Below are 72,089 nucleotides of genomic sequence, written 5' to 3'. Positions count from 1 at the left end.
ATAATGTGTGTATAGTGTGTGTGTAGTGTATATAGTGTATATAGTGTGTGTATAGTGTGTGTGTAGTGTATATAGAGTATAATGTGTGTATAGTGTGTGTGTAGTGTATATAGTGTATATAGTGTGTGTATAGTGTGTGTGTAGTGTATATAGAGTATAATGTGTGTATAGTGTGCGTGTAGTGTATATAGTGTGTGTATAGTGTGTGTGTAGTGTATATAGAGTATAATGTGTGCATAGTGTGTGTGTAGTGTATATAGAGTATAACGTGTGTATAGTGTGTGTGTAGTGTATATAGAGTATATAGTGTGTGTATAGTGTGCGTGTAGTGTATATAGAGTATAATGTGTGTATAGTGTGTGTGTAGTGTATATAGTGTATATAGTGTGTGTATAGTGTGTGTGTAGTGTATATAGAGTATAATGTGTGTATAGTGTGTGTGTAGTGTATATAGAGTATAATGTGTGTATAGTGTGTGTGTAGTGTATATAGTGTGTATATAGTGTGTGTGTAGTGTATATAGAGTATAATGTGTGTATAGTGTATATAGTGTGTGTATAGTGTGTGTATAGTGTATATAGAGTATAATGTGTGTATAGTGTGTGTGTAGTGTATATAGTGTATATAGTGTGTGTATAGTGTGTGTGTAGTGTATATAGTGTATATAGTGTGTGTATAGTGTGTGTGTAGTGTATATAGAGTATAATGTGTGTATAGTGTGTGTGTAGTGTATATAGAGTATAATGTGTGTATAGTGTGTGTGTAGTGTATATAGAGTATAATGTGTGTATAGTGTGTGTGTAGTGTATATAGAGTATAATGTGTGTATAGTGTGTGTGTAGTGTATATAGAGTATAATGTGTGTATAGTGTGTGTGTAGTGTATATAGAGTATAATGTGTGTATAGTGTGTGTGTAGTGTATATAGAGTATAATGTGTGTATAGTGTGTGTGTAGTGTATATAGAGTATAATGTGTGTATAGTGTGTGTGTGGTGTATATAGAGTATAATGTGTGTATAGTGTGTGTGTGGTGTATATAGAGTATAATGTGTGTATAGTGTGTGTGTAGTGTATATAGAGTATAATGTGTGTATAGTGTGTGTGTAGTGTATATAGAGTATAATGTGTGTATAGTGTGTGTGTAGTGTATATAGAGTATAATGTGTGTATAGTGTGTGTGTAGTGTATATAGAGTATAATGTGTGTATAGTGTGTGTGTAGTGTATATAGAGTATAATGTGTGTATAGTGTATATAGTGTGTGTATAGTGTGCGTGTAGTGTATATAGTGTGTGTATAGTGTGTGTGTAGTGTATATAGAGTATAATGTGTGTATAGTGTATATAGTGTGTGTATAGTGTGTGTGTAGTGTATATAGAGTATAATGTGTGTATAGTGTATATAGTGTGTGTATAGTGTGTGTAGTGTATATAGTGTATATAGTGTGTGTATAGTGTGTGTGTAGTGTATATAGTGTATATAGTGTGTGTATAGTGTGTGTATAGTGTATATAGTGTGTGTATAGTGTGTACATTGTGTAGTGGGTGTTTATTGTGTGTATAGTGTTTGTGTAGGTTATATAGAGTATAATGTGTGTATAGTGTGTGTATAGTGTGTGTATAATGTGTGTATAGTGTGTGTATTGTGTAGCTGTTGATTGACAGTGTTAGCAGACGCGTGGCTCTCTGCAGGAACAGAAAATGAATAAAACACTACAGAAGAAGAGCAGGATAAAATCCCAGAGACACAGACAGGTCAGAGCACGAAACAGCTAATAACACAGAGCTCTGTCTACTGTCTCGTTTTTAGTCCCAGTTTGGGTTATTTTGTAAGCTGCTGTTTTATTTGTGTGCGTGTGTGTGTGTGTTTTGGTTTTTTGAGGTTTATTGCGTTTTGTTGAAAGAGGTTTTAGAGAAGTGCTGCACAACTTTAACGCAACTTTATCAGGTTCTCTGAGCTAATCGCTCCAACAGTGTGATCAGATCAGACACTGAGAAACTATCTTCGCGGTAAAGGGTGTGTGAGTGTGAGGAAGGTAGTTAGAGTATACAGAGTGTGTGTGTATGTGTGGGTGTGTGTGTCTCTCTCTCTCTCACTCTCTCTCTCTCTCTCTCTCTCTCTCCGTATACGAGTCATCTGAGGTGAAGAGGAACGATATACACTCGCCTGGAGCTGGAGCCAAGGCCTGACGCACGCTCTGAAATTCACACACACGAGCAGCAGGGCCATGCGAGGGTCAAACGTGTACGCGTGCGCGCACGCAAATGTCTGCCGCGATGGGCTTTTCCGCGGAGTGTTTCCCCTGCTTAATAGTCTCAGCTGTTGCTCGACGGGAGACGAGTGTGTGCCGCGGAGCGGAGTGTGTGTAAGCCGTGTAGCTTTATCGAGGAGCCAGACGGCGTGTTATAGTCAGTGCCTATATTAAGAGCTCTCGTTTAAAGCCGCTGCCATATCACATATGCGTGCGCGCACACACACACACGCACGCACACATACACACACACGAGAAGCACTCCCAATGAGACCCCCAACCACAGCCATGATGGAAAAACACTGTGCTGCCCAATTCAGAGGAACACGGTGAATCGCGTGTGTAAGAACAATGCCACAGTGTGTACAGAGAATTCCTCTGCAAATGCAAAACTCTCGAGAGGACCTACAATGCCAAAACTCCACGCACTCGCACACTCGGCCCTTAGAGGAGATTCGCACAAACCCATTTGGGAAATTGTCTTTTTTTTCTCCCCCTTAAACCATCCTGAAAATGAGGAAACAGCTCAGCGCGACACGGAGCAGATCTCCAGGTTTTATGAATCAGTTACAGCAGGACTTTTAGGAACGGATCTGGAGCTCAGCTACGATAAATACCAGGACCGTTCGCAAATTAGCATAAATCTGCAACAGCTGTACGGCTGACAAACACGCTCTTCTACAGAGAAGAAAAAGGACTCATTGTGTTTCTCCAGGTTACGCAACAACAGGTAACTTACACCTGAGCACAAAGTGGGCCTTCTGGACTGATCCGGGATCGGATCTCGCAGCCTTTCACGCAGATTTGGGACGGAATTCTTTCAGACTCATGTGGCTTTTAGAAAGCTGGCAGATAAAAGTGCTCTGTCTTTGATCTGGCTTCGGTTCATGAAGCTTTTCGGACCGATCCGGGATTGGATCTCGTTGATTTTTTGATATATCTTTGATCAGATAACTACGCTTCTTGAACTCTTACACTGGATCGCGGAGCCTTACGGACCGGTCCGTGATCGGACCGCTGAGTGTTCTGGAGCTGATCTGGGATCGTTTTTTTTCCTGATCCTTTTTTTCTGTGTTTTTGGAGCTGATCCGGGATCGGACCCCCCGTGGTTCAGCCCGGTCAGGGTTCGGCTTGCTTTAGCTCAGTGTCTGATCCCAGACTGAAACGCTCCATCTGATCTGGGATCAGAGTGTGTAAGAGCATTCTGGGTAGGATTTTTCAGTGTTGCATCAGATGAACCACATGCTGTGTCTAAAACTGCTCTCCTCACGCACTCGTTCACTACATAGGGGGCAGCAGAGAGGGAGGAAGCAGGCTCTGTGACTAAAACATAAACAATTCAAATTATAAATCACCTGCTGACCTGAAAACCGCAAACGCCGGACAGAGCAGAGGTCATTTGCATGAAACGCACCATTAGCAGCGAGCGCTCACGCCGTGTCAACGTTTATACAGGAGGTTGAAACAGTTCCATCACTGACACCACAAGACAGCGTAGGGATCAGGTCTGTAGTGTGCACTTATAGTGCCCCACAAGGACTAATAAAGTGCACTAACCCTGAGAGTGGACTGAGACGCAGCTCCAGTGACATGACTGATAATTATAAAGTCTCACTGTAATAATAATAATAATAATAATAATAATAATAATAATAATAAGCAGAATGAAGAAGCAGAACGCTAGAGCAGGAGAGAGGTGGTGGAGTAAAAGATCAGCAGAAGCTCACCTCTCACTCTCGGGTGGAGAACACACTTCCTCTCCAGCGTCCCTCGGCTGCGAAGATCACATCTGATGCTCCTCTGAGTGCGTTCTCATCAGCCGATCCAGATCTGTCACTGAGAACATCACACACTGTTAATCTCCACATACGGGACGTGGTTCAGCACACACACACTGCTCACACACACACACACACACACACCCATATTCCTCACACTCGCACGCACACACACACACTCCTCACACACACGCATACTCCTCACACACTCCTCACACACACACACACACTTTCCTCACACACACATTCCTCACACTCGCACACACACTCCTCACACACACACACACACACACACACACTCTCCTCACACACACATTCCTCACACTCGCACACACACTCCTCACACACACGTGTGCACGCACTCACACACACGTGCACACACACACACACACACACACTCCTTACACACACATGTGCACACATACACACTCCTCACACACACACACACACAAGCACACGCACACTCCTCACACACACATGCACGCACACACACACGCACACTCCTCACACACACATACACACACACACGCACACTCCTAACACACACACATGCACACCCCCCTCCTCTCACATACACACACACACACCTCACACATACACACACACACCCGCACGCACACATGCACACAAACTCCTCACTCACACACACTCACACACACACACACACTAAGTTTAAATTGAGATGGCCATCATTTAAGTTTGCTTCACTTCAGAACACTTCAATGTGTGTGTGTGTGTGTGTGTGTGTGTGTGTGTGATGGCCTTCCTTTTGAGATGTTGTCCTTAACTGAACACACAATCGTTTCTCTGTGGGTTGAAATCGTTTCATTGCAACACAATGCGGAAAAAAAAGTGTCCAAGCCTGAACACGACTTCAGTCTCGCCACACATGGTGTGTGTGTGTGTTGCATTATAAAGTAAGATCTGGTGAATAAACACACACCACACACTCAGCCATGTGCCACGCTTACGTTTTGGCCCTCGAGAACCTTCCATGTGATCGGACTGTTTACCATCATAGCAGAAAACGGTTAAACGGCTTGGCACTGTGGCTCCGCCCACCAATCCAGGAACAAATGCCGCACTTTTGGCAAACAAAGAACAAAAAAAAGCGTTGATAGTTTTGCACATGGCATCACCACACACTAAGCCAAACCAAATGATGTTATAAAAACGTCGAGGCACACGACGTTACCCAAACCGCCGGATTATCCTGGCCTTAACTCCACACTCAGAGCTCAGGTACTGTTAAAAAAGGGAAATTAAATAAAATATTAATAACAGCTTATACGGAGTTATCAGTCCACATTCCACAGGCACGCCGGGAATCTGGAGCTCGCTGAAGAGAACATACCAGCACAATGGAAAAATACATAACACAAACAAAACACACATTCATTTAAGTAACGCCGCGGATCCAGGTTTCCATCCGCTGATTGAGCCTCGAGCTTAACTTCAAAACAGAATCAGTATCGAGTGTGTGTGCTTCATTCCAGCAAGCAGGTTCACTGGGTTCACTCCACACACGTTCTCGCTTCTACGCACCTCTGTGTGCCTCATTCACCAGGTTCTATCAGAGCGGCGTGCTGGAACTCCGGGCCCGTCACGTGTAGACACGTTCACCAGAACCGGCCCCTCCAGTGCTCTACAGATCCACCGCCAGAGCTCCTCCTCCTCTGTGTACACAACCTACTTAAAATAAACCACGACTCCCGCTAACTAGATCTTCCTCAGATCGTGTCAGGTCATCCGAACTCGCTACCAGACTGCATGACTTCTGTCACACTTTCCTATTCACCCGAGAGGAATTTGTATATGTTAATATTCTGACTGTGGAAAAACTCGTTTATTATATAACTTCGATCACGAGGATGAGGCGATGTAATAACAAGTGAGTTTGCAAAATCTGCCTGAAGGTTTCACTTTAAACAGTCAACATCATTCTGTGTAAAATAACCTCTGTAACGTTGTTCTGTCCAAAAAAAAAACCTTCACGAGGCTCCGCCTCTTACATAAGAATACATATGAATATACAAATTAACTGGTCATTTCAAAAACTAGCCAGGACACTAGCTGGTGTTCCTCGGATGTCGACGAGAGAGTTTCACGTTTTAGATTTTGTTCCTCGCTATGACTGGATAAGCAAAACGTCATGACCTCATCCGTAGCCCCGCCCCTAAATCAGTTTTCTACAGACGTACCAAATCCACATCATCCAAGTGGAACTGGAACATTTCTATCATTTACACATTTAACTTTTTACCAGTTTAACTCATCCAGATGTGCGTGTTTATGTTTCATGTAACTCAGAAACAAAAACACGCCCTAATCTCGCTAAAAGGGGCGGAGCAAAGCCCCTGCGATGGCTCTGTGTAACCCCTCTCCAAGGGATTTAAGCGCAGGATGAAATGAATATTCGGTGGTTAGTGAAGTTAGGTGAAAGTAGATGAGTGTTTCTGAGCTCGGGGGAAAAGGGCCGCTGGTTTCATCAGCGTGACACACACACACACACACACACACACACACTGCAAATTTGGCCTTGACTTTCAATTAGAGCGATGAAGGTCATTTCTGTAACGAGCTTTAGAGTATCCTCACACACACACACACACACACACACATCTGTCTAATGTCTATAAGACTGGACTGGCCAATATTATTTAATTTTATGATAAAGTTAATTTCCATTATTAATGTAAGGTGAATATTAGAGTTTTTTTTATTAAAGACTTTAACATTGGTTTCTGAGAAACTAACCCTGATTCTGAGATCTTCATCTGAGGACTAAGATCATCCTCACTGAACTAGATACACTTCAGTTCAAATCTTTCACAGAGAAATCACTTACGCTGTAAATATAAAAACTATAATATAATAACTATAATATAATAACTGTAATATAATAACTGTAACATGAAGTATAAAGTGATACGGCCACATCGATTTCATCATAAATCGCCCCTCACACTTTTCTGATGTCTTGAAAATGACAAACTGCATTTATTTTCTAAATCTTATATTTGTTTTTTGGTTTTATTTTATAAATCAGGTGTATTTTAAAGGCGGTGTGTTAGCGACCTCATGGACAGATCAGTATGTAGATATTGTGTATAGATATTTCTGGTTATTAAAGTGATTATAAACACATTCGTGTCTTTAGAAGTAAACTCCTAAACCTGTTAGGACTCCATATCAGATGTTTATCACGGATCTCCTCCTCCATTTTATCTCCTCCTCCATTCTCATTCATTAATCAGTGTTTCCTCAGTATTTGTTTTTCATCAGTATCTGTTCAGTATTGGTTTCTTCAGTAATTGTTCAATATTTCTTCAGTGCTTCTTCAGTTTTTGATCAGTATTTATTTAGTATTTTTTTCTTCAGTATTTATTTAGTGTCTCTTCAGTATCTGATCAGTATTTCTTTCTTCAGTATTGGTTCAGTGTTGGGTTCTTCAGTATTTGTTCAGTATTTGTTTCTTCAGTGTTTGTTCAGTATTGGTTTCTTCAGTATTTGTTCAGTATTTGTTCAGTATTGGTTTCTTCAGTGTTTGTTCAGTATTTGTTTATTCAGTGTTTGTTCAGTATTTGTTTCTTCAGTGTTTGTTCATTATTGGTTTCTTTAGTATTTGTTTCTTCAGTGTTTGTTCAGTATTTGTTCAGTATTGGTTTCTTTAGTATTTGTTTCTTCAGTGTTTGTTCAGTATTGGTTTCTTTAGTATTTGTTTCTTCAGTGTTTGTTCAGTATTTGTTCAGTATTGGTTTCTTTAGTATTTGTTTCTTCAGTGTTTGTTCAGTATTTGTTCAGTATTTGTTCAGTATTTGTTTCTTCAGTGTTTGTTCAGTATTGGTTTCTTCAGTATTTGTTCAGTGTTTGTTCAGTATTGGTTTCTTCAGTATTTGTTCAGTATTTGTTCAGTATTGGTTTCTTCAGTGTTTGTTCAGTATTTGTTCAGTATTGGTTTCTTTAGTATTTGTTTCTTCAGTGTTTGTTCAGTATTTGTTTATTCAGTGTTTGTTCAGTATTTGTTTCTTCAGTGTTTGTTCAGTATTTGTTCAGTATTGGTTTCTTTAGTATTTGTTTCTTCAGTGTTTGTTCAGTATTTGTTCAGTATTGGTTTCTTTAGTATTTGTTTCTTCAGTGTTTGTTCAGTATTTGTTCAGTATTGGTTTCTTTAGTATTTGTTTCTTCAGTGTTTGTTCAGTATTTGTTTATTCAGTGTTTGTTCAGTATTTGTTTCTTCAGTGTTTGTTCATTATTGGTTTCTTTAGTATTTGTTTCTTCAGTGTTTGTTCAGTATTTGTTCAGTATTGGTTTCTTTAGTATTTGTTTCTTCAGTGTTTGTTCAGTATTGGTTTCTTTAGTATTTGTTTCTTCAGTGTTTGTTCAGTATTTGTTCAGTATTGGTTTCTTTAGTATTTGTTTCTTCAGTGTTTGTTCAGTATTTGTTTATTCAGTGTTTGTTCAGTATTTGTTTCTTCAGTGTTTGTTCATTATTGGTTTCTTTAGTATTTGTTTCTTCAGTGTTTGTTCAGTATTGGTTTCTTTAGTATTTGTTTCTTCAGTGTTTGTTCAGTATTTGTTTCTTCAGTGTTTGTTCAGTATTGGTTTCTTTAGTATTTGTTTCTTCAGTGTTTGTTCAGTGTTTGTTCAGTATTTGTTCAGTATTGGTTCAGTGTTGGTTTCTTCAGTGTTTGTTCAGTATTTGTTTCTTCAGTATTTGTTCAGTATTGGTTTCTTTAGTATTTGTTTCTTCGGTGTTTGTTCAGTATTTGTTCAGTATTCGTTCAGTGTTGGTTTCTTCAGTGTTTGTTCAGGACAGATTCTCCTCACTTGGACCTGAACACTTTTTCCTGGGATGAAACGGAGCATATCTTTATTACACAATAACGCTAGATCACTCCAGATCACAGATCTTCATATTCATCATATTTGCTATTTGAGTGTCTTTTTTTCTCTCTAAACAGTACACCTGACTGTTGGTTCTGGTTCTGAGTCCGAACATCTCCTTCACGTGGCCATATGTAGCAGAGCTGTGTGTGTGTGTGTGTGTGTGTGTGTGTGTGGTCATGGCAGGGCTTTCTGGTCCATTTCAGGCTGGAGCACTTACACCATTTCTCAATACTTTACTGTTCAGTGTTTGGTTCACAATGACAGCAGCTGCTAACGTGATCACGGCGAGAAACATCAAGGCTACACTCGTGGAGGTGAGTCTGAATGTGTACAAGGTTACACTCAGAACTGCATGAAATAAACACCATTTCCATACAGGTTACAGCCACGGGGTTTCACACCTCTCGCATTATTCTCACTCAATTGCTCCTTTTTCTGTTCTTTTGACGTTAATTTAAAATCTCTTCCATCGTCCAGCGCTTCGCAAAAACTCACATCTCAGAAAAAAGTCAGAAAAGAACTGAAAATATAGAAGAAGGTGAAATTTATTCTAGAACGATCTGAAACCTGACTGGAACACGCTGGAGTAAAATATTACACTTAAAGAAATCTGTGTTTCAGGGAACTCTATAGTGTGTGTGTGTGTGTCTCTGTGTGTAGAGTACTCTATACAGTTCATGTGTGTAGTAATGCATGCACTTTGTGTGTATGTGTGTGTAGTACAGTACGTCTGTGTGTGTAGTACTCTATATAGTATGTGTGTGTGTGTGTGTAGTACAGTATGTGTGTGTGTGTAGTACATTACGTGTGTGTGTGTAGTACATTACATGTGTGTGTATAGTACATTACGTGTGTGTGTGTGTACTGTAGTACATTACATGTGTGTGTGTGTGTGTTCGTGTGTGTGTACTGTAGTACATTACGTGTGTGTGTGTTCGTGTGTGTGTGTGTAGTACATTACGTGTGTGTGTGTGTTTGTGTGTGTGTGTGGTACATTACGTGTGTGTGTGTGTGTTCGTGTGTGTGTGTGTGTGTAGTACATTACGTGTGTGTGTGTGTTTGTGTGTGTGTGTAGTACATTACGTGTGTGTGTGTAGTACATTACATGTGTGTGTATAGTACATTACGTGTGTGTGTGTGTGGTACATTACGTGTGTGTGTGTTTGTGTGTGTGTACTGTAGTACATTACTTGTGTGTGTGTGTTCGTGTGTGTGTGTGTGTGTAGTACATTACGTGTGTGTGTGTGTTCGTGTGTGTGTGTGTGTAGTACATTATGTGTGTGTGTAGTACGTTACGTGTGTGTGTATAGTACATTACGTGTGTGTAGTACATTACGTGTGTGTGTGTTCGTGTGTGTGTGTGTGTAGTACATTACGTGTGTGTGTGTTCGTGTGTGTGTGTAGTACATTACGTGTGTGTGTGTGTGTAGTACATTACGTGTGTGTGTGTTCGTGTGTGTGTGTGTGTGTAGTACATTACGTGTGTGTGTGTGTTCGTGTGTGTGTGTGTAGTACATTATGTGTGTGTGTGTAGTACGTTACGTGTGTGTAGTACATTACGTGTGTGTGTGTTCGTGTGTGTGTGTGTGTGTGTGTGTAGTACATTACGTGTGTGTGTGTTCGTGTGTGTGTGTGTGTAGTACATTACGTGTGTGTGTGTGTTCGTGTGTGTGTGTAGTACATTACGTGTGTGTGTGTAGTACATTACGTGTGTGTGTGTGGTACATTACGTGTGTGTGTGTAGTACATTACGTGTGTGTGTGTAGTACATTACGTGTGTGTGTGTAGTACATTACGTGTGTGTGTGTGTGTGTAGTACATTATGTGTGTGTGTGTGTGTGTAGTACATTACGTGTGTGTGTAGTACATTACGTGTGTGTGTGTGGTACATTACGTGTGTGTGTGTAGTACATTACGTGTGTGTGTGTAGTACATTACGTGTGTGTGTGTGTGTGTAGTACATTATGTGTGTGTGTGTGTGTAGTACATTACGTGTGTGTGTAGTACATTACGTCTGTGTGTGTGGTACATTACGTGTGTGTGTAGTACATTACGTGTGTGTGTGTGTGTAGTACATTACGTGTGTGTGTAGTACATTACGTGTGTGTGTAGTACATTACGTGTGTGTGTGTGTGTAGTACATTACGTGTGTGTGTAGTACATTACGTGTGTGTGTAGTACATTACGTGTGTGTGTAGTACATTACGTGTGTGTGTAGTACATTACGTGTGTGTGTGTAGTACATTACGTGTGTGTGTGTTCGTGTGTGTGTGTGTAGTACATTACGTGTGTGTGTGTGTTCGTGTGTGTGTGTAGTACATTACGTGTGTGTGTAGTACATTACGTGTGTGTGTGTAGTACATTACGTGTGTGTGTGTTCGTGTGTGTGTGTGTGTGTAGTACATTACGTGTGTGTGTGTGTTCGTGTGTGTGTGTAGTACATTACGTGTGTGTGTGTAGTACATTACGTGTGTGTGTGTGGTACATTACGTGTGTGTGTAGTACATTACGTGTGTGTGTGTGTGTGTGTGTAGTACATTACGTGTGTGTGTGTAGTACATTACGTGTGTGTGTGTTCGTGTGTGTGTGTAGTACATTACGTGTGTGTGTGTAGTACATTACGTGTGTGTGTGTAGTACATTACGTGTGTGTGTGTGTGTGTAGTACATTACGTGTGTGTGTGTAGTACATTACGTGTGTGTGTGTGTGTAGTACATTACGTGTGTGTGTGTAGTACATTACGTGTGTGTGTGTTCGTGTGTGTGTGTGTGTGTAGTACATTACGTGTGTGTGTGTGTTCGTGTGTGTGTGTAGTACATTACGTGTGTGTGTGTAGTACATTACATGTGTGTGTGTTCGTGTGTGTGTGTGTAGTACATTACATGTGTGTGTGTTTGTGGTACATTACGTGTGTGTGTGTGTGTTCGTGTGTGTGTACTGTAGTACATTACGTGTGTGTGTGTCCGTGTGTGTGTGTAGTACATTACGTGTGTGTGTGTAGTACATTACGTGTGTGTGTGTGTGTAGTACATTACGTGTGTGTGTGTAGTACATTACGTGTGTGTGTGTAGTACATTACGTGTGTGTGTGTGTTCGTGTGTGTGTGTAGTACATTACGTGTGTGTGTGTGTGTGTTGTACATTACGTGTGTGTGTGTAGTACATTACGTGTGTGTGTGTGTTCGTGTGTGTGTGTGTGTGTAGTACATTACGTGTGTGTGTGTAGTACATTACGTGTGTGTGTGTAGTACATTACGTGTGTGTGTGTGTTCGTGTGTGTGTGTGTGTGTAGTACATTACGTGTGTGTGTGTGTGTGTAGTACATTACGTGTGTGTGTGTAGTACATTACGTGTGTGTGTGTAGTACATTACGTGTGTGTGTGTGTGTAGTACATTACGTGTGTGTGTGTAGTACATTACGTGTGTGTGTGTAGTACATTACGTGTGTGTGTGTAGTACATTACGTGTGTGTGTGTAGTACATTACGTGTGTGTGTGTTCGTGTGTGTGTGTGTAGTACATTACATGTGTGTGTGTGTTTGTGTGTGTGTGTGGTACATTACGTGTGTGTGTGTGTGTTCGTGTGTGTGTACTGTAGTACATTACGTGTGTGTGTGTCCGTGTGTGTGTGTAGTACATTACGTGTGTGTGTGTAGTACATTACGTGTGTGTGTGTGTGTAGTACATTACGTGTGTGTGTGTAGTACATTACGTGTGTGTGTGTAGTACATTACGTGTGTGTGTGTGTTCGTGTGTGTGTGTAGTACATTACGTGTGTGTGTGTGTGTGTTGTACATTACGTGTGTGTGTGTAGTACATTACGTGTGTGTGTGTAGTACATTACGTGTGTGTGTGTAGTACATTACGTGTGTGTGTGTGTTCGTGTGTGTGTGTGTGTGTAGTACATTACGTGTGTGTGTGTGTGTGTAGTACATTACGTGTGTGTGTGTAGTACATTACGTGTGTGTGTGTAGTACATTACGTGTGTGTGTGTGTGTAGTACATTACGTGTGTGTGTGTAGTACATTACGTGTGTGTGTGTAGTACATTACGTGTGTGTGTGTAGTACATTACGTGTGTGTGTGTTCGTGTGTGTGTGTAGTACATTACGTGTGTGTGTGTGTGTGTTGTACATTACGTGTGTGTGTGTAGTACATTACGTGTGTGTGTGTAGTACATTACGTGTGTGTGTGTAGTACATTACGTGTGTGTGTGTGTTCGTGTGTGTGTGTGTGTGTAGTACATTACGTGTGTGTGTGTGTGTGTTGTACATTACGTGTGTGTGTGTAGTACATTACGTGTGTGTGTGTAGTACATTACGTGTGTGTGTGTGTGTAGTACATTACGTGTGTGTGTGTGTGTAGTACATTACGTGTGTGTGTGTAGTACATTACGTGTGTGTGTGTGTGTGTAGTACATTACGTGTGTGTGTGTGTGTAGTACATTACGTGTGTGTGTGTAGTACATTACGTGTGTGTGTGTGTGTGTAGTACATTACGTGTGTGTGTGTAGTACATTACGTGTGTGTGTGTGTGTAGTACATTACGTGTGTGTGTGTAGTACATTACGTGTGTGTGTGTAGTACATTACGTGTGTGTGTTTGTGTAGTACATTACGTGTGTGTGTGTAGTACATTACGTGTGTGTGTGTGTGTGTAGTACATTACGTGTGTGTGTGTAGTACATTACGTGTGTGTGTGTAGTACATTACGTGTGTGTGTGTGTGTAGTACATTACGTGTGTGTGTGTAGTACATTACGTGTGTGTGTGTAGTACATTACGTGTGTGTGTGTGTAGTACATTACGTGTGTGTGTGTAGTACATTACGTGTGTGTGTAGTACATTACGTGTGTGTGTGTGTGTAGTACATTACGTGTGTGTGTGTAGTACATTATGTGTGTGTGTGTGTGTAGTACATTACGTGTGTGTGTGTAGTACATTACGTGTGTGTGTGTAGTACATTACGTGTGTGTGTGTAGTACATTATGTGTGTGTGTGTGTAGTACATTACGTGTGTGTGTGTAGTACATTACGTGTGTGTGTGTAGTACATTACGTGTGTGTGTGTAGTACATTACGTGTGTGTGTGTGTGTAGTACATTACGTGTGTGTGTGTAGTACATTACGTGTGTGTGTGTGTGTAGTACATTACGTGTGTGTGTGTAGTACATTACGTGTGTGTGTGTAGTACATTACGTGTGTGTGTGTGTAGTACATTACGTGTGTGTGTGTGTTCGTGTGTGTGTGTAGTACATTACGTGTGTGTGTAGTACATTACGTGTGTGTGTGTGTGTAGTACATTACGTGTGTGTGTGTGTGTGTTCGTGTGTGTGTGTAGTACATTACGTGTGTGTGTGTAGTACATTACGTGTGTGTGTGTAGTACATTACGTGTGTGTGTGTAGTACATTACGTGTGTGTGTGTGTGTAGTACATTACGTGTGTGTGTGTGTGTGTTCGTGTGTGTGTGTTGTACATTACGTGTGTGTGTGTAGTACATTACGTGTGTGTGTGTAGTACATTACGTGTGTGTGTGTGTAGTACATTACGTGTGTGTGTGTAGTACATTACGTGTGTGTGTGTAGTACATTACGTGTGTGTGTGTGTGTTCGTGTGTGTGTTGTACATTACGTGTGTGTGTGTAGTACATTACGTGTGTGTGTGTAGTACATTACGTGTGTGTGTGTGTAGTACATTACGTGTGTGTGTGTAGTACATTACGTGTGTGTGTGTAGTACATTACGTGTGTGTGTGTGTGTGTAGTACATTACGTGTGTGTGTGTAGTACATTACGTGTGTGTGTGTGTGTTCGTGTGTGTGTGTTGTACATTACGTGTGTGTGTGTAGTACATTACGTGTGTGTGTGTAGTACATTACGTGTGTGTAGTACATTACGTGTGTGTGTGTGTGTGTGTGTAGTACATTACGTGTGTGTGTGTAGTACATTACGTGTGTGTGTGTGTGTAGTACATTACGTGTGTGTGTGTAGTACATTACGTGTGTGTGTGTAGTACATTACGTGTGTGTGTGTGTGTAGTACATTACGTGTGTGTGTGTAGTACATTACGTGTGTGTGTGTGTGTGTGTAGTACATTACGTGTGTGTGTGTAGTACATTACGTGTGTGTGTGTGTGTAGTACATTACGTGTGTGTGTGTAGTACATTACGTGTGTGTGTGTGTGTAGTACATTACGTGTGTGTGTGTAGTACATTACGTGTGTGTGTGTAGTACATTACGTGTGTGTGTGTGTGTAGTACATTACGTGTGTGTGTGTAGTACATTACGTGTGTGTGTGTAGTACATTACGTGTGTGTGTGTGTGTAGTACATTACGTGTGTGTGTGTAGTACATTACGTGTGTGTGTGTAGTACATTACGTGTGTGTGTGTGTGTGTAGTACATTACGTGTGTGTGTGTAGTACATTACGTGTGTGTGTGTGTGTAGTACATTACGTGTGTGTGTGTAGTACATTACGTGTGTGTGTGTAGTACATTACGTGTGTGTGTGTAGTACATTACGTGTGTGTGTGTAGTACATTACGTGTGTGTGTGTGTGTAGTACATTACGTGTGTGTGTGTAGTACATTACGTGTGTGTGTGTAGTACATTACGTGTGTGTGTGTGTGTAGTACATTACGTGTGTGTGTGTAGTACATTACGTGTGTGTGTGTAGTACATTACGTGTGTGTGTGTGTGTGTAGTACATTACGTGTGTGTGTGTAGTACATTACGTGTGTGTGTGTGTAGTACTTGATGATGTAGATAACTTTAGAGAGGATTTTCTGCATCAGAGTGATGGAAAATTAGCTTTCATTAATCACACGGTGACACGATACACACTTAAACCAAACGGCTGAAATATTCTGAAAAATGAATCTTTAGGGTTTCAATTTATCAAAAGAGAGACTAAACAAACCGCAACACGCGGCTTCGTTACGGCGCTCGTTTGCATAATGCAACACTTCTGCAATCTGGGCTTGGTGAAATCATTAAGCAGCTTTATGGTGCTGTGTGGTGTTTAAGAGTGTTCAGCGGCCTACAGACCCGGAGTGAAGTCCAGCGGAGGGCAGGAGACCATCTTAAACACAGGAAACACTTACACACACACACACAGGAATTCTATTCTCACATCTTACCACATGATCAATCCACTTTAGAGTCCACTCTGAGAGACTGATGTAGTAGAGGCCCAGATGTAGTGCACTACTGATACTTGGAGGTTGTGCTAGAGCCTCTGACACATGGAGAGAGAGAGAGAGAGAGAGAGAGAGAGGAACTATTTCGGAAGAGGCGGAGCCCTGAGTAATGTTTGTAGGATGGCTGAAATGGCCAGTGTGAGCTCTTCATCTTCAATATAGAGCCTGATGATGATGATGATGATGATAACTCTGAATGAAGCTCCAGACATCAGTGGCAGAGAGTCCAATAAAGCAAAAACATATCTCTTTACGTGGGCGGGGCATCGCTCTCTCTCCCCATCAATCACTAGGCACTAGCGGCTATCAGCTGGTGTATGTTGAAGAGGGTAGTCTGCACTGTCCACTGAGAGTCTGACACTGAAAAGTGTCCTGAGTGTTAGCCTTCTCTCCTCAGGAGTGTTGAGGGTTGGGCAAAACAACAAACTGGGACTGAATTTCTCCCAATCTGGGAACAAATAACGTTCAGGTACTATCATATGAGATTACAGAAAATATTGTAAGGTACTATCAAATGAGATTGATGCGGATGTGGTAGCTTAGTGGACTACTGATCAAAAGGTTGTGGGTTTGAATCCCAAAGCCACCAAGCTGCCACTGCTGGGCCTCTGAGCAAGGCCTTTAACCCTCAACCGCTCAGTTGTATAAAAATGAGATAAGTGTGTCCGCTAAACGACAGAAATGTACATGAAGTGAGATGTTCCAGCATGATACAGTAGAAGGAGAATAAATAATAATAAACTGTTAAAGTTAATAAACTGTAGATGTGTTTAAATAACTAAAGCAGAAACATTCCATTTTCTACATTTGTTAGCATGATGAAGCAGAACCGCGCAGCTTAAACCCGCCGTCTTTAACTCATTAAAAATCTTAAAATTTCAGGAATTTTTAAAATAATTTTCATTCGGAACTCTTATTAAATAATTCACTGTTAGATCCATTCAGGTTAGTCTTCTTCATTTGGAGCTCTCTCGTCTTTTTATTAGGGTTTTCTCCAGCGCATGCACACGTCCAGCTTTACTTCACATCGTCTCTTTCGGAATGTTCCACTAATGTCATGATTAAAACGTCGTTAAAAATCTAACACAACCCTGAGAAACGTCTCTCACGCAGAAAACACAAAAAAACGACAATAAAATCAAACTCACAAAAGAGACAAGGGTTAGGGTTTTTTTTGTTTTTCTTCAGGTGTGTGTTAGATGCATCGTTTCTCTGTCTCCAGGAACCAATATCTCAGGATGATAAAAAAAATGTGTCTTTTTATTTCGGATGAACTCGACTTCCAGGAAGTGGTCACACCTGGTCGGCTTCGTCACGTGACAGGAAGTGAAACAATTAGAAACTTTTTTTTGTAATATTGTGGAGTTTCACCCGCTGTGTAAACTCCACACAAATTCTTCTACCATGTATGAGATGCATCACACACACTCACACACACACACACACACACGGTGGAATGCTTGATAGCCAGACACCCTTCAGAATGAAAGCTGATATTCTTACATTCTGTTTTCTTACATTTCCTTTTAAATGGGTTTATTTATCAGAAAAATGTAAGGCTTTTATTAACGTGTTTAATATCCTGCTTTAAAGGAAATGATATTTTCTTAATATGTCAGCTTTTGAGAAGTAATCTTCATCTGCTTTTATCCAATAAACATCTTAAAGTCCCCTAAGTGCCACTCCATTCCTGACTCACAATCCTACTCGAGCTGTTTCTGACTGACAGCGGCTACAGTTACCTGTACGCAAATCCCACCGTTAGCTAAAGAGAGCAAATATTTAGCTGAGAATATTTACAAATAAACAAACAAACAAACAAACCTGTTTTATGGGTCAATGCATGTAGCTGGACGTGCATGATGATGTTTTTGGGATTAAAATTAAAAAAAAAACCTGGGCGTGAATGGGTTAAAAGTTCTCCTCTGCCATTTCTGGAAATATTTATTTATTTATTTATTTATTTATTTCTGTGTTGTTCAGTCAGTGAGACAGGAACTTCATGGTAGCGGTGAATGTAATCCTCTCCTTTCAGCCGCCCGGTCTAACACACCGACTGTGACGTGGTTACACACGCTTGTAAATAAACAGCAGGTCCTGAGAGTCATGGATGCCGCAGGTGTTACGGTCACTGTTCCTGGTTTCCGTATACAGCCCAACAAAGTCTGACCAAAAAAAAAAAAACCTCTGTTATAACGGTTAATTTATAAATGCAGCAGAAAGGAATAAAATAAAGAGTACTGAGATCCGGTGTGTGTAGCGTGAGAGCACAGAGCAGTCGCTGCTTTAATAAGAAATTTATATAAAAAGATTCTTTCTTTTAAAAAAGGTGTTTTATCCGACCGAGTGAGAGAGAGAGAGAGAGAGAGAGAGAGAGAGAGAGAGAGAGAGAGAGAGGGAGAGAGAGAGAGGGTATGTAAATGTATGAGAATATTCCCTTCATCTGTCTGGACAGTGTAGTAATGATTAATAAATATATCAGTGTATGTTTATAAATAGCTGATCTTAATGCTCGTATCAGACTCTGACCTCGGCTCAGGTGTACAGAAAAGTTTAGGATCCACTGAGACATGTCCCCAAGTGTGTACTGTAGGTTTATACACACATACACACACACACACACACTGTACTGAGTACTACACACACAAACTGTATAGCGTACTGCATACACACACACACGCACACACGTACTGTATGAAGTTCTACACACACACACACACACACACACACACACACACACTGTACTGAGTACTACACACACAAACTGTATAGTGTACTGCATACACACACACACGCGCGCACACACGTACTGTATGAAGTTCTACACACACACACACACACACACACACACACTGTACTGAGTACTACACACACAAACTGTATAGCGTACTGCACACACACACACACGTGCGCGCGCGCACACGTACTGTATGAAGTTCTACACACACACACACACACACACTGTACTGAGTACTACACACACAAACTGTATAGCGTACTGCATACACACACACGCGCGCACACACGTACTGTATGAAGTTCTACACACACACACACACACACACACTGTACTGAGTACTACACACACAAACTGTATAGCGTACTGCACACACACACACGTGCGCGCGCGCACACGTACTGTATGAAGTTCTACACACACACATGCACATACTATACAGAGTACTACAAACACACATGTACTGTATAGCGTACTACACACACACATGCGCACACACACATACTGTATGAAGTTCTACACACACGCACACACAGAGTACACACACACAAACACCCACACACACACATATCCTGTACAGAGTACTACTACACACACACCATAGTGTGTTACGCACACACACATACACACACATGTACTAGAGTTCTACACACATGTATGATATATAAAAATCCACACACACACGTTATTACACACATGTACTCTATAGATTCCTCCACACACATGTTCTTCCCCCTGGGTGTGATACAGCTCACATGTGTGTTATTACATACAAGCACTGTATATCTGTACTATATAGATCACATGTCTGCGTTATTAACTGTGTATTAAAGACATATTTATTACACGTTATTACCTGTGTATTAAAGAGTTATTAATTACATATGTTATTACCTGTGTGTATAATGATTCTAGCTATATATTTATTCAGACGAGCTGCATGCATTATTACCGTATACATGACGATACACACGTCTCATTACCTCTGCTTTATATTTATTATTATATCTACCTTTATTGTACACCTACATAGGTATATGATTATATTACGTTCGTGTTATAAACCCGTATTACTGTCGCTGTAGAGACGTGAGTGCTTAGTAAGATCTGTTTGTAGAAATCCTGGTCTTGCCTAAACAGATTCCCAAACAGGCTGGAGTGGAAAAACACAATATCAATATCTCTATCAGGCCGTGACCTCGCCAACACCGACACGTTAACGTGGTGAGGAGGCTGCGAAAGAGTTTTGAAGGGGACATGTGAACACCGCCGGAGTGACTTTTACTATAACTTCAGAAGGAGACGCAGAGAGAGATATTCCTATAGATACAGATATAGATAATCATACATATATTCATACAGACATTCGTACAGATATTCGTACAGACATACGTACAGACATACGTACAGATATCCGTACAGATATCCGTACAGATATCCGTACAGACATTCATACAGATATTCATACAGATATCCGTACATATATTCGTACAGATATCCGTACAGACATTCATACAGATATTCATACAGATATTCATACAGATATCCGTACATATATTCGTACAGATATCCGTACAGATACTTGTACCAATTTCCCTACAGATATCCATACAGATATTCGTACAGATATGCGTACAGATAATTGTACAGACATTCATACAGATATTCGTACAGATATTCGTACGGATAATCGTACAAATATTTGTACAGAAATTCGTACAGATAATCATACAAATATTTGTACAGATAATCGTACAGACATTCGTACAGATAATCATACAGATAATCGTACAGATATTCATACAAATTTCCATACAGAATATTCATACAGATATTTATACAAATATTCGTACTGATATTCATACACATTTTCGTCTAATCTCAGCGTAGACATTTTGCTTGTTTTCCAAATCACAGGATTCGCTCTTGTTTAAACTCCTCCAGAGTATTTTTTTTTATTTTTAAATGTTTATTTAAAAATTGTCACAGAATGATTTAGTTGTTTATTGATTTTACTCGATATATTTATTCGCTCTGACACATCCGTCTGACGTTTTAACCCCAAACAGGAGCCTGGATAAATCTGTATAAATCTGATCTAGTCCTCGGCCTGTTATATTTCATTCACGATGTGATACGCGTTTGCCGCTAATGAGGTTAGACATTTTCAGTGGAAAATATTTGAAAAGACCTTAGTGAAAGCTTGGCAGTTATAAATCCGAATTTCATGAATCACCTGGCTCATGAATTAAAGGAATTTACTGTAAAAAAAAAAATTAAATAAAATAAAAGAGCTGAAATAAAGCTAATCAGAAAGTAAATAGAGTCGTTTGTAAATCTATCTTATAAATGTCTAGAATTGAATCAGAATGTACCGCTGTGAAATATACCGCAGAAATATTTTGTACAACGTCACATCGACGTGGCCACACACACACACACACAAACACACACACACACACACAGAGCGTTACAAGAACCTGGCATGCATGAGAAGCTACAAGTCTGAAATCTAACGAGTCTGTAAAGTCGTTCCGAAATAGTCTCATTTTCCAAAAAAATATAGAGAACAAAATCATAATTTAACACAAACTAATAATAATAATAATAATAATAATAATAATCTCCAACACAAGCTTTTCTACAATTTCCATGAAATACTTTTGTATTTTGTGTGCATGAGTAATATTTATAGTTTAGGGTGTAGAAAAATGTACAGAAAAAAACAGCTAATAATGCAAGGCTTATTTATTTCCTGTCTTCCGGTCGACTCCGTTAAATATTAATTCATAATTCCGTGTCAGGCAGCGGACGGCTGCGTGGCCCGTGTCGGCTCGGAGACGCGAGAAACTGCAGGAGAATTATCATCTGGATAAAACGGGAATTTTGAGGATACAAGATTTGTAATACTGCCAAGAAAAGATCGCTTTGGGGATGTTCATCTTGATATATTTTTTATTTTAAGTCAGAGCGGGTGTGACCTTTGACCCTTACAAGAATCTCACACACACACACACACACACACACACACGCGCGCACACACACACACAACACACACATACACCCACGTCTTCATACACTTGTAAAAATTAAAATAAAAAATAAATAAAATACAAGTGAATAAACTTTTTCCAAACCTATTTCGAGGGCTTTAGGCTTTTTCAGGACACTCGACTCGATATGAAGTGCAGATGGTCAGACTCTTCCAGCCGTTATAACCTCTGACCCGGAGGTCGAAACGTGGCCTGCTCAGGAATAAGCGTGCGCCCGTGTTGAGTTTTAATATCGCAGTGCTTCTCTGACTTTCTCCACATCGCAATATTCACAATATTTAAATATCGCAGGCGATCTTGCTGCTCTGCTTGGTGTGTGAGGAACGCGAACGCTGCAACAAACCCTCGAAATAAATAAACTAATCGAACCGTATGAAATAAACACAAGCCTAGTGACACTTGTCTTCTCCTGAAAACGGCTGTTAAATGTTTCCTGGTGGAATCAAACTCGTATAAAAAAAACCGGCAAGGCACAATAACATCGACGAGCAAAAGAAAAGAAATGCATTCAAATATAAATATAAATCTACAAGCGGGATCTGAATGAACCGCTTCAGCGTCTACCCGGGACTCTCTCTCTCTCTCTTTCCGGACAGAACTCTTTCACTCTTTCACTACGGGAACGCTCAGAGTTGGAGATAAAGATAAAGAACATGTGCTCGGGGGAAAAACGGGCCTGTATTTTATTAAACTAACACACACTCTGCAAGGGCCTAACACTTCCTTCTGTGGAGTTATGAGTGCTGTTAAAATGCATTAATGTGATCGGATACATGTGTCTGAGACGCAATGTGTGTGTGTGTGTGTGTGTGTGTGTGTGTGTACTGTGTGTGATCTGTGTTTGAGTCCAGAGTTAGATCAGTGCAGAAGAGCAGAAATGTCCAAAAGTACCGAGGTCGAAGTCTTCAGAATCTGAGGTGGACTGAGGAAAAGTTACGGACAAACAACAAAAAACAAAAGTAGAAACCTAACCCAGTGCTGGAGTTGAGTGTGTGTTAGTGAGCCCTGAGGAAATACTCATTTTTTAAGTGTTTTTGATCAATCAGTGAATCCTGATGATAATAACAATGATTAATAACAACGCTATTACTGCTTCTATTACTACAGCTAGAGTTAATAACAATTACAGAACTATTAGCTGAGTGATTATAAGCTCTTTATACCTGTGTAGAAATGCTGAAACGGTTAAAGTGTGTACAAGAGTTAAAGCTAAAGCAACAACCGGAGCCGAGAAGTCAGACCGGAGAGCACGGGCTTCACGCGCACTGATTTACCGGCACCTGTTATCTCACTTTATTTTCCAAAAAAAAAAAATCTATGTCCTCTGAGACGTTTATCAACCTAAATCCCAAATCTGCTCAGACACCAGATCTCAAATTTCAAACGTATTCATTGCTTTGTGTCGTTAATAAATCCGTTTTAAGCCATCTGACCCACTTTCTGTCCTCTCTTTAAGCCGAGCCTCCACACACACACACACACACACACACACACACACACAGAGCTCGATTTTTTTTTTTTTTACTTTTCCCGCATCCACACGCTTTCATTTCCTCGCTTCGTCTTCAGAAAGATGGGCTACGTGTTGGATAAATCAGTTTAAATCTGCCGAAATGTTGTTAGCTATGTGCTAATTTCATTCCTCAGGCTGAAATATCCTGACCAAAAGAGAGAGAGAGAGAGAGAGAGAGAGAGAGAGAGAGAGTCTGATGATCCTGGGGCACTTTTTTTGGACTCTTCAGCTCGATTAGGTTTTGGTGTGTGTTTTATTTCCGTCACAAATCCCTGTTTTTTACATTGCTTTTTTGTTGTACGGTAAAGGGGTGTAGAGCGCGAGACAGGAGCTAAACTAGAAGAAACACAAATCTATATTGTGTATGTATGCTGTGGCTATAAATATGAAGGAGGAGAAGTTAGCTTGGATGAAGAAGGAGAAGGAGAAGAAGGAGGAGGAGGAGGAGGAGAAGCCGCTAGCTTCTAGCTGCCTTCTGTAATATTAGCTTTAATATTAGCGTTTAGATTGATTCGATTTAGCGACTGTCTCGTGAGCTTATCTAATTCGCATTTTTTTTTATTTAGGAGGAATTGCAATAGCAGACACCTTTAATACAACACACACACGCGCGCGCGCGCGCGCGAGACAGAGGGAGATACAACAGCTGCATACTTTCATATTAAATTCACAGAAAGAACAATACAAAACCTGAGCTAACATCCATCTCTGCTCTGATATCACCTTCATCCTGTCTCATCTTATTCCACTGAGCATAAATCCAGCCCGGATCCCTCTGTACCCCAGAAATTAAGAAAAAAGGTGATTATTTTAAAGCCCACCAAAAAAAATTAACCTAGATATTTATAGTCTGTGACCTAACCCAGGAGTATGATGTGTGCATTATTATTATTATTATTATTATTATTATTATTATTATTATTCAATATGAATTCTTCTTCGTGAGAATTCTTCTTCATGCATGGATATCCCCGGGTCTGTCTGAACGCATTCCAGCTATTAAAAAGTGAATATTAAACCAAGCTAAAATAATAGTAAGAATAATTATTATAAATAATAATAATAATAATAATAATAATAATAATGCACTCGAGCACAGAGAGAGAGACGCACGCGCGCGCCCGCGTTTAAAGCTAAATATAAACAAAACTAACCCGATTTCCTTGCGTTCAAACCCATTCACTCTCACCTCATTTATTTATTTATTTATTTATGGATCTGATTTGAAGCTGTGATGATTATGTTTTTTTTTTGGGGGGGGGTGTTTTTCTTTTTTGCTAGCGTGTAAAAAAAAAGTAAACAAACTACTACGAGCGCAGAATTTTTTAAAAGTTCCTACAAATGTGAAATCTCTTCAGTGCGCTCCAAAAAAATCCGACTTCTATAAAAGGACAGGAACCATTTTCTTTACAAAAAAAAAAGAATAAAAAGAAAAAGAAAAGAAAGAAAGAAAGAAAGCAACGCGCTATGAAGTTGAAGTTTGCCCTTATCTACCCCCAACATGAGCATATACGAGCGTATACGTGTGTGTGAGTGTGTGTGTGTGTGGGAGTGTGTGTGTGTGTGTGCATGCCATTTTTTAGAAACAGATAATATTTAACACCCTCCCTCTATCTCTCTCTCACACTCTCTCTCTCTCTCTCGTTTCTTACCTTTTCTTTTTCTCCACCAGCGACAGTGCTTCACAGCTTTCTCCGGTCTTTCTTCTCTTCCTTATCCGGACAAGGTTGGAGTTTTCTTCCTTTTTTTAAAAAAAAATTTAGTATTTTCCCTTACTTTGTTTCATGTCTCACTTCCATCTTCTTTCATCTCATCAATAAACACACGCTGCAGCCTACCTTCGGAGAGGAGGAGGAGAGAGAGGGAGAGAGAGAGAGAGGGAGAGAGAGAGGGGAGACCTCGGCCACTTTCAGCGCTGCCCTCCCATTATTCCTCCGCCATTGGTCGGAGACGCGATTAGGACACGCCCACTTCCAACTGCGATTGGGACACAGCCGCGGCGGGGTTATGCTAGGCTAACGCCGTGTGCTACAAGCTAGGCTCCGACTCGAACCACTTTACCCCAGTCACAGACTTAAGCACGCCCTCCTATTTTATTTTATTTATTTATTTATTTATTTATTTTGGAGGAGTGTCTCCACCGTGTCTCTGAAAACGAAACCTCCTTATAACGTTTGGTTTATTTTATTTATTTATTTATTTATTTATTTGTCCTGTCTTCACCTCAGGTCAGAAAGGATGTCACGTCACGTCGTTATTATTTTTTTTATTTACTATTTATTTATTTTAGATATATTTACACATCTTTGTGGGCACGTGGCCAGCTTTATGAAAGTGCTACGCTTTTAACAAGACACCTGTTATCACATTTATAAATAATAATATTAATAATATACGAATGGAACTCAATGGAGTCCCTCTGTCCCGTGGTTGATGTAAAAGGGGCAACGGTCACTCATCTGACACACACACACACACACACACACACACACGCGCGCGCGCGTCATCAACCGTTACTTTAGATTGGGCGCGTGCAGCGTCATTTAAAATCGGCCGCGCGCTCCGCACTATCGCATTGGGTTACACCGCTGCCTGTCAAAAAACAACAACCGTTTTTTTTAACAACCAACAAACTAGGCTGTCCCCTTTAAACAGTGCCTCCACTACTTTCTACGCATTTCTATTTTCTCATTTATTTATTTAATTTTTTTCTCCTCTTCTTCCCTCCCCCCTCGACGTCCCCAGCTGACCTCGAGGCGACGTAAGGAGAACGCTCGCGCGCTCGTCGACCAATCGGAGCGCGAGGACGCGCGCGGAACTTTGTTTTTCGTTCTCCAATGGATTTACAGCGTCGTAATGACGGACACCGAATTAATGCAATAGTGCTGCCCCGATCTACCCCCCTACACACACACACACACAACCCCCGTTACCCCCACCCTCTCTTGTCTAGACAGTGACAGGTGTGTGTGTGTGTGTGTGTGTATATGTTGAAGTCTCTAGTCTAGACCAGGAATAATTACTCTTTCACACTGTTTTTTGAAATCGCATAAGTTACATTTCACAAACGCATACATATGCAAATGTTTGGAATCATTTCGCACAACCTACAACAAGGAAACGTCTTCTGGCGATTAGCCATTAAACACACACACACACACACACACACAGGCACCATTTCGCGACACGTTATTACAGGTGACACACTAATGAATCATTAATCTAAAAAAATAAAATAAAATACACCCCGAACAAAAGGTGTTTTTTTTCACCGTGACCTTCCGGTTTAGAAATAAATTTTAAAAAAGGGAGATGCGGTCACGTGCAACGTTTGGCTATTGTTTTCACGCCACCATGATTGTTTTAATAACCTTCTACTTAGTACGGAAGTGTCGCCGCTACACACACACACACACACACACACGTACATACATACAGTTTCTGGCCGGTTGTCATGGCAACAGCGATTCTCGTCGTAGCCCCTGAAACGTTTAGCTAGCTAGCTAACGCTAACTAACTACCACAGGTAGGGTGAGATATATATATATATATATGTGTATATATATACATATATATATTAAAAATAAAAATCCTACTTAGTATGTTAAGTATACGATTTGGAACGTAACCTATATATATTTCCTTGAATCTGCGCTCCCTCTGCCGGATTAAACCGTGAATAACAGCGGGTTTTTATTTACTTATTTATTTATTTTCCTTCTCTCTCTCCCCGCCTCGGGTTCACAGAGGGACACGAGCACCGTCTGCCCTACATAACACGCGCGCGCCGTGATGTCATCTGAGGACGACGGTGTAACCTAGAAACGGCGAGTTTCTCCGCCTCGCGCCGCCTCTGTAATCTAATCACTGTGGTTTATAAAGCACTTTTTACTTCACAAAAAAGTGTGTAAAAATACGCGATTAACTAACAACTTTAAATTAATCCGATCACAACAAAGTCGAGTTTATTTACACCTAACATTACAAGGCCAAAAGTTTGTGTCTTCATTCAGCCACGAGAGCATAAGTGAGATGTTTGAGGAGCATTAGTGAGATCAGACTCTGATGTTGGGACGTTGACGAGACTCCAGGTCCAGTTCGTCCTGAAGGTGGTCAGTGGGGTTGAGTCAGTGGAGTCAGTGGGGTCAGGGCTCTGTGCAGGACACTCCGGATCTTCCACTTTCCCCAACCTTGCACCTCCACACCAGGTATTCCTGGAGCTGATCTGTGTGTGTGTGTGTGTCATGCTGGAACAGGGTTTGGGAATCTCTTCGTTCTTGTCGTTCCAGTGAAGTGAAAGTGTAACACTACACACACACACACACACACACACAGAAGAGGTGTACAACTGTGGTGTACTTCTGAGGTTGTGGTAAAAGTTCATGGAAGAAGATCATATGGAAGTGATGATCAGTGTTCTAGTGTATTAATATTTAACACTGAATTGCACACACACACACACACACACACACAGAGAAATGCACTATAGTATAGCATAAATTGGGCAAATTACAGATTATATGTACAATATATTATTTATGCAAATTAATATATATATATATAAAACACACACACATTTCTTAGACTTTTAGAACCCAGATCTTGTTGTTTTAGAAATTAATTAATTAATTAGTTAATTAAATAATAATAATAATAATTATTATTATTATTATTATAATTATTATTATTATTATCCCTCATCATTGCTATGGATATAGTTAAATTATTACCTTTTTAATATATTTTTTTAAATATTAATGATTCAATATTAGGCAAGTTAGGTGAAACATATGCACCGTTTTATTTTTTATTTTTTATTATGTGTTCATTCCAAACCTTTATTAAAATATAAACATGATGAGACTTCATTGATATGATATGATATGATATGATATGATATATTAGATTAGATTAGATTATTTATTAGAGTATTGCGCGATTAGAAGTGATAAAGGCGTTAAATCCGGGAATTTTATTTATTTCCTCAAGCTCGTGACTGGAGATTTGAAACAGTTGACCGTTAAACATGTTGCACGTGTTAGCACGCGAGTGCGCGATTTGAAATTTAAAAAGAAAAAGAAAAAGAAAACGACCGGTATCTTATTACAGTAATGACATCATCCAAGTCTCTCGTGCGCGGTTGCCAGGGGTTACAGCCTGACATTTCAGTCGCTATAAACAAACCTGCAGGAAGCCAAACTGTGAAGAACACCGTGTTTCTGTGGGTTTTATTTCATTTAGGAATCAACTCCGTGCTTTAAAGCGATTATAATTCATCTAAAAGGGTAACCTGCTTCATTACTAACCCTGAACCGATGAGAGAGTGACACAATACACGAGTTTGGTTTAAATTAGCTAGCAAGCTTTGAGTGTTCAGGGGAAAAGTTCTCAGCTTCACGCTCGCAAGGCCGTGTCTTTAAAGCACTTTTTTAAAATCCATCTTTTCCTCTTCACAGTCATATTAATCATGGCGGATTCGGATTTAGGTAGAGCAGAAAAAGCAGACAGATCTGCAGACCCTTACGAGAGAACGGTGACGTATCTGGAGAGCCATAACATCCTGCAGATATTCCAGGTAAGAAGATGACCATCATCATCATCATCGAAGGTTTAATCCTGGCTACAAAACAAAACCGGTGACATACACACTAGAACGTTCCATACGACGGGCCTGTTTCGCTCTAGATTAGCAAAGTACTAGCATTGGACATGTTTCTGGCTGTGCGCTTCCTGCATCCTGTTCCCTCATTAGAATAAATGGTTAGAGTTTATTCATGTGGAAGAGGGTGGAGTTGGTCTAGTGTGTACCTAATGGACACTGTTTGAGGCTATTTAGTGTCAGAATGTGACCACAGACTGATCATGAGTGTTTGAACATCACGGCTTCTCCATCACGAAGAGTCTCCCACTGATGACACTGTGGGCCTCCAACGCTGGACACATGCAATAACTCCAAAAACACAGTCGCTTCGTCCAGGACAGTACTTCTCAAGGTGGAGTCTAAGAGCCTCCTGGGATCTATGACAAATGTAAATAATGTTCATGAAATAATTAGGTACTTAGAGGGTAAATTTGTGAAATGATTGTTTTTTCATTTATTGTGGTCTATATTATTGTATTCAGCTAGTTCACTAAGTTACTGTTGAGTGTGTTTAAACTGGGCATGTCCGTGACATATCTGTGACGTATATGTGAGGTATCTGTGACATATATGTGAGGTATCTGTGACGTATATGTGACGTATATGTGAGGTATCTGTGACGTATATGTGAGGTATATGTGACGTATATGTGAGGTATATGTGACGTATATGTGAGGTATATGTGACGTATATGTGAGGTATATGTGACGTATATGTGAGGTATCTGTGACGTATATGTGAGGTATATGTGAGGTATCTGTGACGTATATGTGAGGTATATGTGACGTATATGTGACGTATATGTGAGGTATCTGTGACGTATATGTGAGGTATATGTGACGTATATGTGAGGTATATGTGACGTATATGTGAGGTATATGTGACGTATATGTGAGGTATCTGTGACGTATATGTGAGGTATATGTGACGTATATGTGAGGTATCTGTGACGTATATGTGACGTATATGTGAGGTATCTGTGAGGTATATGTGACGTATATGTGACGTATATGTGAGGTATATGTGACGTATATGTGAGGTATCTGTGAGGTATATGTGAGGTATCTGTGAGGTATATGTGAGGTATCTGTGACATATCTGTGAGGTATATGTGAGGTATCTGTGACATATCTGTGAGGTATCTGTGACATCTGTGAGGTATATGTGAGGTATCTGTGAGGTATATGTGAGGTATATGTGACGTATATGTGAGGTATATGTGACGTATATGTGAGGTATCTGTGACGTATATGTGAGGTATCTGTGACGTATATGTGAGGTATATGTGACGTATATGTGAGGTATCTGTGAGGTATATGTGAGGTATATGTGACGTATATGTGAGGTATATGTGACGTATATGTGAGGTATCTGTGACGTATATGTGAGGTATCTGTGACGTATATGTGAGGTATATGTGACGTATATGTGACGTATATGTGAGGTATCTGTGACATATATGTGAGGTATCTGTGACGTATATGTGAGGTATCTGTGAGGTATATGTGAGGTATCTGTGACATATCTGTGAGGTATATGTGAGGTATCTGTGACATATCTGTGAGGTATATGTGACGTATATGTGAGGTATCTGTGACATATCTGTGAGGTATATGTGAGGTATCTGTGACATATCTGTGAGGTATATGTGACGTATATGTGAGGTATCTGTGACATATGTGAGGTATCTGTGAGGTATATGTGAGGTATCTGTGACATATCTGTGAGGTATATGTGAGGTATCTGTGACATATGTGAGGTATCTGGGAGGTATCTGTGACGTATATGTGAGGTATCTGGGAGGTATATGTGACATATGTGAGGTATCTGTGACATATCTGTGAGGTATATGTGAAGTATCTGTGACATATATGTGAGGTATATGTGACATATATGTGAGGTATCTGTGACGTATATGTGATGTATCTGTGAGGTATATGTGACATATATGTGAGGTATCTGTGACGTATATGTGATGTATCTGTGAGGTATATGTGAGGTATCTGTGACATATATGTGAGGTATCTGTGACGTATATGTGATGTATCTGTGAGGTATATGTGAGGTATATGTGACATATATGTGAGGTATCTGTGACATCTGTGAGGTATATGTGAGGTATATGTGACGTATATGTGAGGTATCTGTGACATATGTGAGGTATCTGTGACATCTGTGAGGTATATGTGACATATGTGAGGTATCTGTGACATATGTGAGGTATCTGTGAGGTATATGTGAGGTATATGTGACGTATATGTGAGGTATATGTGACGTATATGTGAGGTATCTGTGACGTATATGTGAGGTATATGTGACGTATATGTGAGGTATATGTGACGTATATGTGAGGTATCTGTGACGTATATGTGAGGTATCTGTGACGTATATGTGAGGTATATGTGACGTATATGTGAGGTATATGTGACGTATATGTGAGGTATATGTGACATATATGTAAGGTATCTGTGACATATATGTGAGGTATCTGTGAGGTATATGTGAGGTATCTGTGACATATCTGTGAGGTATCTGTGACATATCTGTGAGGTATATGTGAGGTATCTGTGACATATCTGTGAGGTATATGTGACGTATATGTGAGGTATCTGTGAGGTATATGTGAGGTATCTGTGACATATCTGTGAGGTATATGTGAGGTATCTGTGACATATAGGTGAGGTATCTGGGAGGTATCTGTGACGTATATGTGAGGTATCTGGGAGGTATATGTGACATGTGAGGTATCTGTGACATATCTGTGAGGTATATGTGAAGTATCTGTGACATATATGTGAGGTATCTGTGACGTATATGTGAGGTATCTGTGACGTATATGTGATGTATCTGTGAGGTATATGTGAGGTATATGTGACATATATGTGAGGTATCTGTGACGTATATGTGATGTATCTGTGAGGTATATGTGAGGTATATGTGACATATATGTGAGGTATCTGTGACGTATATGTGATGTATCTGTGAGGTATATGTGAGGTATCTGTGACATATGTGAGGTATCTGGGAGGTATCTGTGACGTATATGTGAGGTATCTGGGAGGTATATGTGACATATGTGAGGTATCTGTGAGGTATATGTGAAGTATCTGTGACATATATGTGAGGTATCTGTGACGTATATGTGATGTATCTGTGAGGTATATGTGAGGTATATGTGACATATATGTGAGGTATCTGTGTTATCTGTCGTGGTACTCAGTCCAGCACGCTGACTTAATGTTTGAAAGGGAACACACTGAATCAGATCACAATTCTCACGTCATTTCAGGACGGCTTTATCTGTGGTTTCGATTAGAAGGTAAAATTAAAATTGGAATTTTGTGGGATTTCAGCAAAACGTTTTAAGAAACAATCGTAAAAAATAAAAAAAATTAGCAGCACGCAAGACAGCCTAGCCACATCACAGCCAGAAATCATCATCCAGATCATAAGCAGGTCTGCAGTGTGCCGAGCGAGCCCGGGTTATTACTCATCTCATTTTCTCTTTTTCTCTTTTTTTTCCCCTTCTCTTATCAGGAAATCACAGAGAGCCTGGTTTATGACAGACCTGATGACCCCCTGCGGTTTATGTTAGAGCAGGTACACATGGATGTGTTATGAGTTTTCCAGGCAGCTCAGCTATTTGTACATCAAAAAAGAATTTGCAGTGATGGATGCCCACCAGCCCAGTGATTTAGCCCATAATTTACTTCTTAATTGCTCAAAAAACGCAGCATTATTAGCCAAAACATCCACAACGCAACCCCAGGCCAACACTTCCTGTTTAGCCTGATCAGCTCTGTTTCATCAGAAGCCGAATTCTGCCTGAAGGTGGAGGTGGATCTTCAGGAAGACAGTTAGTGATTAATAGCACAAACTTTTGAGAAATAGTCCTGCAAAAATGTTCAGACATGTTCTGCTGTTTGCTTTGTTCATTTTGCACCAGAGATTTCATGCAGATCTGTGTATCTAACAAAATACTGGATATGTGTCTCACCTACAATATCCAAAAACATCCTCCTCAGATCATCACATTCCTCCATCAAGTGACATCATCAGGCGTTGTTACTCAAGGTGTGAGTGACACCAAGGCGCTGTATAGACCTGGGTCACATGGCATTATTAAAGACATCCTCATCACAATACACAAAGACTTTTACAGCAAGATATCAAAGATATCATGGACATCCTGCTGCTGCGTTGCGGTCAGTGACCACGCCTCTGCATCGTAAAAATGCGGAGATTTATCCAGTGCATGTGGGCTTCATCAATTTTTTCCCAGGTTTCCTCTCTCCTCCCAAGCAGCTGTGTGTGTGTGTGTGTGTGTGTCCTGTGATAGACTTGTGTATTCCCACCTCACACTAGGAATGATCTCGGGATAGACCCCGGATACTGTGCCATCCTGACCGGGACAAAGACGTTACAGAAGATTAGCGAATGATGGAGGAAATATAAATAACGCCGCAAACCTTCAGCTATACTGCTGACATGGGCTGATGTTTATAGATGACAGAAATTCCCACTGTGTCCTAAACCGCATCAGCACATCTGGAGAACTGGATGTGGTTTTGAAGCGGATATGAACACCAGAGGTGCCAGCTGTGGCATTTTAAGATTTTTTGGCCTGTTGCTATGGCGATACCGGAGACACCTAAAAACTATGACTCTCTGCTTTCTCGGATAAATCAGCAGACAGATAAAGGAAGAGAGATAAATCTTGTATTGATTCTGCGAAGGGGAAAGAAGGTGCGGCGTACACACTCTTGATTTTGCTTTTCTTTCTGTGAAGTTTGGTGTGTCGATGCACAAGCTTCATTTTATGAGCCAGTAGAAAACAGGAAGACGGGACTCTAGGGTTTCGTGCCAAACATTTTTTATTTTTTTTTTTTTGGAATAATCCTACTAGGATTGTCTTATTATGAACTCTGTAAATTAATTCCTGTTATTTGTTAGCTACATTCATCTCCCAGCTCCAGTACAAAATAATAAAAAACACCCGGACGCCCTGGGCAAGGTCACATTTGTGCACAGGATAAAATTTCAGACCGTCTCGACTGTCCGACTTCACTCATAGTCTGTTAAAAATATCACTCTAAACCCGATTATACTTATTTAACACTTTTTAATTAAAGCAATAATAATACCTCCATGCATGTTTTTATCCTCGTTAATGTGAGACTGGATTTATTTACACACTTCTGTGTATTTATTTACTTTGTGTTTAGGTGCAGAAGAAGATCCAGGCGCGAGAGTCGAGTGAAGCTGCGAAAGCTGAATCGTTTCCTCACTAACGGCTCTGTGCAGCGTACAATGAAGAGTACGGTAGCCACATATTTGCACACTGGCATTATTTTTCCTCCGATGCAGTCATGATCACAGCTGCTATTGTAGAAAAATAAATGATTTATTTCATATATGTTTTGCTTTGACAATCCTGTTTGGTTTCTTTTATGAGATGTTATTTGTCTTCGCATATCTAAGTGACCAGTTCCAACAGACGCACACGCAGCATCATTTCAAGAGCAGGAGAAACTTCCTGAGAGCTGAATCTTTTAGAAAAGCACATAGTTTTCTGCTTAATAAGAGCCGGATCGGGTAAATTGCTCAAGTCCTTCAGGTGATGAGGAAAAATCGATGAAAGTAGATTTGTACTAAGAAATTGGCTTTAGGTTTGCAACGAAAAACAAACACTGGCTCACACACGGTATTCAGATTTGCATGAGGGTATTTTGGCTGTAGGAGTAAAGGAAGTCTTTGTTTGTAGTAGGTTTACCTTTCAGTGTATCGCTCTGTTCATCATCCTGCGCTTTGAAGCTGCATCTGCTGTTTCAGCTGCGCCACATAAAGCCCTGTTAAGTACATCCTTTCTCTGTGATTTAAGGGGAGCCAGAAGCGCGGGGCTGAAAAACAAGAGACGTCTCTCCGTCCTGGTGGATTAAGTACCGACGAGAATTGGATTTCGGTGTGTAAGGTTAGAACAGAACCTGTTTTTTTCTTTTCTTTTCTTTCTTTCTTTTTTTTTCCACGCAGAATAAGTGACAGCATGCTGTAACTCAGAAACATCATGAATCTTAATAAAGCCTGAGAGTCATCGCTCATCAATCAGGTTACAGGAACTTTACAACATTCTTATCACATCTTATACGTCATGGATGAACCGAATCCTGCATTCTAAAAATCCATTATAAAAATTTCCATTGATTTGTATTGAATCGCTGTCCACACTTAAAGTCTGTCACAGCAATATTTTACTGATGAAATAACAAAGACACGATACTTTTATCCATTTGTAGGTAAATGTAATGTGCTGAAACACACGTGAGTTCCTGTTCTCATTCATCAGCTTAAAAACAGTCGCTCCGTCACCAGCCTCTCTCTTATTCGGGCAAAAATCCCGTCAAGTTCATCACGTTACAGAGGTAAACTCCTCTGTCCTGCAGAAGTCAGAAAACATCACGTTACAGCTCGCTGACACTGGAGACTCCTTCTGTAAACATCACACAAACCTTTCCTTTACAGAAACCTCACCGGATCACAGAGCTTTTCAATCTGTTTCCGTGTAGAGTCCGAGGTACGAGTCCCTGCCAATGAGCTGTTACTATAGAAACGATGGTTTTGTGGCTGTCCCGATCGATTCAGCAATGTCGTGGGAGTTATTTAATGCGAACAATATTGTTATAATTAAAAAAAAAGCCCTTTCCTGCAGTTCCAGTCTGTCCATTGTTTCCCATAGCAACAGTTATTTTCTAAAGTTGATCGTTTTGGACGGATCTTCAAGACTTCAATCCCATAATGAAGGACAGAACTGCTACTTTAACCTCTCTCTCACAACAGGACACACAAACACAAAGTAAATATATTATACAATAGAGTAATGATATCATAGAGCAGGACTTTCAATCTGTTTATCTGCATTTTTAAACTATAACGTCATTTTTTACACTGTTAAAGATGGACGTCCGCTAGGACACTTCATCACGCAGCTGCTCTGTTAAACTGCACTACTTACAAATCTCCATCATGGAACACAGGCACACTTCAGACAGTAAATATTAAGTGTGTTTATTGTGTTGTTTACAGTGGATACATATAATTAAGCCGGTTTAAACGTTAAAAAAATACATTACATAGTTAGTGTTCTTTGGTTACAGTTATCGACAAAATATCTCTTCATCTTCATACAGGAACATATAGAATGTACATTTGTGCTTCACGTCTTTCTCGGAAACATCCTCAGACTGGATTTCTAAAAACACGCCCTCGTCCACTTACGGCACACGAGAGCAGGTTTCTCGACTCCTTGCCAGTTTTGTTCGTCTCTCAAATGCTAAACATTTGTGTCCATAACGTAGCTTTTGTATTTTTGCCACTAAAGTTGAACGAGAGACCGATCTTCATCAGCCATTCGAACACCACCTGCTCCCGGCACCCGTGATATTTCAGAGCCGGAGCACTGCTCCGTGTTTAGATCATGACTCCGCTGGATCGCAGCATGAAGCAGATGAGAGCGTGTTTAAATCAGTCTCAGAACGTTCACATGCCTCAGCTTTCCTTCATTCTGTTTCCCTCAAACTAAACATCTACTTCCAGAAACTGACCGGCTTAATTCAACACAAGCCTTATCCCAGCACTGATCATCTCAAAACTCTCATGAGACACAAATTACATAAATAAATACACACTTGATGAATTTCCAGGCATTTCTTCTTCTTTTTTTTGTACAATCAATAACATTTTTCTTATAGATATTTAGATTTAAATGATAAAAACACTTCCTGTCCCAATGTTCTATTATATCACATAATATATGGTAAAAATAAGCACACGCGGTATTGTCGGCGTGGGAACTTCAGCCAGCGCTCCGACTCCTGTGCTCCGTTGTGGAAGGAGGTGATTAATGTAGACAGCATTTTTTGGGCAGCATTTGCATTTTATGGTTTTTTTTTTGTCATGGACTTTTAAAAATCTGCATTAAAATGGTGCAGCCAAGGTTCTTTTCTGGTTACATAACCTCTATGAAAAGGCATTTATCACACATTGTGAATATTTAATACGGGCATTCAACATTTAAAAGCTGTCCTTGACGGTGTCATGATGACGAGGCTTTTGTGCCAGTTAAAGTGAGACTGTAAAGATCAAATATTCCAAGATGAAAATGCTAGACGAAGTAGCGAACAGTAAACAAAAGTAAAATAGAAAAATAATCATCGTGTATCAAGACTTCAGGGTTGTATGAAAATCTGTGCATTGACACCTTCGATATTAATTGCACCATTGTTATAACACTGAATATCTGATGTATTGCCACGTCCCATGTTTACTACACGGCAAGTAATAGAAAGGAAAAATAATAATAAATCTCAGCTTGTAAAAATGGCTTCTTCTTTTTCTCCCTGGTTTTCTCTCTTAAAACACAGACATGACAACACTATAAGCAGGATTGTTTTTTTTCCCCGTTCATTCCATTTAATTTCAGTTATCGGTTATCCAATCGGATTTCGGCTCCCATCCCATAATCCCTGAAACGGGTATGAAAGGAAGAATTAAATACGCATAGATATCGCAGGATTTAACACTATTTAGAAATCTGACCCAAACAATAAAAATCCTCTGAATTACTCGCTCACGTCCGTTAAAACACTTCGCCGTAATTCAGTGGGACTTTGTCTTCACCTTCTTCTTTCGAGAAATGTACAGCAGTTAGCACTAAAGAAACCTTTAATGCTACTTCACTAAAAAAAATAATAATAATGCTTTTCATTTATTTTCAAGGGCTCCTTGATGTGATAAAGTTCCTTAGCAGCAGCGTTTTACAACGTCAAGAACAACAAAAAATCCTTCATTTATCGCTTGTAGAATTAAATGGAACCTGTTAGAACGTTTGGTCAGCAAGAAGAAGGAGAATACGGTGCAAGAAATAAACAGGAACTTATTACATTCAGCAACTGTTCTCTAGCTATGACGTGAACATTCACGAGTCTAACAGACGGCTCACTCGATCTGCCGACTGCTCCTGTTGTCAAAAATCATAGACCTCCTCTGGGGCTGGTAAAAACAGCTTGTAGAGGTTTCTAATCTCTGTCCACTCTTAGGCAAAGTCATCTTGTTTCGCAGGGTGACCCCATCAGGGGTTTTAAGACTCTCTGTGAGCTCCTTAGTGAGGACCTCAAGAGGAGATGTTTCAGCAGGACTCTTGATTGGCGACAGGACAAGCTTTCCGTCATCCCCCGTAGGATGATAGTCCATGATAGGAAAGGGAGGACTGAAGAGAATCAGGCTCTGAGGCCTTGGACGATTCCGGAAGGAGGACCGTTGAAGTAAAGTAGATCTTTCTGGTCTGGGACAGTCCATAAAGGAGTCCCCATTGGCAGAGCGCTTCCTCCTCAGTACTGGAAACTCAGGGGCAGGCGCCGTCTTGTACGTCTCTGACGTTTTTTCCACCGACGCCTGTCTTTGGATCCTTGTGACTGGTTTGCAGTTTTCCCTTTCCTCTTTGGAATCTTTTACCACCAGGAGAGGAGGTAAAGAATCTGCTTTCTCTACTTTCATCTTCTCAGGTCCACTTTCCCTTTTGTCTGGCTCGTGGCTGCCCTTCTCTGGATGGACCGGATGTGGTATGTGGCTATACTGGACTTTTGGAGGTATAACAGGCACGGCTTTGGCCTGACACGTTTTGATCATGAACGCGGTGCGCACCGAAGACACGCTAACCGGAGCAGAGTTGCGTCGCATGGGTGCTTGACGGTCCCTTAGGAACATCTCCAGTTCCACAGACAACCCATCTAGCTTTGTTCCAGAAGGAGTTATTGCCCCCCTCTGGTAAGAGAAATGATCTGCAAGATCAAGGTTCTGCTGATTTGAGATGTCTCTGATGCACCGGTTTCCCAAATCCAGGTTAAGTGAGTAGGGTCTTTGTTTTGGAGCAATGTTTTCCTCGTTCCTCTCTGCGATGCAGGGCTCGTGAGATACCTGACGGTGAAATCTTTGGGAAAAGACAGAAGTCTTTGGTTTTGGAGCACCACTGTTTCTCTTTGTGATTCTGGTGGTCTCCTCTTGGTGGACGGTAGTTTTGGCTTGTGCAGGCTGTGGAAGGTCCTGTTTCATCTCCACTTTCTCTCCAGGCTCTTCAGAGTTACCAACGTGTAAGAGCTCAGTTATATTTTCACAACCCGATTCATCTGCCTTTTTGACTTTGGAAGTGAGATCGAGACCAGGTTCATTGATTATGGCTGGATTTTCTAGTACTTTCCCTGAAGGAGGTTGTTCATCTACAATCTTCTTGTCTTTTTGCAAGTGATTGATGTTCAGCTCAGTAGATGTTTTGATTTCAGCTCCTGAGGCTGGTGCTGGTGTTTTAAACAGAGGAAAAAGATCTTCCAGTTTTGTTGAGTGGAGCGGGCTTGTGACCCACTGTTTGGTAGTGCTCAAGTCTTCCCAGGGCTCCACTTGATCCAATCCTGCCAAATGGCTCCCCCAAATATCATCATCGTCTTGTCCCGGAAGTTCTATAGTGAGGCGTCTTTCATCCAAGCATTTCGAAAGCCTTTCAATGTTACCTTTCACTCTGCTTGTTAAATTAATGGTTATACTGTTAGTTTTCTTCACGTCATTTTTATTGTATTCATAGATGTGTGGTACGTCTACATTCTTTTTAGGAATTACAACACATGGTTTGTTATCAGGACTAGAACCATAAGCAATCACATCATTGCTTTCCTTGGCTGAAGGATCTTCAGGTGAAGAAACTGAAGGCCAGGGATCAGCATCTTGGAGAATATCTGTCTCCTTCAACTGAAGGAAGGGTAAGTGCTGCAGCTTGTTTGCCATAATGTCCAGTGACTGAAACGAATCCAAGCTCTTGTGATCCTTTTTGTCAGAGGCTAGATAATTCCAGTCGGCGTCACGTTCGGAAGACGTTTCCGGAGAAAGCCTTGACGTCGTGTTAAAAAGGGTAGCACCTGAATGGTCCGACGTGAGACCTTTTATGGCGTCTTTGAAGTGCTCCTTCGAAGACACAGGGTGAGTAGGTAAACTGCTTCTTCTTTTAGCTTGAGCAGTAAGATTCAGAGCACCATCGTGTCCAGCGATTTTACTCATAGAGCCGCTGGTTTTCAGCTGGTCTTTCGAAAAGCTTGTTTCCGACTCGGTGATCCTGAGCTCATGATCAGACCACAGCTCTGGATTGATGGACTCTTCGTCCTGAACGAGACAATAAAAGTGGCGTGATTAAACTATTTAGGATTTAGATATTAATCTAGATTTTTGTCCATAATTCATTCATTAATTGTTTCAGATAATACAGTTGATTAATCATTAATCAATTAAACATTAATACAGTAGTTCAGGGATGGATTACTGACCATGACTACTAGGGCACCTGGACTAGAGAGAATCAGAAATGATCCTAATCCTAATGAAGTGAATTAAAAACGGGGAAACTGAAGTTCCAGGCGTATGAGCAGTCAGATTAAAAATGAACTGTGGAATAAAATGTGCAGTTGGTAAACGAAGAATTATCATGTGGTCTCTGCTGGCCATCTCGTTAAAAAGAGCTGGATTTGGTGGATGAGTCTGCGTGGTGAAAAGTAAAAAAGAAAGGCTGATAAAGGATGTGTGATGTAGTAATTTGCATGTGTTGGGTTGCAGAATGGAGAGGAGAGCTCGGTTAAGGTTCCTGCCCACGGGTCCAGGATTTGCTAATCCCTTCCTGATATTATGTTTTGTTATGATAATGAATATAATAAAATGGCGAGAATCACAGAAAAATCTAATGAAAGTAGACAGCGACTGTAAAACTGTTCTATTCTTATATTATAAAGGATATAATGTGTAACATGGAAATACTGGGAAATTGTCCAATAAACTGACCAGTGTTCATTTCACCCTGACTCAAGCCAGGCAAATTAGAACCAAAAGACTTGTAGATTCCTGAATAGAAATGATGATATTATCAGTCTCACCAGTTGGTCCAGTTTTTTTGGCTCAGCGAGCTGCGTTGATGAGGCGTCCAGTTCTTTCCCAGAGGATTGAGGCATTTCTTTGTGGTTTTCTGTTGCTTTAGCCTGAGATGGCATTAAGTTCTCTGACATTTCTACACAAGGCTTTACCTCCGTATCACTGCCTGAAAGAGTGAACAGGGAAGAAGATCTTCATTAGAAAGAGATTTACATTCTTTCCAGGTCATAATGATTTGCTCTTACTGGGACACTAAAGGATTTTTTTTGCCATTAATGCCTTCCAACAAATGTTTTATTAACATTTAAAAGCTTCTCGTTACGTTGAATACATTATCTGTAAATCGAGGATTATTTGAGACACATTCATGTGCACATTTGCATGCACAGACACACACACACACAATCTTATCTTACTCTGTGCTGCTGTTTCGGAGGGGACCACCCCGGTGCTCCTCTCATTCATTTGACTCTCCTCTGTGGGGACGGAGCTGCTGTTGCTATAGATACCGTATCCGCCGCTGTTGCCGAGCGGGTTCTCTCTGCCCCCAAATAGTCTCTCCCTGTCTCGGAAATCAAAGCTCCCACTGTTGCTGGGGTGTGGCTCTCTAAAGCTAGCACTTCCCAAGCTTCCCATACTGCGCTCCCGTTCCTTCCCTGCCACCCTGCAGGGGGTGCTGTTGGAACTGATGACTGCCGACACGCGCAACGGCACAGACACCGCGAATGGCTCCGAGATGTTCAGCGCTTTACGTTGATGCCTCGGCGACGACTCCAAGGGGAACAAGCTGCCCGGAAAAGACGGCCTCGACGAACCATTGTGTGAGGGACCGGAATACAACATCCGGCGGTTTTTCGGGGACGTGGGCCGACACGTGGTCAACTCGTCCCCTTTGAACACCTTCAGCTGCTCAGGAAGAGTGCGCTGTAACGGAGACGAAGTGGAGGACGAAGAAGATGGAGGAGATGACGATGAGGTGTTCTGGGTCCCTCTGACTGTTTGGACACTGGGACTGTTCCCGGTTTCACCGCCGGCTTTCCGCAATTCAAATTCCCAGTCAGGATCCTGTTCGTTAGGATCGTAGTTGATATCCGAACCTAGGGTTCTGGATTTCACCGCAGGAGCGAAGAACCCATTTTTCCCTCTTGCTGACACGGCTCTCTCTTCATCTGAGTGGGATTAGAATATCTGAGTTAACGCTTTGCAATTGAATGTCAGATATCATACAGAATTATGGATTTTAATTGATTTTTTTTTTTTTTACACTAAATAAATGGGATGAGTGACGAGTGTCCAGATTAGACTTATGGCCAGAAATCTATATCATTAAAGATGGCATTGTTTCAATTCAGAATACTACAAAATAGTGATTAGCGCTCAAACGTGATGTGTGTAAATTAGGATTTTCACAGGACACCTGATGCTCCGGTGATTGTTTCTGTACCACTTCACACATACAAACGCTAACTGTACACTCTGCACTTAACGCTTTTTCTCCCCACTTATACAGAATCCAGTATTTAAACATATACACGATGGAGCGTGTGGATTAATCGGTGCTCATGGTGTTGTGTTGTAGCTCCACCTGTTGGCAGAGAGCAGAGGGAGTCCATGCTCTTGGACGGTCGTATCCCGGTCTTTTCTGTAGAAGGAAAGGGAAAAAAACATCACCGTTTTATGTTTCAAAAGCACATCTGTTTAACGCCGTGTGAAATTACACATTATGAATTCGATAATGATGTGTGACCGCACATCTTATTAGATTTTTAGACGCCATTAACATTGAGTAATGAAAGTCAAATTCTCTCTCGAAGCGCTCTGATATGGAGCCGAAAGGAAAAGGAAACAGTGGATAAAAAGGTTTTTGTGTTTTGTAAGACATCAGATACGTTTAATTTGAAACGTCGAAACAATCAAAAACCGAGTCTTTACTTCTTTTACAGAAAATTCTCACATGTTCATTAACACTCAAATCTCTAAACGCTTAAACCTTACGCAGCGTCCAGTCTTCGGCTGTAATGGACTCGGAAATGTTCCAAAACTCGTTACCAGAATTATTTTATTCTTCATAATCTTACATTGTCAATTTTCTTGTTACAGACATGAACCATAAGACAGCTCCAAGTGTGTGGATTCTTTATGATTTAATTTTTTATTTATTTTACAGAAATCAGAAAAGCTAGCGAACATGACGCTGCTATTAGAATATTTATAGTCACAAAATTTATAGCTAATTAAAATGTAATTCTGTGGACTCTGTCCAAAAACAGGATAAAGTTCCGGCGTACAGGACGTGTCCCTGACGTGAGAATTTCTTTCTTTGGTTTAAAAAACACGTTCATCCGAATCACCCGCATGCACACACGAACTCTCCAGTTTAATGAATCTGTTCCTTTCAGCACTGGAGAATGTTTCTCTTTCCTTTTAGTGTGTCTCTCTTTTTATAAACACGGCAGGCTGTGAGACTGTTCCGCACAGAAGTGTAATGAAATTAATTAAAGCAGTTAGATTAGATTAGAAGTAGTTCTATGATCAGATGCGCTGAGTGTTTTAAGTAATATAAAAGATTACATTACGTTTACATTACAGTTATGCCTTTAGTTGTAGCGGATCGCATTTCCTCAGTTATTCACCCGACACCACTTGGGTATTGAACCCGAACACTTTATCTTTGAGTATTAATCAAATATCAGAGTGAAATTTAATAATCTGCTCCATTTCGGGCGACGCTTTAGCTTCAGATATCTCTTAGCAGCCCGAGCCTATAGAGATGAAGTGTTTTATTCCACATCATCTGAATTTTTTATTTATTTTTTTTCTCCTCTATACATGTAGAAACTAAACTCCGTTATCTTTGTCTTTTTATTTTCCTTTCAATTTAATTTTATTCCTAGGGTACTTTTAAGAATAGACAGCAGCTTTACAGAAAGCCGGGTGTATATTTAGATCCCCGAAGTGAACAACCCTGAGGCGACGAGCGGAGACAAAAAAAAAAGCCTTGACATAACAAGATATTTTTCCGTAGGTCTTTTCTCCTATTCCTTAAAATCCCTGTCACATTGGCACAACACTCGCACCGTACCCGAGACGTTCTGCGCTCTCATGAACACGCTCCCGTTGCGACTCAGCTTCCCCTTGCCGTCAGCGACGGATCGACCCAGACTGAAGATGGACTTCCACTTCTTTGACTTTCCAGAGAATTTCCTCCTGTTGTGGAGACAAACACCTCGTTACACCTCCGGAGACAACCCAGGCATCAAGCTCAGGTGTGTAGCTCCATATGTCACACACTCAGAGACTCTGAAACTTCAGCTTTTCTGCTCAGGTGGGCAGACACCGAGCTGTACGAGCCATTTCTACACACATGTTAAGAAAGAGACCTTGAAGGCAAAGGCAACCTTAAAAGCCTTAAAGACACTTTTTATTTCCTCCAGTCACAATAAACTGAAATCAAAATCAAGTGGAGGTGTTGAAAGTCAAATGTTCAAAACTGCATTTTGCTAATGATCTCTTCAGCAATATTATCATTCATCACCTTTCCAGAATTTTATTAACATACGGCCGGATAAAATGCAGTGAGCTGAGATTTATTTTTAAATATAAACATAAAATATTAAAAATTCAGAAATAGTGTTCCAGAGATCATTACAAATGCTGAAAAGCTGGACAGATGCATTTAAAAAAAAAATCTATTATTTATTTATTATTTAGAATTATTCCTTGTGTTCATTGTAAATTGTTTCACTAAAGAGCTTTGTGCCTCATATTAAGCACCATTTTTTATTTTGTTCTCTAAATGCTGTACAATTACAAGATTTAACCTGCTGCTGAACAGATATGGTTTGGATGGTGTTGCCTTTTCATTAAGTGTCAGGGTAAAGAGAGGGCCAGTACTTTGTGCCGAGTAACAAATGGACCGCAGTCAGTAATTTTACACCTACATAGTGACCTACAGTGGTAGGTAGACCTGATAAAGCTGCAGGTTCGTGCATATAGTGTGTGTATGTTGTGTGACAGGTGTGTGTGTGTGTGTGTGTGTTATGTGGGTGTAACAAAGAGTTTAAAATAACACTGACATTGAAAGCGAAATTATTAGTGCACTCATAATGAACAAGATAAGTGGAACCAGTTTTTTAAGTGTGTGTGTGTGTACAGTAAATGTTCTGATATGTTATATATGTAGTCATTCTGCTGTCAGTAAACCCTATGATGAACAAGCAACTAGTAAACACTGTACAGATTATTAACCACCACTGAGGTCCATTTAAAGGGACATGTGAAAGATCTGTAGTAAAAATGTGGGGACATTTGGAGGGTCCCTGTTTAAATAATGGGGACACTGTAAGGTTTCTATTTAAAAAATTGGGGACATTTGGAAGGTGTCTATAAAAAGTGGGGACATTTGGATGGTCTGTATAAAAAAGTGGGGACATTTGTAGGGTCACTGTGTAAAAAGGTGGGGACATTTGTAGGGTCTTTATAAAAAAAAGTGGGGGCTTTTGGATGGTCTGTATAAAAAGAAAGTGGGGACATTTGTAGGATCTCTATTAAAAGTGAGGGCATTTGTAGGGTCTCAGTGTAAAAATGTGGGGATATTTGGAAGGTGTCTATTACAAAATGTGGGGACTTTGGGGTGGTCCCCATAACGAAAACGGAATTTTTGTTTCTTAATATCTTTATGTGAAAGGTCTGTAGTAAAAAAGTTGGGACATTTGGATGGTCCATTTTTAAAAATGGGGACATTGTAAGGTCTCTATAAAAATAAATGGGGACATATGATAGGTCGCTATTAAAAAAGGGGTATATTTGGAAGGTGTCTATAAAAAAGTGGGGACATTTAGATGGTCTTTATTTTAAAAAGTGGGGACATGTGTAGGGTCTCTGTGTAAAAAAGTGGAGACATTTGGAAGGTGTCTAAAAAAAGTGGGGATTTCTGGACGGTCTGTAGAAAAAGAAAGTGGGGACATTTGAAGGATCTGTTTCAAAAATTGAGAACATTTGGAAGGTGTCCATTTAAAAATGTGGGGACATTTGGATGGTCCCCATAACGAAAAGAGGGAATTTTTGTTTCTCAATATTTTATTCCCAGGATCAGCTGAAGATCCACATGTGTCCCTATATAAAATTTAGTGTGTGTGTGTGTGTGTACAGTAAATGTTCTGATATGTTATATATGTAGTCATTCTGCTGTCAGTAAACCCTATGATGAACAAGACACTCCTAAACACCGTACAGATTATTAACCACCACTGAGGACCAAAGGTGTCTATTTAAAAATTGGGGACATTTGTAGGGTCCCCATAATGAAAAGAGGGAATTTTTTTTTTTTCGGGGGGAATATTATATTCCCAGGATCAGCTCCGGATCCACATGTGTCCCTATATACACTTATATATAAGTTAGAGTGAGAGTGTGTGTGTGTGTGTGTGTTTGAGGCTTACTTGCTCTCACTAAGCTCTATGACGGTGTGGTACATGGCGGCGGTGCTGGTGTCAGGAAGGCTGTTCTCTCGGAGTCTCTCGGTCCTCGCCGGGTGATTGGGAGCCAGTGTTCGAGCCTGAGCTTCCTCCAGACTCATCAGCTTCATCGGTGGACACTGACTCACCGCCGGCAGTGTAGCGTACTTCTCCACACACATCACAGCTGCACCTGCACACACACACACACACACACACACACACACACAGAGTGAACTGTTGTAATTTCTACTCAGTGAACATTCTGAAACACATCCTTCAGAGCAGCGTGATAAAAAAATAACATTAATATATAATGATAATGATAAAATAAGAGGATTGCAGAGTGAAACGTTGAACAGGAAAGGAACCGGTTCCAGGATATGGGAGAAAATATTTTACAAAGCAATGGGAATGGTATGAAAATGTGTATTAACACTGCAGTAATAAAATAACTCATGCTTTTGTTTATTAGATTTAAAGAGTAATAAGCGTTGTGAATGATGAATCCTGCTCGGACGACTTTATTAAACAAATCAGTAACTCAGGACACGCTGACTTCACAGCTCTTTAACAATGGTTTCAATTTACACTTAAAGATATTTGAGCAGAAAACGGTAAAGTGGTGGAAGCATGCTAAAAATATGAAAAGGATCCTTTTTTATTCACAGTGTATGTAATAAAAGAGAAACTCTTTCCAGAAGGAGCTCCTTGTCAAACAAACAAACAAACATGAGTAAACAGCTTGGGCAGATTCCTCGATTTATTTACTGACACTAGCTTATATATATTTCCTTAAAATTATTTTACAAATATTTTAGAAAATGTATTCCACTGTGTTAATAATGGAATATGGGTTCCATTTTCTTTACTTTATTTTCTGCAACAAGACAAAAATAAGGACAGGAAATAAGGTCATGACCTTTCTGCTCTCCAATAAATTTGTTTTAAGGGTGTACAAACTTCTGCACTTTACCATATTACTATTATTGCTTTATGAACAATTTGTTTGTAGAAGCTGCAAAATAATTCTATGTGCATTGCTGCTATTATTATTATTATTATTATTATTATTATTATTATTATTATTATTATTATTATTATGGTGATGATGATGATGATGATGAAGTGGATTAGGCGTGGTCCGGTTCATGTTGATTTAAATCTCCACACCACCACACATTCACACTGACTTGTACTTGGACTCAGAGTGGGTCACTAGCTGTTTGTGCAGCTGCTGGATCTCTGCCCAGTGTTTTTGTTCTGTATTTTTGGCTTTGAGTCTAATCTCATTGTGTTTAGATCTCCTCCCTTAAGGACGCTTTTTACTTTTCCCCCTGTGATCACCGAGGCAGTGGGCAGTGACTCAGCGAGGCTCTGAGCCTGTGTGATATTGGCTGTGACTTTAAATCCCAAAGCCCCAAATTTTGACCTGGTATTTATAAAACTGAGATGTTTTACCTTTAAACATCTGCCAGGTGAATACATACATAAATGTTTATAAGATGGAGTCGTAGTAAAATCTAATGTTAAAACAATGTTCTAAACATGTGATCGAACCTTCTTTCAGGGGTCTCGGAGGATCAGCCCCGGGGTTAAAGATCTGCTCCGTGTGATTCAGAATGAACTCCACCACCGACTGCTGAACCCGAACCTCCAGAAACGCCTCGTCACCGTTACACGCCGAAACCTCGATCTCCTTTGAGCTGCATACGTCAACCAACAACAACAACAACATGATTACTCCTGTTACACCACTTACATCACGTGACTCATATAACATATCATAACATAACAAAATAATATAGAAAATAAAATAATAACAAATATAAAAATATATCATAATATAATATATATAACAATATATCAAATAAAAGGAAAGGTATATAAAAAGAATATTTAATATTAAAGCTACTTTTTAAAAAATATTTTTAAGAAAGTATTTTAGTAACACAACATATTTATTTTATTTAATATCATATTTTAATATAAAATTTAAATATGAAGTATTTCGAATATAGTTAATTGTTTTTCATTTTAAAAAATATTATTGAATGTATTTATTGTTTTTATAATGAACTGATCTGAAATAATAACAGAAGATTATAGTAATCTGTATAAATAACAGTGTGTCTCGTCTGACCGGAGCAGGTTGGGAGCCCACACCAGGGCCAGGTTACGGGTGTGCATGTTGGTCTGGTGGCTGAGGGTTGCCAGGTGAGCCAGGTGTTTCACCAAATACTCCAGAGTTCTAACATCAGAGAGAGAGAGAGATGTCAGATAGATAGATGCAAAGAGAGAGAGAAAGCGAGAGATGTCAGAGAGAGAGAGGGAGAGAGAGAGAGAGAGAGAGAGAGAGGGATATACAGTGAGAGAGAGAGAGAGAGAGAGAGGTCAGAGAACTCTCAGATGCAGTGAGGAGTGAACTGGTGAAGCAGCAGGAAGACGTGTGGTGTGTTCCAGGTGTTTTTACCTGAAGTGGGCGGTGGGAAGCTCTTTGATGACACGCTGAATGTTCCTGAGCTGCTCATGTTCCTCTTTAACAGACACGGCATCCTGCATGCACAAAAAAACCCTGTCATATTTACAACACCAAGCAGACGGCCGCATTTACGGCTGTTTATATATGACTGTCATATATAACATCACCACTTCATTTACATAAATAACCTCATTTACATAAATCTGCATATTGCTTAAAGAGATGAGATATGTGAGCATTTTTTTTTTCTGAGGAAAAAATGGATAACATACCTATAAACATCCACAATAAGAATTTATAACTTCCTGAGCAAGTTTTAACTGTATAAAATCTCTATAAATATGTACAATAATAATAATAATAAAAAAAAGATTTAATAGAGATTTAAAAATCTAAAGTCTAAAATATACAAACAATATGCACAAAATATACAAGCGTAAATTCTTAAACTGTAATTTAAAAAAATATTTTTTATATATTAAATAAATGCAGAATGTTAAATATCAGTATTAGCTAGTAAGAAATATTAAATAACATAAAATTAATATTAAAAACCCATTCATACATTTTATAATGATAAAATAATAATTATAAATATTTTATAATTAATAATTATTTATTAAGAACATGTAATAACTCACAGAAGCCAAAGAGATGAACTAGTGTTAGCAAATATATATATATATTAGAATGAAAAGTGTTAGAAAAACAGAATTAGCAAAAAGTGAACAAATACACAAGCAGTAGCATGAAGTTTTGTAGATATCACACAAATCCATATGAGCGCTGGCTCAAAAAAATAAAAAGAGAAAAATAAATAAGAGTGACGTGTTAGCCGTGCAGTTTAGTGGAGATCAGTATATAAAACATAGAAACGTTAGCTTTACAGAACTCACAGATATTAGCAAAGCACATGCAAGTGATAGACAGGTGCTAGCAAATATACAAAGTAAATTGTAATTTTAAAAAATATTAAAATATTATTTAAATATTAACTTAATACAGAACATTAGATAAAAACTGGAGAAGTGTGTAAAATGGGAATAAAAGTGAGATTTTTTTAACAGATACAGTCTATTGGTTGCTAGCTGCAGAATTAGCAGACTGAACTAGCATGTTGTTCTGTGGTACATCTTTTCCCTATATGATTGTGTGTGTGTGTGTGTGTGTTTCAGGAGTATCCTTCACTATAGCGGTGTTCAGTATATAGTTTAAAGTTGTAATCTGGCACTAATTACGCGAGTGTTTTTATTTGTGGTGTTTTTAAAACGACTCCTCACAGGTTTTGTCTGATTTTAGCAGCTGCCGATGTTTTGTTTGTGTTTTGTTTACGACGTAACATTACACATTTTCAGGGGGGGAAAAAGTCCCACCTGGTAATTATGAGTTAAGCGAAGACAGAAAGCTGTAATTAGCGTAATTCCGGTGTGACGTGACGTCTCGGCGGCGTCCCGACTCACCGTGAATTTCTGGTAGAGTTCGTAGGTGAGCAGCGGGTTGGGCAGCTCCCTGAAATACAGCTTACACAACGAGCCCACACAGTGGATGTCCTGCAGATACACCTCCTTAGTGAGGTCAGGACACTGCTCCGAGATGAACTCCTGCCTACACACACACACACACACACACACACACACACAATGGTGCACTTCAATTTAATGTCACACACTCAAACACACGTTCACTATACATCACTGAGCAGATACACAACAGGAAAATGACAACTTTAACATCTGCAGGAACTAGCTAAAGCTAACACACTGAGAGAAAGCTAACATCACAACAAAGCTAACACACTGAGAGAAAGCTAACATCACACTAAAGCTAACACATTGAGAGAAAGCTAACATCAAACCCAAACTAACACAGCGAGAGAACACTAACATCACACCAAAGCTAACACACTGAGAGAATGTTAACATCACACGAAAGCTAACACACTGAGAGAATGTTAACATCACACCAAAGCTAACACACTGAGAGAAAGCTAACATCACACTAAAGCTAACACACTGAGAGAATGCTAACACACTGAGAGAATGTTAACATCACACGAAAGCTAACACACTGAGAGAATGTTAACATCACACGAAAGCTAACACACTGAGAGAATGTTAACACACAGAGAATGTTAACATCACACGAAAGCTAACACACTGAGAGAATGTTAACACACTGAGAGAATGTTAACATCACACCAAAGCTAACACACTGAGAGAATGCTAACACACTGAGAGAATGTTAACATCACACGAAAGCTAACACACTGAGAGAATGTTAACATCACACGAAAGCTAACACACTGAGAGAATGTTAACATCACACCAAAGCTAACACACTGAGAGAATGTTAACATCACACCAAAGCTAACACACTGAGAGAAAGCTAACATCACACTAAAGCTAACACATTGAGAGAAAGCTAACATCAAACCCAAACTAACACAGCGAGAGAACACTAACATCACACCAAAGCTAACACACTGAGAGAATGCTAACACACTGAGAGAATGCTAACACACTGAGAGAATGCTAACACACTGAGAGAATGTTAACATCACACCAAAGCTAACACACTGAGAGAAAGCTAACACACTGAGAGAATGCTAACACACTGAGAGAATGCTAACATCACACTAAAGTTAACACACTGAGAGAACGCTAACATCACTAAAGAACAATGTAACTGCATGAGTTAAAGCTAACAGAGCATTAGCACCTGAGGGAAATAAACACTGCTAAATCTGTTACACTTCTTTCTAATGAAGCTAGCGTGTATCTGACGTAGAAAATCTTAATAACCGTTAACTTTTTGACGTGAACCTCCCTGTAATTTTCCGGTTAGCTAATTAGAGCAAAGTAGCACACAGCTAAACAGCTAATCCTGTGACAGAATGCTAACTGAAACTTACAGAGTCTTGTGAGTGAAAGCTAACTGAACCTGACGAGAATGGTACATGCTAAAATGTAATTCAAACGCAATTTGCGGCCGTTAGCCATAACTGTGACCTCTGACCTCAGGCGCTGGATGTTTGAGGTGATCCCTGAGAGTCTGTAGATTCCGTCAACGATGCCGTGCTCCTCGATGAACTCCGCGCACGTCTTCAGAACCTGAGGAACTGAGACACGTCACACAGTGAGAGCAGCTAGTCCACCTAGTGTGATGCAGAACGTGAAGCAGATCAGATGCTAATCTCCGTTTCTCTCACGCTTCTCCTCCTCACTGATCACAGAGAAAGTGTACAGTAAAGCTGATGATGTCACCGTCCTGTTTACTGATGCATCAATAATCAATAATCAGTAATAACAAGCTGAAACTCCGCCCACTGCCTCAGTCTGACTGGGAGTTTGTGATGGGCTGAACTCAGAGGTCTCACAGGTGAAATGGAGAAAGGTAAATGTAATTAGTTCAATTATTTTTTTTCCACATTTACATTAATGTCCAGATGTAAAGTGGGTGGAGCTAATTATAACTAGCCAATCAGTATGATCATATTCTTTATCCCTTCCACAGAACTAAAGTTTTTGGACCATAAACTTATCAAATAAACACAAACCCAGTGAGGGAAAGCAAACTAGCAGACAGAGAGAAAGAGAGAGACAGACACACACGCAGAGAAGAGAGAGAGACAGACTGAGAGACAGACAGATAGAGACATAGAGAGACAGAGAGAGAGAGAGAGACACACATGCAGAGAAGAGAGAGTGACAGAAAGAGAGAGACAGACAGATAGAGACATGGAGAGACAGACAGAGAGAAAGACAGAGAGAGACAGAGAGAGAGACATACAGAGAGACTCTGCTGTATTTTTTAGTAAATTGAGAATTTTCTTTCTAATCCTTGATAAATAAATCTCATCGTTCTGCATCCACATCACTCACACAGCTCAGGGTTAAGTGAAGAGCCACTCAGTTTCACAACCATAAAGACAGCACTCGTGCTCATGTGTGTGTGTGTGTGTGTGTGTGAGGGCAGGATGTGTGGAGCAGCTGGGGATGAAGCAGAAATAGCAGGAAAGGAAGAAGGAGGAGTAAATGCACGAGGAAAAAAAAAGTCAGTGACAGAAACCACTTAGGCTGTGCGACAAACCATGCGTGTGTGTGTGTGTCTGTGTGTGTGTGTGTCTGTCTGTGTGTGTGTGTGTGTGTGTGTGTGTGTCTGTCTGTGTGTGTGTGTGTGTGTGTGTCTGTCTGTGTGTGTGTGTGTGTGTATGTGTGTGTGTGTGCGATTGCGTGTGTGTCCTTCATTATGAGCTCATTGCTCTCTCTCTCTTGTCGTCTCCTTCTCTTAAACAACGATCCACATTCATTATTATTATTATTAATATTAATAACAATAATAATAACAATAATAATAATAATATATTTTTTCTATAAAATATTATTTGGCAAATGCAAGTATTAGGATTTATTTTCTGTGTATGACAAGCCAGATTATTGAGATTCAGTGCCTACAATAATAATAATAATAATAATAATAATAATAATAATAACACAGGACAGATTCCCTGGTATATATTTTTATATTTACTGTATTTTTTGTGTCAGTATGAAATATAATTTTTTTCTTTTTAACAAATACAATTGTTAAATAAACATTTATTATCATATGTAAGTGAGCTAAAGGATCATGATGTGGTCAGTTGATGATGGCATTCCTTTTATTCATATGAGACATAAAAAAAGAAGCAGCCAATAAATATTATATCACTAATCAAAATCCCTCGAAACAATACGCCGAAAATCCAGAAGAAAAAAATCAGAAATTCTAAAAATAAATAAATATATAAATAAATAAATAAATAAAAAGTGTAACTGTGTAAGTCAGTATAACGGGTTTTAAAATAGATGGATTATTTATTTTTAATTTATTTAAATAAAATTTTTTTTACAAATATTTAAAAGAAATCTAGACCAAAAAATTCAAGAGAGAGAGAGAGAGAGAGAGAGAGAGTGTGTGTGTGTGTGTGTGTGTCCAATACAGATTTTTTTACCCTAAATATCTACAATTATATATCTAAATGTATTCAGTAAATATACTCAAATGTTTTATATTATTATTTATATTTTTTCTATATTTTAATTAATTACATTGTTATAAATGTTTATTCCTGAGTGTTTCACATTTCTTTCTTTTTCATGTGAAATAATTTATTCAGTGTTTGTGTTCAGTACAAACCGACATTTCTTTATACACTGTGCTCATGTGATATTATCTCCAGATCAGACATCATCAGATCAGACATCAACATATCATTGTATCAGACCTCATTATATCAGACCTCATCAAATCAGACATCTTTATATTAGACCTCATAATATCAGACCTCATCAAATCAGACATCTTTATATCAGACCTCATAATATCAGACCTCATCAAATCAGACATCTTTATATCAGACCTCATAATATCAGACCTCATCAAATCAGACATCTTTATATCAGACCTCATAATATCAGACCTCATCAAATCAGACATCATCATATCATTGTATTAGACCTCATCGTATTAGACCTCATCGTATCAGACCTCATCGTATCAGACCTCATCATATCAGACATCATATTATCATTATATCAGACCTCATCGTATCAGACCTCATCATATCAGACATCATCGTATCAGATCTCATCATATCAGACATCATCGTATCAGACCTTATCATATCAGACATCATCGTATCAGACCTCATCATATCAGACCTCATCGTATCAGACCTCATCATATCAGACCTCATCATATCAGACCTCATCATATCAGACCTCATCATATCAGACATCATCGTATCAGACCTCATCATATCAGACCTCATCGTATCAGACCTCATCATATCAGACATCATCATATCAGACATCATCATATCAGACCTCATCATATCAGACCTCATCGTATCAGACCTCATCATATCAGACATCATCATATCAGACATCATCATATCAGACATCATCATATCAGACCTCATCGTATCAGACCTCATCATATCAGACATCATCGTATCAGACCTCATCATATCAGACATCATCATATCAGACCTCATCGTATCAGACATCATCATATCAGACCTCATCGTATCAGACATCATCATATCAGACCTCATCGTATCAGACATCATCGTATCAGACCTCATCATATCAGACATCATCGTATCAGACCTCATCAAATCAGGCATCTTTATATCAGACCTCATAATATCAGACCTCATCAAATCAGACATCTTTATATCAGACCTCATCAAATCAGACATCATCATATCATTGTATTAGACCTCATCGTATCAGACCTCATCATATCAGACCTCATCATATCATCGTATCAGACCTCATCATATCAGACCTCATCGTATCAGACCTCATCATATCAGACATCATCATATCAGACATCATCATATCAGACATCATCGTATCAGACCTCATCGTATCAGACCTCATCATATCAGACCTCATCATATCAGACCTCATCGTATCAGACCTCATCGTATCAGACCTCATCGTATCAGACATGATCATATCAGACCTCATCATATCAGACCTCATCATATCAGACCTCATCGTATCAGACATGATCATATCATCATGATCATCATCATCATCGTATCAGACATGATCATATCATCATGATCATCATCATCATTGTATCAGACATCATCATATCAGACCTCATCGTATCAGACATCATCGTATCAGACATGTTGTTATTGTTGAGTTACGAAGGTTATTTGATCACCATTTGTGTTTAGATTCTGATTGTGTTTGTACTGCATTGTGACTCGGAGCACGACCTCGGCCTTGAGAAGTGTCCAACACGACACACACTCATCTCGTTTACATAGTGTGTGTGTGTGTGTGTGTGTGTGTGTGTGTAGATTGTGGATGTTTACAAAAAAGTGTTTTCTTTTAAAAAATAATTTAATAAATGTCGGCTCTGTTTGTTTATGGTCATTGTCCGATTGTTGAAGAAATCTTAAATTTGGAAAGAAATTTTGCTCAGAAACAGAGGACAGTGACGTCGTCGCTCTAAAGCTGCTATAAAAACACAGAAACGCTCTTTCTCTGCGTTTCTTAAACACCAAGCTTCAGAAGAGCCTCTTTACACACGTCGAGTTTTATTCGCATGCAGGCGTGTGGTGATAATTAGCTGTAATTTATTTCAATATTCCTCACACACAATATTGCTTTTGTGAACAGCGAGCGTTTCTAAATAACGCCTCTCTCCCCGAGTTCCAGCAAAACTACAGCGTCTACAGACGCATCGTTTCCTGGACCGTTTGTGCTCCCGCGTCTCATCAGATTTAGCATATGGCGCGTCCCGCTCCGAGACGACAACCCCATAAATTACACCAGACGAGGGGTTTGTAGAGGAAAAAAACAACAACATGGAGGCGGAACCAGGGCTGTGATGGAGGAATAATCTTTTAGGGACGTAATAATATTATAAAAGCAATATTGCAATTATCCTCTGAGCCAAGAGTAAAAAAGGGAATTATTCTAATAAAAAATTTAAATAAATCAATAAATAAGCAAAAAAATATATATTTGGTGGCTGTGAGTGAAGAATAATGTTTTGGTAATGAAGCAATTTTTTTTAATAAATATATTATTGTAATTATGTTGTGAGTGAGTTTGTGGAAATAATAATAATAATAATAATAATAATAATAATAATAAAACCTGAAAATGCAATAATAATAAATAAATAAATAAATAAATAAATAAATAAAATGAAATAACCTGGAGAGAGAGCCAGTGCTGTGACTGTGATGGGGTTCGAGTGATGGAGCTGCAGCGCTGCTTTCATAAATACAGTTTATATTTATTTACAATAAAATTATATTATTTTTTGCTCATCTTTAAAGATTTAAAGCGGGTTTAAGAGTCAGGGTTCTGGATTATTCACATCACCTGACTGACAATGGTTTTGTTTTTTTGTGTGTGTGAGAAAATGATGTAAAAAAATAATTAATAAATAAATAAATAAATAAATAAATAAATAAATAAATAAATAAATAAATAAATAAATAAATAAATAAATATTAGATATTAGATATTAGATATTGATCTAAGAATCTTCTGAGCGGTGATTAGGAAAAGATTATCAGTTGAAGATGTAAAATGGCCGCTCGCTTGTCCCCATCTGGCCGAGTGTATTTGAGTGTAAACTCTCTCTCTGATGCTCTCACACATTCCCTAAAGTTTAGCACACTGAAGCAGGACGACTTCCTGTACTGCAGCTTTCACTGCGTCGCAGCAGCTGCATGCAGTCGCACACTCTTTAATATAAAATACGTTTTAATGAAATGTGAAATTATTAAATAATGTAGAAATATCGAGATATGTCTTTTACCCAGGAATAACTGTTTAAAAAAACAAACAGATTTGACTGTATCACTGTGTGTTGTGTGTTGGTGTGTACTGTGTGTATGTGTGAGTTGTGTAGTTGTAATAGCATGCGTGCATGTGTGTGTGTGTGTGTGTGTGTGTATGAGTTGTGTAGTTGTAATAGCATGCGTGCATGTGTGTGTGTGAGAGAGTTCTGTAGTTGTAGTGGCATGTGTGTGTGTGTATGAGTTGTGTAGTTGTAATGGCGTGTGTGTGTATATATGAGTTGTGTAATTGTAATGGTGTGTATGTGAGTTGTGTATGTGTAACATAGTGTGTCTTTGTGCGGTCAGTCCTGCAGAAGGTCAGAGCAGGAAGTTGAGAATGGTTTGTTTGTTTCAGAGGAAGGTGGACACACCCAGAGGCCTTGGTGCTGCTCTCAGCCGCTGCGTTTCCTCTCATACAATAGTGTGTCTGGAAAAATGCCACAGACTCCTGGCTAATGTCCTACACACTCCTACAGCTGTGACGTCCACAAGAATAAAGACAGCCTAGGTAACGTCTACACAAACTCTATACAAGAGTGAGTTTAAATAAATTCTACACCGAGTGTACTCTCACTCTCTTTAAATTCTACACCGAGTGTACTCTCACTCTCTTTAAATTCTACACCAAGTGTACTCTCACTCTCTTTAAATTCTACACCTAGTGTACTCTAACTCTCTTTAAATTCTACACCGAGTGTACTCTCACTCTCTTTAAATTCTACACCGAGTGTACTCTCACTCTCTTTAAATTCTACACCTAGTGTACTCTAACTCTCTTTAAATTCTACACCGAGTGTACTCTCACTCTCTTTAAATTCTACACCGAGTGTACTCTCACTCTCTTTAAATTCTACACCGAGTGTACTCTCACTCTCTTTAAATTCTACACCGAGTGTACTCTAACTCTCTTTAAATTCTACACCTAGTGTACTCTAACTCTCTTTAAATTCTACACTGAGTGTACTCTCACTCTCTTTAAATTCTACACTGAGTGTACTCTAACTCTCTTTAAATTCTACACCTAGTGTACTCTAACTCTCTTTAAATTCTACACCGAGTGTACTCTCACTCTCTTTAAATTCTACACCGAGTGTACTCTCACTCTCTTTAAATTCTACACTGAGTGTACTCTCATTCTCTTTAAATTCTACACTGAGTGTACTCTAACTCTCTTTAAATTCTACACTGATTCTACAGGTTTATATTCAGATTATTGTGAGTAATTACTCTCATGATCACAAATTAATTTGGAATGTTTTGGATGAGATAAATCTCAGTCCTGTCTAATATTTTATACTATTTTATACTGTCTTTTATTTTCACTTAGTCCGTTGTACTTTGGTTTGTGTAGCTGTGGTGTTGAGGTACTGAATGCTGAACACTTTAGTACACGTGTGTGTGTGTGTGTCTGTACGCTATTACAGAGGTTACACTCTTCTACATTAAGAATGAAATCAATCAGTCAGCTGTGTTTCGTTAGTGTTTGAGTGAAGTCACTGTTCATGCTGCAGTAAATTAGCGTTAATTAGCGAACACCGGTGTGTAGGAAACGACGAAACGCACAGCTTTTAGAGCAGACTCTAAATAAAGAAAACGGTGTTTTGTCATTAAAGTCGGCGCTAAGACGAGTCTCAGGAGGAGGCCCAGTGTCAATTTTGTGCCAGAGTTTTAAAAAAATTTCCAGTGTGCAGAGGAAAAAAATAATCACACTCACATCCAAAAGAATTGGTGAGACATCAGCAAAGTTCTGCTTCTGGATAAAAATAGAGGAGAAAATATCTAAAATAGCTTCAAGTGTTTTCTAGTTATTAGATTTCACATGGAATAAACGCCTGACCTTCCTGCTCCAGTTATTTACAGTCTTCAGCATTTTGGGCTCTGTTTACATTTCAGTGATGGATTTAAAGAAATCTGTTTCTGTGTATTGTGTGTATGGTGTGTATTATGTGTACAGTATGTACGGTGTGTATGGTGTGTATTGTGTGTATGGTGTGTATTGTGTGTATGGTGTGTATTGTGTGTATGGTGTGTATTGTGTGTATGGTGTGTATTATGTGTACAGTATGTACGGTGTGTATGGTGTGTATGGTGTGTATTGTGTGTATTATGTGTACAGTGTGTATGGTGTGTATGGTGTGTATGGTGTGTATTGTGTGTATTATGTGTACAGTATGTACAGTGTGTATGGTGTGTATGGTGTGTATTGTGTGTATGGTGTGTATTGTGTGTATGGTGTGTATGGTGTGTATTGTGTGTATTATGTGTACAGTGTGTATGGTGTGTATTGTGTGTATGGTGTGTATTGTGTGTATTATGTGTACAGTATGTACAGTGTGTATGGTGTGTATGGTGTGTATTGTGTGTATGGTGTGTATGGTGTGTATTGTGTGTATGGTGTGTATTGTGTGTATGGTGTGTATGGTGTGTATGGTGTGTATTGTGTGTATGGTGTGTATGGTATGTATTGTGTGTATGGTGTGTATTGTGTGTATGGTGTGTATTATGTGTACAGTATGTACGGTGTGTATGGTGTATATGGTGTGTACTGTGTGTATGGTGTGTACTGTATGGTGTGTACTATGTGTATGGTGTGTATGGTGTGTACTGTGTGTATGGTGTGTATGGTGTGTATGGTGTGTATTATCTGTACAGTATGTACGGTGTGTACTGTATGGTGTGTATGGTGTGTATGGTGTGTATTATCTGTACACTATGTACGGTGTGTACAGTGTGTATGGTGTGTACTGTATGGTGTGTATTATCTGTACACTATGTACGGTGTGTACAGTGTGTATGGTGTGTACAGTACGGTGTGTACAGTGTGTATGGTGTGTATTATGTGTATTATGTGTACAGTGTGTACAGTCTGTATGGTGTGTACTGTACGGTGTGTACAGTGTGTATGGTGTGTATTATGTGTATTATGTGTACAGTGTGTACAGTCTGTATGATGTGTATTGAATAGATTAGAATAGAATAGAGCTCATTAATCTATTCTATTCTGTTCTATTCTAGTGTGTATGGTGTGTATAGTGTGTATAGTGTGTATGGTGTGTATTGTGTGTATTGTGTGTATTGTGTGTATAGTGTGTATGGTGTGTATTGTGTGTATGGTGTGTACTGTGTGTATAGTGTGTATAGTGTGTATGGTGTGTATTGTGTGTATGGTGTGTGTTATGTGTGTATTATGTGTATTGTGTTTATTTTGTGTATATTGTGTGTTGTGTGTGAAATAAAGAAAAAAAATTCTGTTTCTGAGAAAATAAAAAGAGTTAAATTTGAGCTTTCGCACCACAACTCCTGCTGTTGCTTTATCACTGCCTCGTTTCCGCAGGAGAAACTGAAGGTGTGTGCTGAAGTGAATGCAGAGGGAATAAACATATGTAGAGATTCAAAAGGATCATAAACACACAGGAAGCTGAGCAGCTGATGTCATGGGGAATGTAAATCCACAACTCATCACAATCTACTGCTCTCACATCACACTCACACTCACACACTCACATCACACTCACACACTCACATCACACTCACATCACACTCACATCACACACTCACATCACACACTCACATCACACTCACACTCACACACTCACATCACACTCACACTCACATCACACTCACATCACACACTCACATCACACTCACATCACACTCACATCACACTCACATCACACTCACATCACATCACACTCACATCACACTCACATCACACTCACATCACACTCACACACTCACATCACACTCACATCACACTCACATCACACACTCACATCACACACTCACATCACACTCACATCACACTCACACTCACACACTCACATCACACTCACACTCACATCACACTCACATCACACTCACATCACACTCACATCACACACTCACACTCATCACACTCACATCACATCACACATTCACACTCACATCACACTCACATCACACTCACATCACACTCACACACTCACATCACACTCACATCACACACACACACACACACACTCACATCACACTCACATCACACTCACACTCACATCACACACATCACACTCACATCACACACTCACATCACACTCACATCACACTCACATCACACACTCACATCACACACTCACACTCACATCACACACTCAAACTCACATCACACTCACAATACACACTCACATCACACTCACATCACACTCACATCACACTCACATCACACACTCACATCACACACTCACACTCACATCACACTCACAATACACACTCACATCACACTCACATCACACTCACACTCACATCACACTCACATCACACTCACACTCACATCACACTCACATCACATCACACTCACATCACACTCACATCACATCACACTCACATCACACACTCACATCACACTCACATCACACTCACATCACACTCACATCACACACTCACATCACACTCACATCACATCACACTCACATCACACTCACATCACATCACACTCACATCACACTCACATCACACTCACATCACACTCACATCACATCACACTCATCACACTCACATCACATCACACTCACATCACACTCACATCACATCACACTCACATCACACTCACATCACACTCACATCACACTCACATCACATCACACTCACATCACATCACACTCACATCACACTCACATCACATCACACTCACATCACACTCACATCACACTCACATCACATCACACTCACATCACATCACACTCACATCACATCACATCACACTCACATCACACTCACATCACACTCACATCACATCACACTCACATCACACTCACACTCACACTCACACACACACTCACATCACACTCACATCACACTCACATCACACTCACATCACATCACTCTCACATCACACTCACATCACATCACATCACACTCACATCACACTCACATCACACTCACACTCACACACTCACATCACATCACATCACACTCACATCACATCACACTCACATCACATCACATCACACTCACATCACACTCACATCACACTCACATCACACTCACATCACATCACACTCATCACATCACATCACACTCACATCACATCACATCACACTCACATCACATCACACTCACATCACACTCACATCACACTCACACTCACATCACACTCACATCACACTCACATCACACACTCACATCACACTCACATCACACTCACATCACACTCACATCACACACTCACATCACAATACACACTCACATCACACTCACAATACACACTCACATCACACTCACATCACACTCACACTCACATCACACTCACATCACACACTCACATCACACTCACATCACACACTCACATCACACTCACATCACACTCACATCACACACTCACATCACACACTCACATCACACACTCACATCACACTCACATCACACACTCACATCACATCACACTCATCACATCACACACACATCACACTCACATCACATCACACTCACATCACACTCACATCACATCACACTCACATCACACTCATCACATCACACTCACATCACACTCACATCACATCACATCACACTCACATCACACTCACATCACATCACATCACACTCACATCACATCACACTCACATCACACACTCACATCACACACTCACATCACACTCACATCACACACACACCACAACACACACACCCAACACTCACATCACACTCACATTACACTCACATCACACTCATCACATCACATCACACTCACATCACACTCACATCACATCACACTCACATCACACTCATCACATCACATCACATCACACTCACATCACACTCACATCACACTCACATCACATCACATCACACTCACATCACACTCATCACATCACATCACACTCACATCACACTCACATCACATCACATCACACTCACATCACACTCATCACATCACATCACACTCACATCACACTCACATCACACTCACATCACACTCACATCACACTCACATCACACACACACACTCACATCACACTCACATCACACTCACATCACACTCACATCACACTCACATCACATCACATCACACTCACATCACACTCATCACATCACATCACATCACACTCACATCACACTCACATCACATCACATCACACTCACATCACATCACATCACACTCACATCACACTCATCACATCACACTCACATCACACTCACATCACACTCACATCACATCACACTCACATCAAATCACATCACACTCACATCACACTCACATCACATCACACTCACATCACACTCACATCACATCACACTCACATCACACTCACATCACATCACATCACATCACACTCACATCACATCACACTCACATCACACTCACATCACATCACATCACATCACACTCACACTCACATCACATCACACTCATCACATCACATCACACTCACATCACACTCACATCACATCACACTCATCACATCACATCACACTCACACTCACATCACATCACATCACATCACATCACATCACATCACATCACATCACACTCACATCACATCACACTCACATCACACTCACATCACATCACATCACATCACACTCACATCACACTCACATCACATCACACTCACATCACACTCACATCACACTCACATCACATCACACTCACATCACATCACACTCATCACATCACATCACACTCACATCACACTCACATCACACTCACATCACACTCACATCACATCACATCACACTCACATCACATCACATCACACTCACATCACACTCACATCACACTCATCACATCACATCACACTCACACTCACACTCACATCACATCACATCACATCACATCACATCACACTCACACTCACATCACACTCACATCACATCACACTCACACTCACATCACATCACATCACATCACATCACACTCACACTCACATCACATCACATCACTCACATCACACTCACATCACACTCACATCACACTCACATCACATCACACTCACATCACATCACATCACATCACACTCATCACATCACATCACATCACATCACATCACACTCATCACATCACACTCACATCACACTCACATCACACTCATCACATCACACTCACATCACACTCACATCACACTCACATCACATCACACTCACATCACACTCACATCACACTCACATCACACACATCACATCACACTCACATCACACTCACATCACATCACACTCACATCACACTCACATCACATCACATCACATCACATCACACTCATCACATCACATCACATCACACTCATCACATCACATCACATCACATCACACTCACATCACATCACACTCACATCACATCACATCACATCACATCACACTCACATCACACTCACATCATATCACATCACATCACACTCACATCACATCACATCACATCACATCACATCACATCACATCACATCACACTCACATCACATCACATCACACTCACATCACATCACATCACATCACATCACATCACATCACACTCATCACATCACATCACACTCACATCACACTCATCACATCACATCACATCACATCACACTCACATCACACTCACATCACATCACATCACACTCACATCACATCACATCACACTCACATCACACTCACATCACACTCACATCACATCACATCACATCACACTCACATCACACTCACATCACACTCACATCACATCACATCACATCACATCACATCACATCACATCACACTCACATCACATCACATCACATCACACTCACATCACACTCACATCACATCACACTCACACTCACATCACATCACATCACATCACACTCACATCACACTCACATCACATCACATCACACTCACATCACACTCACATCACACTCACATCACATCACATCACATCACATCACACTCACACTCACATCACATCACATCACATCACACTCACATCACATCACATCACATCACATCACATCACATCACACTCACATCACACTCACATCACATCACACTCACATCACACTCACATCACATCACATCACATCACACTCACATCACATCACACTCACATCACACTCACATCACATCACATCACATCACATCACATCACACTCACATCACATCACACTCATCACATCACACTCACATCACACTCACATCACACTCACATCACATCACATCACACTCACATCACACTCACATCACATCACATCACATCACACTCACATCACATCACACTCACATCACACTCACATCACATCACATCACATCACATCACACTCACATCACATCACATCACATCACATCACATCACACTCATCACATCACATCACACTCACATCACACTCATCACATCACATCACATCACACTCACATCACACTCACATCACATCACATCACACTCACATCACATCACATCACACTCACATCACATCACATCACACTCACATCACATCACATCACATCACATAACACTCAAACAGGAACCACAGCAGACCTCCACCTTACTGACGTTTTATCCCTGTGATGATTTGTATGACGGGTTTCTCAAAAAAATGGAAAGAAAAAAGAAAGTGAGTAAAAAAGAAATAAGAGAAATTTTGTTGGATTGTCAGAATTGCACAAAAATGTATAAAATGCCTTCTAGCATTCACAAGCAATAAAATTCACTTCCTGTCCATGTTTACTGACCCTCCAGATGCTTCATTATTTAATTCTATTTTGCTATATATGTATATATATTTATAAAAATTTGCATGATCTGTAACGTGTCAGAGTTCAAAATCTCTATGTCAGTGATACAGGAGGATGGCGTATAAGTCGCTGTTGCTAGGTAGCAGGTTGAAATCAGAAAGGTATCTCCACTCTGATGAAATCAAGCGTAATATGATTCACATTCAGATTTCTATCGCTCTGGCTTTATTACAGATGTCACACCCTTCGTCATATCGCAGACGTGTGATGAAAATGGAAATATTCCTGCACTGTCAATCATTTAGACTGGAAACCTGCAGCGGGACGTGTAGCTACATGGACATTCATGCAGAAGGAATCAACAGAAACATACAGATTAACCATAATAATAATAATAATAATAATAATAATAATAATAATAATAATAATAATAATAATAAATCAGAGTAGATATTCAAATAATTTAATGGGATCACTGTTTTTATTATTATGTACAATGTAAAGTTTTTTTTTAAAGTCATTTTTTTTTAGATAAAATATGTCAAATATAGCAACAGACATTAATTTCTAAAAGGCTAACCTTATCTACTAGCTGTAAGCTAAACAAACTAACAAACAAATCCAAACATTTATACTGCTGAAAATGTGCGTGTGTGTGTGTGTGTGAGCTGTGAAGCATCTAGCAGAGTGATATCATTAATGTTAACATTATCATAAACATTTTGATGCATGTCAGGGTTTCTACTCTGTCCACTCTATGTCCACTTTAACCAGTATACTCATACCAGTATATTTATAGCAGTGTACTCACACCAGTATACTCACACCAGTATATTCACACCAGTATATTTATAGCAGTGTACTCAGACCAGTATACTCATATCACTATACTAAGATCAGTGTACGCACACCAGTATACTCACACCAGTATATTTATAGCAGTGTACTCACACCAGTATACTCACACCAGTATATTTATAGCAGTGTACTCACACCAGTATACTCACACCAGTATATTTATAGCAGTGTATGCACACCAGTATACTCACACCAGTATATTTATAGCAGTGTACTCACACCAGTATACTCACACCAGTATATTTATAGCAGTGTACTCACACCAGTATACTCACACCAGTATATTCACACCAGTATATTTATAGCAGTGTACTCAGACCAGTATACTCATATCACTATACTAAGATCAGTGTACGCACACCAGTATACTCACACCAGTATATTTATAGCAGTGTACTCACACCAGTATACTCACACCAGTATACTCACACCAGTATATTTATAGCAGTGTACTCACACCAGTATACTCACACCAGTATACTCACACCAGTATATTTATAGCAGTGTACTCACACCAGTATACTCACACCAGTATATTCACACCAGTATATTTATAGCAGTGTACTCACACCAGTATACTCAGACCAGTATACTCACACCAGTATATTTATAGCAGTGTACTCACACCAGTATACTAAGATCAGAATATTCACACCAGTATACTCATCACTATCACTATACACACACCAGTATACTCACACCAGTATATTCACACCAGTATACTCATATCACTGTACTAAGATCAGTGTACACACACCAGTATACTCACATCAATATACTCATATTACTATACTCAAACCAGTATACTCATCACTATTACTATACTCAAACCAGTATACTCATCACTATTACTATACTCAAACCAGTATACTCATCACTATTACTATACTCAAACCAGTATACTCATCACTATTACTATACTCAAACCAGTATACTAAGAACAGAATACTCACACCAGTATACTCATATCACTATACTGAGATCAGTGTACTCACACCAGTATCTTCAGTATCATCACTATCACTATACTCAAACCAGTATATTCACACCAGTATACTCATATCAGTATACTAAGATCAGTGTACTCACACCAGTATAAAGATGTCAGTGTAGTAATACCAGTGTATTTAGCTCAGTATTCTCACACAGTATACTCACACCAGTATACTAAGAGCAATGTACTTACACCAGTATACTCACACCAGTATACTCAGTGTAGTAATACCAGTGTACTTATCTCAGTGTTCTCCCAGTATAAGGTTATTAATCATTTAAAACAGAATGAAGTTCAGAAACGCTGAAACAGGAAAATATGGAGGTTTTATACTTAATAAAGACTCAGTGTTTCTGTTACAGAGTCACCCAGTGTCCAGTAACTGGAACATCCAAAACCACAGTATACACACAGGACCTCACAGAGAGAGGGGGGGAGAGAGAGAGAGAGAGAGAGAGAGAGAGAGAGAAACAAAGTGAGAGAGACTGAGACAGACAGACAGAGAGAGAGAGACAGAGAGAGACAAAGAGAGAGAGACAGAGACAGACAGACAGAGAGTGAGAGAGAGAGAGAGAGAGAGAGAGAGAGTCAGACAGAGAGAGACAGACAGACAGATAGAGAGAGAGAGATCTGCTATAAAGTGAATTAACACAGAGACTAAAACCAGTGAAATGTCTTAAGCATGACATTGTAGTTGATGTGGAACGGTCAGTGACGCATGACTAAGACTGTAATAATGAGTTATGAGCTCTGACCGTCTGTTCCAGCTGATGATGTGGACAGATTTACAAACTGAAGTCTGATAATCTAAAGCAATAAAAGTGTAGACTGGTGTAAGATGGTGTCCATCAGTAATATGGACATGATGACCAGTGTGACATGGAGGTCACACTCTCTCCCTGATGGACAGGTCACATGATCAGACGCCGTGTCTTTCTGATGGTGTAGACCCTGAGACTGGACTCACCTTAATAACTCTACTTACTCTAACACTCCACTAAAATAAGGACCAGTGTGTTATTTTTTTTGGCACATCTTTCTGTGCTGAATAAAAAAAGAGTCCTGAGTGGCTGCCAAAATGAACAAGAAAGTGTGTGTGTGTGTGTGTGTGTGTGTGGGCAGACAGGATCTAGAACAAAAAAAAAAGTCTCAATCACAACCACCATCATGGCCATGCCGGTTTACGGGCCGATCCCGGGTCAGCTCGCTGCCTCCCGCCTGTTTCACATATAAACATCAAACCATTACAGAGATTTGATCGCAGCTCAGCCTGAAATGGCGGCTCTGACCCTCTCATCTTTTCCTGCAATTATGACGGCCGTCCCACAATTCAGCGGGGCAGGGAAGGCAGCACATGCGGTGCAGAGCCGAAGGGAGGGGACGAGGGCGTCGCCCGCACCGAGATGCCACAAATAGCCAATAACCAGAATAAAAGACAATCAGGGAGCAGAAACACTTCAGCACTCCTACTCGCCTCCTCCTCCTCCTCCTCCTCCTTTATGGATTTTCTTTTTTGTTTATTTTTCACCCTCCTTAGGGAGCCAAAGCAGAAATCTTGTGTGTAAGTGTGTGTGTGTGTGTGTGTGTGTGTACTGACACAGGAAGTCTAAAGCAGCTCCAATAAAGTGGATTTGTCCTTGTTGAAGCACTGAATGCTCAAATTTACTCGAAAGCGACTCGTGAAGCACTTTTCTTTTCTCCTCCAGGCCACTTTATAACCTCTCCTTCATCCCTAAGCAACAGAAATCCCATAGAATTGAAATGTTTTATTGTATAATGCAAAAAAAAAAAAAACCCTCACTGACTGAAAGATTTAGGTGTTTAACTTGTAAACCACATCAACTTGAAAGAAATCAGAATGAAAATCTGAATAAAAACCCATCATCATCATCATCATCATCATCGTCATCACAGAGGAAGTAGGAGAGGAAAAGAACAAGCAGAATGTGTGTGTGTGTGTGTGTGTGTGTGTGTGTGGTAAGAGTTGAAAAACAAAATAAAGTGAAGTAAGAGACAGAATAAAAGTTCTACCATCGTGTCCTGAGTTGTGGAGATGTTCGCTCAGGTCACAGCCGAACGCATTTTCACTTCCTTTCCTTTTGGACTTCTGCTTGGAAGCTTTATTCTTCATCAGGAGCTCAAGGTTTTATCCAGATCAGAAAGAACCAGCGCCGAAGCCGAGAGGAAACACAGAGCCAAGAGGAAAGAAAAGAAAAAAAGAAAAAAGAAAGAAAAAAACAATTCTGGAGCAAAAAAAAAAAAAAGTCACGTCGGCTCACATGGTGTCCGAGAGTCCGGAGTCTGGGAGTGGGAGAGGAATTCTGGAGCTCAGCGGCACCAGGCTGACGTCACTCCCTACATCGGACACTTCTCTCTCTCTCTCTCTCTCTCTCTCTCTCCTCTGTTCAGCCTGAGAGACACAAAAGCTGAGAGAAAAGTAAGTCAGAGACTCGGTGAGTCGGCTTCCTGTAGGCGGTTTTCTCTCCTCGGCCCCTCCTGACCCTCGTCTTTCTCTCCTCTCTACGTCTTCCTCGTCAAACTTTCTTCTCAGATCGACCTCCAGAGCTTCTGGTTTTCTCTCCTCCGTCTCGTCTCTCTTACTCTCGGCTCGTCCATGTTTTACTGCGTCTCACGGTCAAGACACGAGGCTTCAAACTTTTTCTTCTTTCTTCTTTTTTTTTTTCCTCCTGCTCTAGGGAGGGGAGAGAAATTACAGCCTGTGTGTTTTCTCCTACGCTTAACACATTAGTGACCCTCCCTCTCTCATCCCGTCTCTCCTCTCTCCGCTCTTGTCCCCTCGTTCTCCTGCTCCCTTAAGGCTTTTCTTTTTTTGAGGTAGGGTCTGAACAGGAAATCTGCTCTCTGCCTTCCTGAACGCTCCCAGAGTCCACAATTTCCTGTACAGGGCTCTTTGTTTGGAAAACAAAAACAGACAGACAGGGGAGAGAAGGGAAGTGTGGAGGGGGGTGAGAGAGAGAGCGAGCGAGCGAGAGCGAGAGAGTGAAAGAGAGAGAGAGAGAGACAGATGGCCGAAGCACACATGGTTCCCGTTAGTCGCCTTCACTTTACTTATAAATCTGACATTTCCTAAATCACAGTTTCTAAATCCTAAAAGGATTCTGACATGACAGCACCACACACACACACACACACACACACACAGAGTGTGTGAGTTGTCCAGCACCTTAGGATCACACACTAATCATCTAAATGAGACATGAAGACAAACCTCCTGAACACACCCAGGCAGGATTTAACGTGTCTGTGGAACAGATTTATTCTCCGATTTATTTTCCCCATGTGGCAGATTTAAGTCTTGGTTAAAGTTTTAACGGAACTCTGCAGCTGTAGTTACTAATTGTGTCTAATTTAATTTCAGTAAATCAGACAGTAATAAAAGGCGAGCAGCGCAGCGAGTCTCGGGAGAAAGGGATTGATAAAACACCGCTTTATAAAGTCATCACGAAGGAAAGCTCAACTTTTACCACAACTTCCTCTGAGGTCTGGAGGAACCTCTCAAATATCTGTTAGAAACTTTTATACAGAGCAGTTTGATCAGGGCTTCATTTCTTTTAGAAGATAGATAGATAGATAGATAGATAGATAGATAGATAGATAGATAGATAGATAGATAGATAGATAGATAGATAGATAGATAGGCAGACAGACAGACAGGCAGAAAGACAGACAGACAGACAGACAGACAGACAGACAGATAGATAGATAGATAGATAGATAGATAGATAGATAGATAGATAGATAGATAGATAGATAGATAGATACACTATATTGCCAAAAGTATTCGCTCACCCATCCAAATAATCAGAATCAGGTGTTCCAATCACTTCCATGGCCACAGGTGTATAAAATCAAGCACCTAGGCATGCAGACTGTTTTTACAAACATTTGTGAAAGAATGGGTCGCTCTCAGGAGCTCAGTGAATTCCAGCGTGGAACTGTGATAGGATGCCACCTGTGCAACAAATCCAGTCGTGAAATTTCCTCGCTCCTAAATATTCCACAGTCAACTGTCAGCTGTATTATAAGAACGTGGAAGTGTTTGGGAACGACAGCAACTCAGCCACGAAGTGGTAGGCCACGTAAACTGACGGAGCGGGGTCAGCGGATGCTGAGGCGCATAGTGCGAAGAGGTCGCCAACTTTCTGCAGAGTCAATCGCTACAGACCTCCAAACTTCATGTGGCCTTCAGATGAGCTCAAGAACAGTGCGCAGAGAGCTTCATGGAATGGGTTTCCATGGCCGAGCAGCT

The 72,089-nt window shown here is 40.0% G+C and overlaps 3 protein-coding genes across 9 annotated transcripts in view; 1 reads left to right on the top strand and 2 right to left on the bottom strand.

Moving 5' to 3' along the window:
• Positions 1-25,476, bottom strand: part of zbtb20 (zinc finger and BTB domain containing 20) — a 99,652-nt gene extending 74,176 nt beyond the window's left edge. For 4 of the 5 annotated variants that reach the window (XM_058383256.1, XM_058383254.1, XM_058383255.1 and 1 more), the window contains exons 1-2: positions 25,066-25,476; positions 3,979-4,087 (exon numbers count right to left, since the gene is read on the bottom strand). The gene's annotated coding sequence lies outside the window, so the exon portion shown is untranslated. Of the gene's footprint in view, positions 1-3,978; positions 4,088-5,574; positions 6,348-25,065 lie in introns of those variants that run through there. The other variant, XM_058383252.1, reaches the window with a different exon arrangement.
• A 3,080-nt stretch (positions 25,477-28,556) lies between these two features.
• Positions 28,557-35,072, top strand: tex55 (testis expressed 55). Of its 3 annotated transcripts, XR_009203958.1 has the most exons (5): positions 28,559-28,698; positions 28,870-28,988; positions 32,592-32,654; positions 34,280-34,371; positions 34,936-35,072. XR_009203958.1 is itself a non-coding variant. In XM_058383721.1 (4 exons), the coding sequence occupies exons 2-4, from the start codon at positions 28,881-28,883 to the stop codon at positions 34,343-34,345; spliced, it is 237 nt and encodes a 78-aa protein (XP_058239704.1). In that variant the 5' UTR covers positions 28,557-28,634; positions 28,870-28,880; the 3' UTR covers positions 34,346-34,470. The 3 variants fall into 3 exon arrangements, 2 of the variants coding, with proteins under 2 accessions (XP_058239704.1, XP_058239703.1); XM_058383721.1 differs by lacking the exon at positions 34,936-35,072 and having other exon boundaries at positions 28,557-28,634; positions 34,280-34,470; XM_058383720.1 differs by lacking the exon at positions 34,936-35,072 and having other exon boundaries at positions 34,280-34,470.
• A 1,023-nt stretch (positions 35,073-36,095) lies between these two features.
• On the bottom strand, positions 36,096-70,745 carry arhgap31 (Rho GTPase activating protein 31). Its single transcript, XM_058383709.1, has 12 exons — positions 69,851-70,745; positions 51,963-52,065; positions 50,408-50,552; positions 48,939-49,021; positions 48,609-48,716; positions 48,026-48,171; positions 46,451-46,658; positions 44,092-44,216; positions 42,595-42,651; positions 41,426-42,178; positions 41,015-41,175; positions 36,096-40,253 (listed from the first exon to the last, which is right to left on the bottom strand). The coding sequence occupies exons 1-12, from the start codon at positions 69,948-69,950 to the stop codon at positions 38,046-38,048; spliced, it is 4,197 nt and encodes a 1,398-aa protein (XP_058239692.1). The 5' UTR covers positions 69,951-70,745; the 3' UTR covers positions 36,096-38,045.
• Between the last annotated feature and the right edge of the window lie 1,344 nt (positions 70,746-72,089).

The sequence above is a fragment of the Hemibagrus wyckioides genome, linkage group LG28, assembly GCF_019097595.1.
Source record: "Hemibagrus wyckioides isolate EC202008001 linkage group LG28, SWU_Hwy_1.0, whole genome shotgun sequence".
Lineage (NCBI taxonomy): Eukaryota > Metazoa > Chordata > Actinopteri > Siluriformes > Bagridae > Hemibagrus > Hemibagrus wyckioides.
The sequence above is the reverse complement of the archived record's forward strand: the minus strand, read 5'-3'. Positions and strand labels throughout refer to the sequence as shown.

Bases quoted from the DNA above. Each gene is read 5' to 3' on its own strand.
- tex55 (XM_058383721.1), top strand. From the start codon at position 28,881: ATGGCGGATTCGGATTTAGGTAGAGCAGAAAAAGCAGACAGATCTGCA. The intron at 28,989-32,591 runs GTAAGAAGATGA...TTCTCTTATCAG, and splicing joins ACATCCTGCAGATATTCCAG to GAAATCACAGAGAGCCTGGT. The intron at 32,655-34,279 runs GTACACATGGAT...CTTTGTGTTTAG, and splicing joins TGCGGTTTATGTTAGAGCAG to GTGCAGAAGAAGATCCAGGC.
- arhgap31 (XM_058383709.1), bottom strand. From the start codon at position 69,950: ATGAAGAATAAAGCTTCCAAGCAGAAGTCCAAAAGGAAAGGAAGTGAA. The intron at 52,066-69,850 runs GTAGAACTTTTA...GACGTGTCTCAG, and splicing joins CCACAACTCAGGACACGATG to TTCCTCAGGTTCTGAAGACG. The intron at 42,652-44,091 runs GTACGGTGCGAG...TTCCTTCTACAG, and splicing joins GAGAGCGCAGAACGTCTCGG to AAAAGACCGGGATACGACCG.